Source organism: Lactuca serriola, chromosome 9, assembly GCF_051521515.1.
Source record: "Lactuca serriola cultivar US96UC23 chromosome 9, Lser_US96UC23_V15, whole genome shotgun sequence".
Classification (NCBI taxonomy): Eukaryota; Viridiplantae; Streptophyta; class Magnoliopsida; order Asterales; family Asteraceae; genus Lactuca; species Lactuca serriola.
In genome coordinates, this window is record NC_136416.1 from 94895374 (window position 1) to 94967462 (window position 72089).

Consider the following 72089-nt stretch of genomic DNA (forward strand, 5'->3'; position numbering starts at 1 on the left):
AGTAAGAGCTGATAACATATTTGAAATACTTGTTTGGATTACAAACATAAGAATTTCTTGATTAATTTCATTTGTATGCTCTTATAATTATATGTGGTTTAACTTCTCAAAATTTGGAAGCATATCATTCCGATAAGAAACTAAAACTTCTAAACATAGATTTAGAAGTATAAATCTACATGTAACTGCTAAGCAGTTATCTTACTCGATGGAAAGTAATAAAATGTGTGAGTAGTAAAGTCATTATATGATTAAAACAAGCTTTGGAACAACGGGTATCAAAAGTTTGAATGTCACTCAACATCAATGGATGTGATGAAATAGATTCATATAAATGGCACTTTAAAGTGTTATTCTATTTTATTACATAGTAGGATCCTTGAGAGAGGATGCCTAAAGAATTTTACATGTAGATGGTTAAAGCAAGAAATTGCATGGAAAAATGCAATATTTGAAAGGAGACTCATGTATGGAATATTCATAATTACATCTAGCCAATGTTATTGTGAATTCACAAATACATGTAGTACATATGCTTATCGTATTATGTTGACATACTTATGCATATTCAATAGTGGTAACTATGGTGTAAGAGTAACTGTATTGATAATGGTCAACATTTGTTGGAAAATGTAGGAGAAAATTTTACAAATTTATCTAATGATAGGTAATGAAACTAAAGGGCTTTGTAAGTTCTTGGGAGACGTCCCATGATAAGCCAATATCTTCTATGTGTGTACATGGTAAGTCTAGACATATTTTTCAAAGACATAACACCATTCAACAATGACTCTCAAGATGAATTATCTTTAATGACTACATAAAGTCAAAATAAGATTGTGGATCCGTTAGCGAAATGCTTGGAATGAGAGGTCCTTATAAGGAATGGGACAAAAACTCATAGATTAATAAGTTATTGCGAAGGAAAACCCAACCTAGTTGACTGGAGATCCCAAGATCTAGGTTCAATGGGACAACCTACTTGCATATAACATCCGTGAATCACTGTGGGGGCTAACCCCAACCCATTCCTAAAACAAGTGACGTAGGTTAAGTTTATAGCCGAAGATAATAAGTTGGAAATCATCATGCATTAGCTTTTAATGATTATGATGGAATCACCTATGTGAGATAGAAGTGAGGTCGTTTCAAATGGAATTGTATGGGCACATTTCTAAGAGCTCTTACAAAACCAGACAAGTGTCCATGACCATAACGGACACATCAGTGAGAACCTAACTAGGTCAGGGAGAATCATGTGAGACATATATTGATTATTTACACAAACGACAGAACAGTTCAAGGACATCGAGTCTACTGGTCCGCTAGTAAAATAAATATGTATCTTAAGGGAAGGTTCAAAGGCTAACACCTACTTATCCTATGCATGATTCAACTGCTAGATTTTATCTAGGTAGCTTGAAAATGTATGATAAATTTCCATTCATGTGGGGAATTGTTAGAAAAATTGAATGAGAAATTACGCAACAAACTATAGTGTTTAGAGTGCTCGAATGGTTAAATAATTAAAGTAAACAAAAGTCTTATTTTGTTAATTTTTTTTTTAAATTGAATTGAAATAGAAAATTAAACACAATTTTAGTTACAAATTTTGTGTTTAATATTGATTTTAATTCAACAATTAAAGTGTTGTTTTTGTAATCACCATAAATTGTAATTATGGTGAGAGTTACAAGTTTGTACTATAAATATAATGATCTTGTACTTGGTAAAGGCCATGGAAAAACTCTTTACTCTTCTCCCTTTCTAACACAACGTTTTCTAGCATGTATCAAGATAATATCCGGACCTTGTTGAGTTCGGCGATCTTGAAGAACCGTTCTTGCTGTTGTATCCTGGAAAACAAACACCCAGAGTGGGTCGAATTTGTTTTAAGGAAACTGTGTCAAACACAGGCCTCAGCTTTTGTTAATTTTCTGTTTCGTTTTCGTTTATCCTTGATATAGTTTCCTATAGACACAACATGTGAGCATCGAATTTTCCAAAAAATTGATTTTGCTTTCTAAAATTGAATGCTAAAAATTGATTGGGCTCCCTTTGTGGCCGTGTGCGATCGCCCACCTTGTACACCCTCAAAGACACCCATATACCCACCACATATATAAACTCTTTTCTTTATACTTTAACCATCGCACCTTGTGTCGCCAACCACCACCTGATATCATCGTTCCTGCCATACTCGTCAACCACGAGACCAGACCAACCCCTGTTTTACCGGAGAAATAGAAGAGAAAAAGAAGAGGAGCGCTTTTCTTTATTGTTGGTTGTACTCACAAAAACGCAGGCATAAAAGAAAAGAAATATGGCAAAATTTAAAGTGGGGTATCTAATTTCTTAATTTTAAAGGATCTTAAATTTGGGCTAGGATAAGAATTCTTTTGGGCTAAGGTATATCCACATATTTGACTTTTTTGACATTACGTAAATGTTCTAAAATTAAAAACTCCCTATAGTTTGTTGAAAAAGTAAGCATTAAAGCATATCATCCTTAATGAATAAGTCTATATATGTATTAAAAAAAGTCTTATATTAACAAGGATAATTTTCTATATTAATATCGTTAGATACACATTTAAAAAGTGATATCCATTAACAAATTCACTTACATAATTAATTTTATCTAAAACATTTGAAAATATACATGTGTGTATTTTTTTTAAAAAGTTAATGAACTTTTTCCATTTAAAAAAGTTGGCCCCTAACTAAAGTGACAAATAGTTGTAATTTCATTTTGTGCTAACCCTTTGAACTGACATATACCCGAATTTTTTCTCTAGAAAAACATCATACGCTCTTTTCACCTATATTCATTACCACATAAATACATATGTTTTCCCTATAAATATACAGTTATTGTTTATTATCTTATAGCATTAATAAATTATGACCTTTTACGTAAGGATGTATATTTTACGATGGCTATTGATGTGAACCTTCCACTCTACCATTCACATACTTAGGGGTCCCAGTCGGCGCAAATATGAACTTGAAAAAAAATTGGGCTCCAGTTCTGGATAGATTCCAATCCAAATTGTCAAAATGGAAGTCAAAAACCTTATCTTTTGGAGGTAGATTGACACTCATAAATTCGGTGTTAGGAAACCTTCCATCTTATTATCTTTCCTTATTCGTGGCATCTGAGGGCATTATTGACACATTGGAAAAACTAAGGAATCGATTTCTGTGGGGAGGATCAGATGAAAAGAAAGTGGTCCATTGGATATCGTGGGATATGGTAACAGTATCAAAGGAATCTGGTGGGTTAGGTGTCGGTACAATAAAAGCACTAAACGTCTCTCTAATAACAAAGTGGTGGTGGAGGTTGAGAACCAAGCAGGATCAGTTATGGGCTGATGTGATAACAAGTGTGCACAATCTAAGGTCGAAACCTGATGACTGTTACTCTAAAAAGTCGTTACCTGTGTTAGACTGTGTTAGACAAACGAATAGTAAATAATGGTGTTATATGGAGATTTGGGCTCACCCCGGATGGCTCTTTCACAGTAAATGCCCTTAGATCAAGATGGGACTACCGGACTCCATTAACCAACAGAAATTTCCATTGGGTAAAAGAAATCCCACTCTAAGTCTCTTGCTTTATTTGGAGAGCACAATGGGGCAGAATCCCAACAGCTAAGGAGTTAGTAAAAAGAGGGGTTAACATGGAAAATTTAACTTGCCAGATGTGCAATGTGAAGGAAGAAACCGCTGATCATATTCTTGTAGATTGTGCTTATGCAAAGAAGGTCATGGAAGGAGTAATGAGATGGTGCAAGGTGCATACTCATATGGAAGATCTCCAAGCGGTGTCGGACGTTCTGAACCTTGCCAATAAATGGGGAACGTGTACTAAAAAGCGGAAGATATTTCTGGCAATCTGTTATTCTACACTATGGAGAATTTGGATAGCAAGGAATGAAAACGTCTTCAAAAGGAACTGGCTACCACCCGAAAAAGTTATTGAATATGTCAAATCAGTAACCTTTCTTTGGGTAAAGAACAGGGGAACCAAGATGAATTTAATCTGGGAAAATTGGTCTCAATGCCCTTTTTTCTTTTAGTTGTTTGTCTTTTTTATTCTTTGTCTGTTTCTTTGTATTGCCACTGATCTGTGGCTGCAACTTTGTTTTCCATGTTTTCTTTTTCTTTTATATATAAATTTATTTGCCGGTTCCAAAAAAAATATTGATGCTCATTTGTTAATTTTCAATTATTTATGAAGTAACCGTTAAGATCAATTACGATTATGTGTTTTGTAATTAAAGACTTCATATAGAAATTTATTTGTAATGAAACACGAATAGTAACAGTCATTCAAGCGATGCTAAGCGTCATTCAACTGTCGACACTTGAGTGATTTTGTGATTGAGCTATTGAGCCGTTGTTTTTTCCTTTTTTTTTCACTTTTGTTATGGAGCCATCAAGCAATTTCCATAATGATTCTGATGATTCATGTTTGTTTAATCATGAAATCCACGCAAATTAGATCTATTAATCATTTTTTTTTTGTTGTTGATGAGTGTTTGTGTTACTATTTAATCTGGAAATCAGAACTTCATTTACACATTGTTGCACCAGATATGTGATGAAATGCAGCACTTTATTTCACATTTTCACATTAAATTTTACCAAATTTGGACACCCACCTGCGAGTGATTCAATGCCATGATCAGAAACAGGGCAAGTTTTGATACAGAGCTTCTTCAAAGCTGTGCATATCTCAATTATGCAGGAAATCTCAGCATCCCCAAAAGCTCTTGAATGTTAGGGTACTGTTTTCTAACCATCGATGTGAAGCTTTATAGAAAGATGACAATTTTAATCAACAGAAATTAACACCGAATTTGAACAATATGGTGTTTTCACTCTTCGGTAGTAAGGGAAAAAAGAAAGGATGATTCAAGAATGAATTAAAAACGATCACGGTGGGACTCGAACCCACAATCTCCCGCTCCGGAGGCGAGCGCCTTATCCATTAGGCCACGCGATCTTATGTGCTGATTTATCATTTACATTTATTATAATATATGCGTCATAAAATTACTTTCAATAAATTTTGTTAGATATATACATTGACCATATTTAATATTTTTGTACACTAATGCTGTTTTGTTTTCTATAATGTCATGTCTTGTCAAATAGTCTAGCCTTAATAATCAATTTATACTATCCTAAAATAAACAAAAAGTTACAATATTAGACTGGATGAGCTGGTCATTTCATTGCGATGGAAAACAGCAAACTGTAGGCGGAAGGAACCAACGTCTAAGGAGTAAACACTCCATACTTTTTTAATTTTTATCCATTCTCTTCTCTCAACGAATATAATATTTTAAAAAATTAACAAACCTAATGATCAAAAAGTAGAAAATATATATATATAAATGTTTTTTAATCTAATTTCAAGCCATTTGGTCTTTCATTTATTCATTTTTACAACAAAATGAATTTCAACAATACCACCTAAATTTCGATCGAATAAAATCTTGTGCAGCTAGTTCAAACATACCAACTATAAAAAAAAAATTCTTTCGATTCGATAGTGACATATCATTACCAATTAGACGCATGTTCAAATACAATGAGTTATCAACATTATCGTATACAAAAAACATATAAAACATATAATACAAAGATCTGAATCATGCGTTCCAATCATTCTATAGTTATGTTATCTCTTATCTACTTGCTTTATACTCTATGGGTTTAACTAAATGTAAAAATACACACAATAATAGAAGTAACCTACGAGAGCTTAGTGAGTAACCCTAACAACATTATGTGTGATAACCATCCATTTTATTAATTAACTAGACGAATACTCGCGCGTTGCACAGAAACATCTACATAATTGAAATCTTTACAAATATATGTTTTTTTAAATATAACAATAACGTTGTTGTTAAATGTGATATAATAATTCATATATACTAAATTGATATAATATATTGATTATTTTGAATTATATGATAATATATACATCTATTATAACTGTATAATCTCAACCGTTTTAATGACTTATACATGCAAGTTACTCATCAATAAAATTAAATATAATATATGACTTAATGCTATTTATAGTTTTTGTTATTGTTAATTAATTTTTTAAAATTTATTTTTTAATGTTTTAATTTTTATCATTATAATTATTTAAAACATTAGACACTGTTTTTTTATTTTAAAGGTAATAACATAATCATTTATATAGAGTTATTTTTAACTATTGTTATTGTAAGTTATTTTAAGCTACTTATTTGAAAACTTTTAACGATTATACAAATATCTTTAAGAAATAATTTAGTTAAATTGATATTATAAGTTAGTTTATGCCTTTAGTACTACGATTTATCATTTTTAACTATTCACAAAATAATCATTGTGTTTTTTAAGTGGAACTGAAATTTATATTTAACTTGACACTGTAATGTTATATTTAAAGTAATAGGTTATGTATTTTGTCCAATTGTTCCAAAGTTATAGTTTTAAACTGATAATGGTTTACATACAACAACATATTAAATCTAATAAATTAAGTATAACATGTTAAAAGTTAAAGGCATAACTTTATAAGTAGAAGTAAATATATTATTTTAATATTTGAATTTAGTTTATTTATTTAACCCTATTAACCAAATTATAATCATTATTAGAAAGTCACTACAATTTATCACTCTTAACTATTTACAAAATATTATTTGAGTTGTTTAAGTTAAACTAAAATTTATATTTAACTTGGTCATGTAATGTTATATTTAAGTTTATAATTTAAATATTTTATACAAATTGTTCAAAAGTTGTAGCTTTAAAATGATAATAGTTTATATCCAACAATATATTAAAACTAATAAATTAAGTATAATATGTAATATTTTAAAAAATAACTTTATAAGTAGAAGCTAGGCAGTTATAGCGGTCCAAAATCAAATATCGGTCAAGGGCCGATATTTGGGATATAGATTATCGCGGTGGGATATCGGTATTTTTATATCATGCATAATTAATATATATAAACATAAAACATATATAAAAGTAATATAAAAAGTCAAAATTCAAAACTGTCAATGTTCGAAACATAATCTTATGTAAGCCATGTAATCTTCCTCCAAGTCCACATCAACCAAGGCATCCAATTATTTTATCTAGATCATCCACATGAACTCTAATTAATAGCATCATCATCATTTAAGAATTATGTACTTAACACATCAGCTGATCAAAACTATAGAAACTAGCAAGTTAACACTTAAGTATGTAACAATTAACATAACAATAAGATCGGTTAATACTTTAAACATGAGTCTATGACCTAAAACTAACAATTAAGTACTTAACATAATAGTAGGTCCAGTTAAGTTAAGTCCATAAGACTTAAGCCCATGACTTAACACTAAAAAAAAGCAAGTAAAATTACTTAACCGATATCCCACCTGGAAATCGCCTGTAAATATCAGTAAATATTGGTTAAATATCGGTAAATATCACCTATATTTGCGGTCTGGTATTTTGGACCGATATTTGACACCGCTATTTTGAAAAGTACCGATAACCGATATCCCACCTAGAAATCACCTGGAAATCGCCGATATTAACTACTTAGAGTATAAGTAAATATATTCTTTTAATATTGAAATTTAGTTTATATATGATTACATTTTAGACTTAATATTTCTTTATTTTTTTTAACCAACTTATAATCATTATTAAAAAGAAATTAAAAAGTAATGAGGGTTTCAAATGAATGTGGTGAAATGAAAAATGAATGGGAGTTTCAAATTAATGTGGTGAAAGAAAAAATATTTCCGTTATAAAATAACTAGGCGAATACCCGCGCGTTGCGCAGAATACAACAATATATTTGAAATTTTTACAAATATATGTTTTTGAAATATATCAATGACATTAATATTAGCTTTTATATAATAAATCTTTATAAAGTTGGTCTAAACATTGTTTGTTTTGAATTATATGATAATGTAGATATCTTTTAAAATTGTATAGTCATAAGTGTCTTAATGACGTCTACCTGCATGTTACTTATGAATAAAATTTAATATAATATATGATTTAATGATATTTGTAGTTGTTGTTATGATTAATTAATTTTATAAAGTTTATTTCCTTGAGATTTTAATTTTTATCATCGTAATTATTTAAAACATCAAACATTATTTTTGTTTTTAAAGACAACAACATAATTTTTGTATATAATTTTACTTTTAGCTATTGTTGTTGTAAGTTAATTAAAATAACATATTTCAAAACTCTTAATTATTTTAATTTGGTTTCAGAAATTTAATATTTTTAAAATTTATTTGATGAATATTGTTAGTTTTTATGATTGGAGTTATTTAAAACAAAAAACATTGTTTTGTTTTTAAAGAAAATATTATAGTTTTTTATATAATATTACGTTTAACTATTTTTATTGTAAGTAATTTTTAAGTTATTTATTTAAAAATTGTTAATGATTACAAAAAATAGTTTCATGTTTTTTTTGTTAATTTAGGATTACAATTTAGGTTTACCACTATAATTTATAATCTTTAACTAATTATAAAATAGTCTCTCGATTTTTTTCAATTTTAACAGAAATTTTGATTTAAGTTAATTTTTTATATTATATTGAAATTAATAAATTAACTATTTCGCATCAACTCATAAATTATACAAATGTTGTGACTTTAAAATGATAATTTCCCACATACAACAACATATTTAAACTAATAAGTTAACTGTAGTATGTTAAAAAGTTAAAACTCATAATTTTATAAATAGAAATATAATATGAGATTTTAATATTGTAGTTTAGTAAATCGTTTGAATGACTTTTACCTGCGAGTTACACATAAATAAATTTAAATATAATATATGGTTTAATGTTATTTATAGTTGTTGCTATTGTTAATTAATTTTTTAAAAATTTATTTGCTTAATGTTTTAATTTCTATCATTATAATTTTTTAAAACATCTAACATTGTTTTTTTTTTAATTTTAAAGGTAACAATATAATCATTTATATAGAGTTATTTTTAACTATTGTTATTATAAGTTATTTTAAGCTACTTATTTGAAAACTTTTAACAATTATAAAAATATCTTTTGGAAATATTTATGTTAAATTGAGATTACATTTTAGTATTTGCATTTATCACTATAATTTATCACTTTTAACTATATACAAAATATTCTTTTGTTTTTTAAGTGGAACTGAAATTTATATTTAAGTTGATACTGTAATGTTATATTTAAATTAATAATTTAAGTATTTTGTCCAAACTGTTCAAAAGTTGTAGCTTTAAACTGATAATGGTTTACATACAACAACATTTTAAATTTAATAAAGTAAGTATAATATATTAAAAGTTAAACACATAACTTTATAAGTAGAAGTAAATATATTATTTGAAAATTAAAATTTAGTTTATTTATGATTACACTTTAGGTTTGATATTTATTTAACTTTATTAAACAACTTATAATCATTATTAGAAAGATACTACAATTTATTATTTATAACTATTTACAAAATATTTTTTGGGTTTTTTAAGTTAAACTTTAATTTATATTTAAGTTGACCCTGTAGTGTAATATTTAAATTAATATTTTAAGTATTTTAGACAAATTATTCCAAAATTATATATTTAAATGATAATGGTTTACATCCAATACTATATTAAAACTAATAACTTAAGTATAAAAAGTTAAAAAAAATTAAAAAAAAATAACTTTATAAGTAGAAGTAAAGATATTATTTTAATATTGAAATTTAGTTTATATATGATTACACTTTAGGTTTGATATTTATTTAACCTTATTAACCAACTTATAATTATTATTAGAAAGAAATTGAAAAGTCATGGGAGTTTCAAATGAATATGGTGAAAGGAAAAATCCATGGGAGTTTCAAATGAATGTGGTGAAAGAAAAAAATATTCCATTTATAATATAGTATGATATGATATGATGATATGATATGATATGATATGATTTAGCAATAACTTAATGAAATCTCATAGTGCCTTTCAATTAACTCAATAAATATGTAATGAGTTATACCTTATAAGTTCACCAAATAACGAGTTTACCACTACTCAACAACTACATCTAATTAATACTACTTAACTATAGTATTACAACTACACATCAATCAAATTTGATATTACGACAATCTACACCACCATTTTAGCTAACAAAGAACAACAATGGTTTACGACTACTCAAGCCACGATTTCAACAAACAGCGACAACAATGGTTTTACGGCTACTCAAGCCACCATTTTCAGCGAAGAGTGATGGATATTGCAACAATGTACACGTTATGTGACTCACCACACTCGTTTAAGTATCACCATACGTTTATCATTATGTGGCTTATCAAAATCTTCAATAATAAACAACTATAATTTATCAGTCATACTCTCTCTCTCTCTCTATATATATATATATATATATATATATATATATATATATATATATTGCAACAAACAGCTATATCAGCTCACTACACTACACATGTACAAAATACTATATTAGATCACTACACCATGCAGAATAGAACAAATATACTAGTTTTTGTCGGAATTGAGTGTCCAATATCATAACTAATTGGTATAATTTTGTGAATAATAACAAAGTCATTTTAGGGTTGCTCTCAAGAGCTAAAATAACTAGAAAAATATTTAAGAGGGTTAAATAAACAATTTATTAAATTATCATAGTTTGATAAATTAATTAGAAACTTGTTAAAATTAATTTAGAATTAATTAGAATTAATTTATAATTAGTTAGAATTAATCAGGAAATTATTTAAGGTGCATGGATTGAATATTAATTGTTCAATAGTCGAGCAATTGAAGTATTATGGAAACCCTAGAAGGGTTGGACGAAAATTGGAAGGGAATTATCCCTTGGAATTTTCGGACATAGTTGTTGATAAGAAAAGGATTTGAATTAGGATTAAATATAATTATTTAATTAACTCAAATATGTTTTCTCTACAAGTTTGCCCAACTATAAATAGACCATCCTAGCCTTCATTAGTTTTATTCCTAGCTTCCTTGCACTATGAGATTTCGAGTTTTGCAAGCCTCTTCTCATCTCCCCTAATTTTCTGGTGTTTAGTTTTTTGGGTGTGATCCTTTAGAAGAATTCTCTTTTAGGTGCTAGAACCTTCCAAAAGCTTCAAGATTTTTGAGATCTACGAGGACTTAAGAAGCAAATTTTATTTGCTTAAAGGTTAGTGATTCTATCTCTCTTTGTAGTATTATTTAGTGGTTTTAAAAGTAGGTTGTTATAATTAGTAAAACCTAGATCCTATGTTGCATGTACACTTAAGGTTATTTAGTTGTCGTTGTTGACAAATACTAGTGTATAGATGCATAAAAAACCTATCAGTGGTATTAGAGCCATTAGGTTTTAGTTATAAACATTACTTGAAAAAAGACGAGAAAAAAACCATGTTTGTTTGGTTATGGGCTTGGGGTAAAGTTACCTAATCGAAGGTCTAATTAATCATAATTATATAAATATTACATTTATATAAATACAAAATGGTTTTCAAACTATTTAATACTACTAGAGTACAAACAGAAAATTTCATGATAATACAGTGCTATAGATTTTTACAGTAAAACAACCAGCTAAACTATAATAGGTATAGTTTAGAGGACCCTTTCATTGGTTACACGTTTCAAAGTACATAACAGTAAAACAAACATATTACATAACAGAAAACAAATAGAATACATGATGGAAAACAAGCAGAGAACATTATCAGAAAACAAGCAGAATACTTTACTGAGAAACAAACATATAAAAACTATATTTTATATAGTTTATGAAACTTACTTTCAGTTTAGTTATTACAAAGTAACTTTTCATTATTCTACATGTAATCATTAATATAGCACTTGTGAGACACGCTTCAAGTACTTATTTAAGTATAAAACAAAAGTCCTGAAAATTATAACCAAGGTCTCCTTGAGGGAGAGCGTGACATTTGTGTATAGATCTATACGGGACTGACAATCCCGCACCAGAGCTGCTTGCAACAGCTAGGTCGGCAGACCTGTGGTAACAACTGTCGTACCATATTTCGACGCCTGAAGAACGTCGTGTTTCAGGCGATCCTAGGTCGTCAAGCATGGTTATGATAACTCAGAATTTGGTATTGAACAAAATGATTGTTGTATGAATAAGTAACCCTTCACATAGTTTTATTTAATTATAAAACTATAATACAGTATCTTACAAGTATAAACATGGAATACTATTTTAATTCTGAGAAAACGTACTTTTCATGGTTTTATGAGAGCTAAACTACATCTTACAAGTATTCGATCAAAAAAATCTTGATATTGAAAAGAAGGGGGGAGAAGGTGAGCACATGAAGCTATAGATGATCGATCTATAGGACATGGGATAACTGGAAAATAAAAGGGTGGTTGTGAGGTGCCTTAATCGAATCCTCAACCCGATCACATGGCTAGGAAGGTGGCTGCCAAGTTAACTATTATTGGCATATAGAAGAAGATGATCAACACGGCCAAAAAAGTTTGAACCCTTTCATAGGTATTGGTATATGAGAATTAAATCACTTTGTCCCTGATGTTTTGGGATATCAGTTACAAAGATTTCAAATTTAAATGGGATTATGTATGGATGGAATCAGTAATTATGGAATGCTTACTGATTATTTGGGATTTGGGATACGAATTGATTTAATTGATGAAGTGAATGTGAGCGAGTGGGCGGGAAAAGTATAGAGTAGATTGATGGTAAAATGACACATGGTAGGAGACAGTGCTTATAAGAGGACACGTGGCAGGTGTAAGAGTTTTTATTAAGAACTAGGTGTGATACCTATGTACTACACGGGGTGATTAAAAGAAATTTAAATATCAAGGTGTAAATATTAAGTATTTTTAAAAATAAATACAAACAAAATGATGAATAAATAAATAATTCTATCTATACGATTGACATAAGTAATTCATATTCAAAAGTCATTACTTGATCATAATGACTTTTATACCATTCATCACAATGTATCAAAAAAATGGACAAAATTTGTGTGGCTAAAGCTCAAGAAACTCCACACCACCTATTGAAGCAACTTATAATAAATTCAAGCCATCATGCTAATGCCTAAGAGTACAAGAGCCTAGCCCCAAGAAAATACTTAAATGTTAATAAACTTGACAACAAAGCAATAACCACCAAGACCTGTTAATTTTCAAGAATTCACCAGCACTCATCCACGAGCAATAAACATAGCTAACAGCTTTCAAAGATCGACATATATACCAAAAAATTTCAAACTTTTCTGCAACAAATTGGATATTTAGTGAAACTCCATAAATATATTGCACTTTAACAAATTCTATTTTCACACCTTTATTGTAGTTATTCTTTAGTTCTTAAAGTAAAGCCACATTCTCATGCTTCTTGATTGGGTAGTTATTCTTTAGTTTTTAACTTAAATCAACTAACATTTATAAATATAAATGGTTAATTTATATTGATTCAAACAAAATATCATTATATATAATCCAATTATATCAACAAAACAAAATATGTTATTTTTATAAATTTTATATTTATACATTTGGATTATATATATATATATATATATATATATATATATATATATATATATAAAATGACATTTTGTTTGAATCAATATTGATTAAACATTTATATAATGTTAGTTGTTTTATTTTAAAAATGACCAAAAGTAACGGTATGAGCAAAAATGATCATTTACGTAAGTTTTGGAATTGGTAAGGACCATGTTTGTCAACTTTTTTTAGCAATGACTGAGTTTATGACTTTTAGTAACCTACAAGGACCATTTATGTCATTTTGTGTTAATTCTAACCTAATAAATGAAAATCATTTTTGCCAAATGTCATGTTTTTATTGAATTTGACACATATCATTTTTTAAGATTTTTTTAATTATTTTTTTCTTTTGTCATTTTTTTGTATTTTTCATTTTTTCTTAAATTTAAAATCCAAATTTTAATAAGATTATATATGTAAGGTAGATTATTATATTAAATATCAAATAAATGCTTTTTAAGTGTTTCTTTTCTTTTTGTTTCAAATCTCCTAAAATATGTATTAAATTAATTACTTTATTTATTATATCATTTGTATTTATATAAAACTATTGCTTTAAAAATTACATAATGCTTATAATTTTATATTAAACTTTTTTTTAATAAACTCGTATATCACACGGATCTTACACCTAGTTAATCTATAATAGTAATAATTAATATGAATTCACAAATAGAATGTTAGTATAAATACTAATACACATTAATTAATATGAGAGTGACATTTAATAGGTGGAATTTGAATAAAAAGGTAAAATAAATACAAAAATAATAAATGAAAAAAAAAAAGATAATTCTAAAACTCTAGGAAAATTACATATTTCAAACTCTAAGAAAATTAGATATGTTAAATAAAATAAAAAGTTTACATTTAACAAAATAGTTTTTATGATAGATAGAGATTTTCTCCTTTATCAAGTAGCCTGCAACAATCTCTGAAAATTTTATTTTAAATTTTAATCAAGAATAAAGCAATGCTGAGCGTCATTCGACTGTCGACACTTGGGTGATTTTCGTGATTGAGCCAAAAAAAATTTCCTTTTTAGCTTTTGTGATTAAGCCATCAAGCAATTTCCAAATTGATTCGGATGTTTCATGTTTGAAAAAGAAATAATTAAGCGAAAACAAAAATCGATCACGGTGGGACTCGAACCCACAATCTCCCGCTCCGGAGGCGAGCGCCTTATCCATTAGGCCACGCGATCTTATGTGTCGTTTTTATCATTTGCTCATTTTTATAATCTAACATCTATAAGATAACAATTAATAAAATCTATTGATTAGAGCTACTTGATAATGTACGATCATACCTAGCCATATTTAATATTTTTGTACAATAATTATGTTTTCTAATTATCTCATGGGTTGTGTCAAATAATCTTAGTCTTAACAATCGATTTGGAACCCGCCATAAAATTGATTATTGATTATCCTATAATAAACAAAAAGTTATAATATTACTCATCTTTTACTCCTAAATGTAAAATACTTTAAAAGATATAACTTACATAAGCAAAAGTCATTATAATTTGACTACTTACTCGGATTAAAACCCTATGAATAAAAAACGTACAATTATTACCATTCATTTCCTATGTGATAAAATTTCCGTACACCCTTAAAAAACTCACTTTTTGTATTTGGGTAATACTTTAAAATTTCCGTTCACCCAGAAAACGTACAATTATTACCACAACAAACAAGTAGTCGCTCCTTCTTCCTTCTTCGTGTTCGGGGTAATCCACCCACTAAGTCCATGGAGATGCTTTCCCATGGCCACTTTGGAACTCGTAACAGTATGTACAAACCTACTTTTCAATTGGCAGGTTTTGTCGTGCAACACAGTACACATCCATTGATAAATCGAGCCACATCTTGATTCATACGTGGACAAAAGATGTGTCATTGTAGATGTTGAGGTGTCTTAGTTGCTCCAAAATGACCACAATGGGCTTCAAGCATCAATCGTACCCGTTCACCTAATTTTGGCATGCAAAGTAGAGTTCCATTGTATATTAGCTTTCCTTTCTATTTAATTTATGATGGTATGTGGTTCATAATTTCTTTAACAGAAAATGAGCATAATTGATAATACCAATTTTCAAAAAATTTTACCACAAAATAGTCACAGAAATGAAAGTTGACCCAAATAGCCACTATTTAGGCGGTCAATCATCTGTGTGAAAATCTGGTCGACGCAGAAAAATGATTTTTTGAGATTTTCTTGTAGGTCAATGCTTGCGAAAATCTATGTTGACTTCGAAAAGATTTTTTTTCTTTAAGGTCAACCACAAAAAAACTTATTTTTATTGAGATTTTTATGTCACGTCCTTGTAATTGGGAGAACCCAAATGATATGATAATTATTATAAAGTTTGTACGCAAAAACTATGGAGTATATTTCTTTTTCATAATATTCACAGAGTAGTCTAATTTGCAGCTAAAAAATATGACTTCCGATATCAAGATTGGAAATGTAATATGTCCATGGAAACCTATTGTTACAAAGAATACAATGAAAAAAATAAACTCAAATGAAGTTCGTATGTGAAACTTGAGAATGATCAAAGTTGGATTTTTTTTTCCACCGACTAAGCTACTTTAGAAGTAAATATGTATGACTTTTTGATATCATAAATTAAATTATAATATATCTATAGAAAGCCTTGCTAAAAATAATATAATGAAAAGAAAAATCAACTAAAACAAAGTTTATACGAAAAAATTATGAAGGTTTGAAGTTTATAAAAATAAATAAATAATACGACCAACTGCTAAAATCTATATTTTCGCACATGGCGCAAGTGCCACATTACTTTTTGGAATTTCTTTCAGTAAAACTTAAAAATAATAATAATAATAATAATAATAATAATTTTATAAAAAAAAATAAAAAAGCTATTACAGTCTATCTTCAATGGCCTTTGAGAAATTCAAGGTCTGTTTTATAACTTTCCTTCGTGACAAGATTGATCATTGGTGAACCAGCATGAAAGTTGATAAACACAAAGCCGGACCCAAAACAGATGGTCGAGACAAGAAAGAAGATATGCGACATATCATATTAACGAGTTCAGTTCAATAACATCAACATTGATTATTGGCATTGATTTTGATGATGAAGTTCAGCCGTAAAGTTGGTCCAAAGAACAAACAGTCACAGAGAACAATCACGAGTGTAATTTGTTTATCCATAACTAAAAAAAAGTCACATTTGAAGGCATTGAGGATTTAAACATGAAATAGCGTAGGTAGAATTACAAATCATTAGGAATAAAAGAGATTATGACGCAGTCATTTAATTGTTCAAGACATTTAAACAAAAAATAAATAAGTAAATAAATAATAGTTGTTACTTTTTACCTATAAAAATTAGGGTAAAATCTATAAAAGTTACTAAGTTTGAAAATTCAATTTTAACATTGCGATATTTTTTGTCTCAAATTAGACACTATATTTTCTAATTTCTTACAGTTTTGATTTTGATCACGGTTGTCTGACGTGTCAGTTTTAATGATGTATTTGCTGACGTGTCAGATTCAATAACGTGACATGCTGACTTGTCAAAATTGAAAAAAAAATTATACAAAAGACACTAAGTTTTCATTTTTTCTTCAATTTTAACACTATGTTTTAGTTTTCTTTTTTTCAGTTTTGATACTTCATTTTTTTATTCCAAATTGGACATTATTTTTCCAATATTTTTAATGTTAATCATTTTACATTTGAAATTATATAAATAATTTGTTTTACATTTAAAACCGTATAAATTCATTTTTTTTTTCATTTAAACCCCACATTTTTTGTATAAATACAAGGTTTTTTTACATTCAAAGCATAATATTATGTATAAATATGTATTAGTTATATTCATTGTTGTAAAAATCCCGATTAATATCCGATTAATCCCTAGGCGTTACTCGACCGATTAGAGAGTGTTTAGCGATTAATCCATGAATACAAAATAACTGAAATAGTAGAACCCGATGAAATTTTAACACTTCGAAGAAGTTATATCTCAATCGAAACTATTTGAGGTATGATTAGTGTTGTATTAATCATATTAACCTATTTTGTTATGATATATTTGGTATTTATGAACTTTTATATGATATTAGTCATATTTAATTTTTTTTAATCTTACAAATTAGCAATTAATGGTCCCCGATTAATGATTAATCTCCGCCTAGCTGATTAATCCCTTGACCTCAGTCCACCGACTAGCTAACGTCGAACGATTTTTACAACCTTGGTTATATTATAACCATTTTTTCATTAAATGCACACCTTTACAATGAGTTTGGTTGTGTGGAGTTCAAAATCAAATAAGCTAATATGATCTCAGGAACATGAAGGTTTGGGCGTCACTTTAATTACCAAGGGACCGTTCGTTGTATATATTCATGATTTTTTGTTCTTGTAATATACTTCTTCTTCACTTCACATTATTATGCAAAAATGATATCTCAAAAAACATCAAACAAAACAAGGTATTCTATGTTTTTCAATTTAAGGTTTTGCATGAAATCCATATTACGTTTTCTTGGATTATCCGAAGTATGGTTTCGTGTTACTCCGTCATTATGTCACGTTAGCGCCACTTACCCAAATAGTGCATGAAATATACTGTTATAATATAATTAATACATATATTTACATAACATTATGGTTTGAATGTAAAAAAACTTTTTATTTATACAAAAAATAAATACGATTTTTAAATGAAAAAAAATGTATTTATCTGGTTTCAAATGGAACAAAAAAAATGATGTCTAATTTAGAGTGTCGCAATATCAAAACTAAATTAAATTTGTAAAAATGATTATTGAGTTGAAACAAAAAAATTAAGTGTCAAAATAAAAACTTATTGTCAAAATTTTAAAAAAAAAAAAAATTAATGTCTTTAATGTAATTAATTTTCAATTTTGGCACACCAACCAATGTGTTTGGTCTAGCAAACATATAGTTGGCATTTCTCTCTCTCACTTGTTTATTTCTTAATTTTCCTTTTAATTTAGTTTTTAATATATTTATTTTATCAATAATTAAATGATATATTTGTAAATAAATAAATAAAATATATTAAAATATATAGAAAGCAATTATCTACAAAACGATATCACTATTGCTATATCTTTTTCATATAAAATATTAGATTGGGTTTTGTTGAATAAAGTTGCTAATGTGTGTAAAAGTTTGAAGTTAGTTGGTTGTATAGATAGAATAGAGAAATTATTTTTTTAAGGTTGGATAGAGCAATGTCACGTTTGCCACAATCCATATAGACACCACGCAACATTATCTTTTGTTTATAAACACCGACTTGTCTTATGGTGTGTTTCGCGTGCCACAGCTAGATGAAAAGCTAGCTTATTTTTCGAGATTTTTTAAGCTGTCATGTTTAGCAAACCAAAAAGTAGTTTAGCTTTTTAAAAGCTACTTAGACTAACTTTTTATGAGATTTTTTAAAATTTTCCAAATATACATCTTAATTAATTTTAAAAACATATTCTTTTAAATGTCCTTTTATATCATTTCATATTTCTCAGCTGGTTTTACCAAATGTCATTTTTTTTATCAACTAGTTTTTTATTTAATAGTTAGCTTGTCAGCTAACAGCTACTTTTCAGATAGTACGACAAACATAATCTTATTAAAAAATATTGGTTGGAGTTTAATTGTTGCTAACCAACTCAATCCTTTAACACTTCAAGTCCACTTATTTTATTTTTAGCTAAAACTATATAATTAACTTTTTTCTTTATCACATCTTTAGCTAAAAAATAGTTTTAATAATATGCAACACTAAAAAAAATGAAAATTTTATTAATTAGTTATTGGTTGTAGAGAATGTTTAGTTAAAGCTTAAGGATGAGAATTTAGCCCGAAAACCTGAATTGAATTGCACCCGAACCAAATTAGGCTCGAATAAGCAATTCGATTCAGGTTTCAGATATCTATTTTATGCTTATTTGATTTTCGGGTTATTCGGTTCGAGTTACCCAAATAAGAATTTGTTCGATTCTAAATATTCAATCCAACCCGAATAAACATTCCTCCTCCACCTTCTCTGATCGACAGAAATCAAAATCACAGCTCAACTTCTTTCATCGTCGTTCATAACAGGAGGAGAAAAAAAAAACTATGCTCATTTTCATCATTTCAAAATCGACCAATATTCTCATATATTTCCAAACTAGAAATCACTTTTGTCGATCATTCATCGTGTTTCAAACTTTCAAAAATCAATCATTAATATTGCCTCTAAAAATTCATGAATCCTTACTTTGTCATGAAAAATCGAGCTCCAAACTCAAGTAAGAAATTAATTGTTATTATATCAATCTACTTATGTTAGTTTTGAATGTTTTATGTGGATCTATAAAAGTATATTGTTAATTTATTATTCAAGTTATAAAATTCTATTACGGTTTATTCGGTTATATTCAAGTAATAACCGAACCGATTAATACCCAACACAAATTGCATCCCTATGAAAAATCATATCTATTTTTTAACTTAAAGCTAATTTACGTATAAACTAATAAGTTAGATTTCTTACTTAAAAAAATAAACAAAAACTTAAAAACTTAGTCAAACTAATAGATTTTGACTTATTATCACATGACATCAATACAAACTATTTCTATCAAACCCAGCACAGCACAGTTAACTTCAATTTCATGTTATAAAAAATAAGACACACTTGGCCTCTTTTGTAGTCATAAAGTCTCGTTAGCCAAAGCTCAATCGAAATGAATCGTCCTTTACAAATTTAAACGAAATTAATCCTATTCTTTTACAATTTTTGTAATATACGTTTTACACTTATCCTCATCTTATGATTTATTATGATTTACTTTCAGATTGTTCTTTTGTAGATAGTTCATGCTCAATTTTTTTTCAAGATTCTTACCTTTAAAGCTATTTTCCAAGTTTGAGAAATTTGGGTCTTTTAATAAGCTTTAAAAACTAAAACCGTTACCGATTTTCTTTCCGTCAACTGGGACGGAATTATAAACTTAGGTCTCATTTGATATGCATCTTTCCAGGTCTAAAGAGATCTTTCTAGCTGAATGGACCAAAAAGACTGTTTGATTTAAACAAAAAAAATCTTTTCCAATAAGATATGTCTTCCCAGAAAGCTCCAAAATCATATCTTTCAGGCTAAATGAGCTGGAATAACCATTATACACCAAACCATGCCTCTTTCTTTTCTTTCTTGGATTATTAATATTTTTAAATAACTTATTTTAAATTTGTTTTTTATTTTTTATTATTTTTTTTCATCATTCATCACAAATTTCTTATTTCTTTTCAGTCATGATTTCTGGATTTCTTTTCAGTACAGAAACTATAAATGGCACTCGGTATTAAGCTATTCATCGACTACTCTATTGATTTTATATAAAATCAATTAGCTTTTCTGTCACTTTTTGAAGGATCTTAATTTAAACCCACTTGATTAGCTAACACACACACACACACACACACATATATATATATATATATATATATATTGTTTCAAACCCACAGCTAAGGTTCACATACAAACAAAACACTTAACCTAAATGTTGAAAAAAACCTAACTGAAACTTTGCCAAATCAGTAGACATCCAACAAAATTAAAGCCAAGTATCTTTGTCAAAAAAGAATGTAATGTCAAGTCTTAGAAGCAAAGTTCTACACTCTGAGGAGTAATGTAGAACTTCGCTTCTCACTTGGCCGATGTAAGTTTAGCTATCGCAGTATCAACTTATTGCAATAAGATGACATATTGCATACTGTTTTTAACTAAAATAATCAGATCCCAATATATAATCCTTCTAAATTAGTGATGTGAGATAGATATTAGTAGACAAACAGATGGGAAAAACTGTTCATCTGTGGAAACCATCCCTACGGTTGTCTGGCCGCTGCCTGATCTTCAACAACTTGATAACTCCATCATCAATCGATTGCTCAATTGATAAAACAAGCTCAACACATTGAGAAAAATCAGGCTTTTCATATACGCATCGTTGTGCATAGATAGAGAAACAGAGATTAAAAATCTCTCTCTACCTACAATCGAATACAACAAATGCAATTAAAACCGAATACGAACATAAAAAAAAAAAAACAAGAGAGAGGGCTCATATCAAGTGTAGTTTTAGAGATCTCTGTCATCGCGAAGAATTTAACGAGAAAAAAACCAAAAACATTAAATCAATGAGCTTCTTGATGTGCCATTGGAGCCATCTATGTACAGGAGCTACAAAGAGGCGGCATAAAGCTCATTGAATCTCATCGGTTTTTCTCTGTAGAAAACCCGCTAGAGCCCTCTCTCTTTATAATCACAGCCCTAGTTTTGCTAGAACACAAATTTCAAATTCAAGCTAACAATTGAAAGAAATAGAGAGATGCAGAGTTGGAAAACTGCAATCTTGTTGGGGTGTCGCTAGATGGCAGAGACGGCTGCCGGAGGATTTGAAAGAGAGGGTTGGTTTGTTTCAATACTCCTCGTTGATATATATAGTATAGAGTATCAGCGTTCTAGGGTTTTCAGCCGTATCGAAGATTGGATGCAGTACTGTACTACGTCGTTTCGCCGAAGGGTAATTAACAGAAAACTTAACGGCAATTTGCACATCTAAACGGGATATCGTTAGGCTTCTACTTGCCATTGCATTTTAATGGGGTTTTTTTTTTTTTTTTTTTGGCTTAAAGTTCTCGTGTGCGGAAGACATAGTGTGATGCGCTGCGAACAAATCGACTCCTTTCCTTTGAAACAAAGCACCTGAAACCAAAAGTGTAAACCGTAAGCACGAAGCTTAGTGAGCTCTCCCATCATACCACATACCATACAATCACATAGCACACATACTGTACAATCATATAACATACCATACTTGTCAGACATTTTTGGGGTGCCCGACCTACCCGGTATGGCCATTCTGGGGTGCCGACCTACCCGTACGACCATTATGGGGTGTCGTCCTACCTGTGCGACCATTTTGGGGTACCGACCACCCTTCGGTCTTAACAACCGAACCTCGGGGACTGTTTCACCCCTACCACTACTACTATCACATATCATAACGTAACATACTATCAGACATATTTTGGGTGTCTGACTACCCTTCGGTCCTAACAACCGAACATCGGGGATTGTTCCCCTCCTACTACCCCTAACACATATATCAGATCATGCTAGCATATAATCATGACATCACATACTGTCAGACATATCGGGTGTGTCTGACTACCCTTAGTTCCTAACAACCGAACTCTATTACTATAACACATCAAGCTAGCATATAACATATCAGGTAGTAGCAAAACTAGATGATATCACAAAGACAATCATCTAACACACAACTCCACCTGGTGGGCCGACATTGTAGCTATAGACCCACCGCTACTGGAAGGTAACTCACCTCACACTGCTGAAGTCCCGAAGACACAATCCCCCACTTGCTGAAGTCCCGCAGACTTGACCCCAGTTGCTGGCTAACAGATTCCCGAACTACTAACACACACACAAACACAGTGGTGTATGGTGGCAGCCACCACCTCACGGTGGTGGTGGTTCTCTTTGGATCTCCGACCAAGATGCACTCCTGCAACCTTATACCATCACAGTATGCACACACTCCAAGATAATCACACACATAACATCAGAACACACATAACCATCGTTGGAAACGCACCAGTCTCGGCCACCCCCACGGTGGCGTGAAGCAGCCGAACGAACAAGAAGCTACGCTATCCACATCGGAACCACAACAGCGTCGCATCACCAGGCATAAATGGAGAAGGGCAAGAATAATACTGTAGGGAGAAGGTCGTTCGACATCCGAACAGTAGCAAACGACCAGGCTTTCTCGAACCTCCACTTCCTGTGACTGGACATTGACTTCGCCGGTTACAACGCAAAAACCCGGTCTCGGTGGTCCTTGTCGTTCACGGTGTCGCCGGCAGCAATGAAACTTCGACGAAGCAGCAGCGTTGGGATGATGTCTTCCACCCCTAGTCGGTCTCTAATGCTAACGGTGACGAGGACTACCCGACGATGTTGGGCGGCCGGAAAAACGAACGGAGTAGATGATGGTGGCACCGGATCGAAGATGAAGAAGGAGGGTAAGTTGGCGGCCATGGGTGGTCACTTGTATGGGTGAGGCTGAACATATCTTCTTAGGGTTAGGGTTAGAACTGGTAGTGTTAAGCTTTTATACCTAATGTCATAAAGCCTTATTTCCATTATTGCATAAACAGTCCCTCTCTATCCAATTCTTTTCAACTATGATCCAAAATTTACCATTTGAACCCTGCTTCCTGAATCCTTTACAATTGAACTCCGAATTTTACCTTGTTAACCCCAACCAACCAAAAAACCTTCAACTTAAGTCCTCATAGTTACCATGCAGCCCCTCTTCTACAATTATTTTCAAATGAGGTCCGTAGTTAACTCTTGAGCCCCTGTTTTCCATAAATCCTTTCATATTAGGTCTAATACTTACCAAACAGTCCCCATTTTCTAAAATTGTGACAATTAGCCCTTCAAGACCATCCTTTGATATATAATTATTTATTTTAGGGCTACTATTCATTCATTAATTTATTTATTTAACTAATAAATAAATGAGTGTTACATGACATCTGCGAGGTGAGTTATCCTCACTATATCGATAGGGTCTACGGCACCAATGTCGGCTCTTTAGTTGTTATTGTTATGGTATGCTACATGTGGTTACGATCTGTTAGATCGGAATCGGGGTAGACAATATGTTATGCTCTTATGATCCGTAGGGATTGGTATGTAGTGACCTACTAGGTCGGTACTCTAGTTACAGGAGAATTTTATGATTGATGATCAGTGTGATAGATATGTTTGATGTTTGTATATGTCTGTATATGATAGTATGCGCACATGGTTATTTGCTGGTGGTTGGGTTGAGGCGGTCCTGCTTTGTGCTGAAGGCCAATATACCCTATGAGCGGTCTGGAGAGACTGTAGGCCCATGTGGCAGACCAGTCATGCCGAAGGCTCAGGATAGATTCAGACAGACTGTAGGCCCGACAGGGCGGTCCAGTCAGACTGATGGCCTAGTATGTATGATGATTGATTGATTATTACTGATATGATATTGTCAGTGTGGTATTGGTATTTTGGGGGTAGCTCACTAAGCCCTCGGGCTTACAGTTTTCAGTTTATTGTTTCAGGTACTTCAGGAGATCATGGAAAGGCGAAGGCGTGACCGTACCGCTCCTCATCCTTATGTTATGATTTTTGGGACACTCTGATGGAAAATGATTTGAAAACATTTTGTAAACAATGATATTTGGTTTTTATTTATGTTTGAAAAAGTTTAAATTTGGCGTAAAGTTTATGGATGTTACAAGAAAATTAAAATTCCCGCCACCAGACCCTTGGACTCGTCGAGTCCACTATGGAACTCGTCGAGTAGGACCTACTCGTCGATTCCATACATAGACTCGGCGAGTCTGCCAATCAGAAACCAAAAAATTCGATTTTCAAGATCTTTGGTGTTTCACTTTTGCATCTATTCACTAGAAAAACGACCTAGGCTCTAATATCACTATTGAGTTATGAGCATAACATCTATGTTTTTCTAATTAAACATACAACATTGAATACCAAAGCAATAAACCCTAATTGACTAACATAAAAATCTGAAAATCACATGTGATTAGGGTTAGAAAGTTTACCTTGATTGTTATGTAGCAATAACAATCACAATCCTTCTTGATATCGACTTCTGAAAGCCCAGTGCCTCAAATGTTGCACCTCTAATGAAATCACAAACACCCAATGCAACCAGATGGCTTAGAGAGGGAAGGATTTTGGTGGGTGTCGAGACCACCAAATAAAAAACCTATATACGACGACATACAAAAATGAATTGTAGTGGCGTTAATAGGGATCAAATCCACAGGGATTGGTTCGAATCAAATCTATGCATTCAGTTCTACGAAATAAAAATATACAATGATATGGGAGGGGGGGGGGGGGGGGTTCAAAATGTTAAATGTGATAAAAACAAATTTAAAAAATAACAAAAATGGAAAAATACAAAATCTATAAAATAAAACGTTCCAATATCGGGATAAATCGCAAGTTCAATTATTTGACTAATCATCATAATTTTGTGGTGCAATGAGTTTAATGGATACTAAATTGGCTATAGCAATTTAAAACGCTTGAGATCACCTAGACTTTTTTTAGTTAATACAATAGTTAGAGAAGCTCATAACATATTTTATTAGTTGAAGTCATAATTTACATGAGACATGTAATTAATGAAAATTAACTAGCATTAAGAACCAAAAACTCACCAAATCCAAGAGGAGTCAAAATGTTTTCACTACCATGTTAGAGAAAATATTTTCATGATTGTGTGAAAGAAAAACAATCACAATAACCATTTGTTGTTTGTTAATTTGAAGATCTATTACGTAATCAAGAAATTAACCAACTAATTAAACATTCATATATCTAAACTCATGATTAAAGACATATGAACATAAACAGATGTTTTACTAGAAAATATTTTCATGGAATACCATCAAAAACCACACAAAACTATTTCTAATCAATTAATTGCTTCATAGATTCACCCAATATTTAAAATATAAACTAACTAGACAAAATAATAATAACAATAAAAATGATAGAAATTATACCAATACCGATTACGAAATGAAGATTATAAAGCTCCTTGAAATCGTCACTTCTTGTTGCTTCAAAAAACTTCATTCATAATCCAAGTATTAATACAAAAATTAACCTAATCTAACGTAAATAACTTATTACAAGATTATAAAATCAATGATAAATATATCAATGATAATATTATTTGAATTCCAAAAATAAGAAACGAAAAGAAAGGAGTGAGACACCAAAGGCGCCGTCACTCCCTCTACTCCTACTACCGGCGAAATGTGAATTGTGATACTTCTGTTTCGTGCCCTTGATTGGCTGTGTTTCCAAGCTACACAATAAGCCAAAGCGGGCTCAATTAAAAGGAAAAATGGGCTGCTGTTAATAAATCAGAATGGGCTCCTGGAAACTCATATTTGGGCTATTTAAAATCTGAAAATGGGCTGCCACAAGCTTTATGCATTGGGCTGCCAAAACTAAAGTTGACAGCTTCCTATTCAGCTGTTCAGAAGGCCTAAAACTATATTAAAACTAGTCCGAATCCATTTCTTTTTGGTGAGGTTGAAGATTGATGAGTTCTGAAGACTCCTTTAAATTTTCAGCTCAACCGGACATCGTTTTCCCCTCCGTCTGATCGTTTGAAGAATCTCGCGCAAAGCTGTCAAGATCCGGAAAATTAATTTATATCGCTTTGTTTTTCTTGTCGTTCACGGATTTTGCTTTGAGACTTCAATCGCAATTGCAAGGTATTGGATGCGGCTTTAACGATGCTCTAAAATATCATCTTGCTCGAACAAATATACACAAAAATAGCTTAAACGAGTAAAAATATTCAAAACAATAAATCTAACGATTTAATGCAAAAAGAATATTAAAAATGCTAAGCGTAAAAGATAACGATTGCTAAAATATATACAAATAATCAAGTTATCAGATTTCGGCTAGGGTTTCTCATAAAACTCATAGGGCCGAAATCCTACGTAAAGGGTTCCTTATATAGTTGTGTGGGCTGCTAGGGTTTCTGAAGGAAACCCTAATTCCTGTTTAAGGCCTAAGCAGCCTATGGATTGCTTCCTTAGAGCCCTTGGACGAAATCTTATGGGCTTCCCCATAAATTTCGTACACTCCACTCTATGGAGTCCATCAACCCAACTCGCAACTAACAGTTAATTGCAATATCAGTCTCTTTTGATCACCAAATTAATTTCTGATTAATACTAATTAATTAATATGATTTCCAAATAATATCTTAAACTTGTAATATATTAATAAAACCATTTTGAGTACCAATTTATTATTCATATAATAAATTCTACTATCTCTCCTCTTGTCATCCTATCAAGTTGCACGAGTGAAGGCAACCTAAAAGGACCATGCTCATAATCGGGTCAAGTACATATCAAAATAGTTATGGGCTTAGACACCTAATCCAACAACATAATCCAACAGTCTCCCACTTAGATAAGTCTAATAATTATAACTGCAAGTACAACTTAACAAACCGACTAGCAATCGTAGCTCTTAAAAGCCGTTGTCGAACTCTGACACGCCATTTAGATAAGGGATCATATATTCCTCTATTCTAGATATCGTATGGACATGAGACATGGATCACAATTATTCTCTTTGTCCATGTATTGTTTCCGATTTCTGATTTATGACGACCGACTAATTGAACAAATCAAATTAGTCCAGGCTTGACCAAACGCTTAGGGTGTCATCACTAAATCTGAGGAGGAGATGAGGGAGCATTATCCAGAGTTGTTCGAGATGGCGGACTTCAAGGACAAAGTCTGATTCAAGTGGGGGAGGATTGTAACGCTCGATAATTTCCAAGGTATTTATTTAACTTGTGGGTTATTTAATTGTTATGAGTTGGGCCTTAGTTTTGGATCAAGATAGGCCAAAGGTAAAATGGTCATTTTACCCCAAGTATGGATTATTTATTATAGTTTGGAACTTAAGTTTTGATTGGGTGTTATTTTTGTACTAATAGCTCTGGGAGTCGTCAGTGCAACAACTATGGATTTCTTTCTGTGAGATTCAACAATTGAGGTGAGTTTCATCATTGGGTTTAGCGGGTCTAAGGCACCAGTTTCGGCCCTTATTGATTATGTTAGGATGCTAGGAGTTTGCGTAACCCTTGCATGTGGTATGTGTTGTTATGTATACCGGGCGGGGCTCGATGCTAGGCAAGGCATGAGGACTGAAACATATGCTAGTGTTATGATCATTATATGTGTTAGCATGACTATGTGATATTGATTTTATGTGTATAGCGAGTGAGGCCCATGACAGGCGAGGCCTGAGAGTAACAGATCTGTATACCGAGCAGAGCTCTATGTTGGGCGGGGCCCAGTGTATGATTTATTATGTATGGTATGGGGTAGTTTGGGGAACTCACTAAGATTTATGCTTATGGTTTTCAATTTATGTTTCAGGTACTTCCAATGGAAAGGGGAAGAGCTCGGGATGACTGCATTGCACACACCATATGGATGCTGTTTATCGGACACACACTGATTTTCCTGATATTTGGCATACTTATTTTATTTGGGTTGTATGAGCTATGATTTGAAGTATTGATTTCAATTGAATGAAAAATGAAATTTTTGGGTTGTTACAGTAGGGAATTATCGTTCATAACCAATATGGACAATGTAGTTAGTTCTTGCATAAATCATGTATTCCCTGATTCTTACCAAAGATATACTTTTAAAAGTGTGTTCAAGTTTATGCATAAAAGAGGCGTCTCTGGAAGAATATTGGAAACTTTGTTTTGGACGACATCCAACACATATACTGTGAATGATTTTGAAGAAAACTTCCATTGGTAACCCCTGGTGCTTGTGAAGTGTTTGCCAACATCGGTCTGCGAAATGGGCAAGATCCTATTTCCCTAACATTCGTTGGAATGTAATCAACATTGATGTTCCCTATTTTTTTGTGTTGTCGGTAAATCAACACAATATACCGATAATAATGATTACCGAGACAATTCGAAACTACATTCAACGGACTTTCGTTGAACGCAGTTTAATGGCAGATAAAATATTGGGTGCAATATTAAATTATTTAATTATTTGTACAAGAACCTTATTTGATCATATTTACTTTTCAGGGAGGTTGACTAATGTACTCACCCCGTATGCTAAAATGGTGCTTCATAAAAGGACGCAAAAGTATGTTCATTGGCAAGCAACAAAGATCCCACCAGAGATCCCATCTCTGTTCCCGTCCGACATTTATCGACTTTTTGGTTTTAAAAAAACTCGTGTTGTAGATCTGAACTTTCATACATGTTCATGTGGGAAATTATGTAGTCTGGGTATAGCATGCGGTCATGCTATTACAGTATCATGTGATTCGAATATCCATGAATTACCTGATATGGTTCAAATATATTACCGGGCTGATGTGTTTAAGATTGCCTACCAGACACATACTGTGCACCCTCTTACCCTCTATCAGAATGGGAAATACCCGACCCTATGATGGTTGTTTTATTGCCAATGTAATTGCAATTAATTGTTTGTAATTGATTTGCAATGTCTAATGGAAAATATTATTATTGACCTAATATTTGTTACATAACAAACAAGCAAACATTACATATTAAAGAGATTAAGTTACATAAACTTAGTTGATGAACATAAAGCTTACAACTTGTACACAACAATTCCAAAAATGGAAATTCAACTACAAATTAACGCTATCTTTAAGTGCAAATTTTGGGTTTCAAGTTTCTTCTTCGATTGAATTAAGTCAATGATTATCAATGAATTACTATCTTTTGTTTTGTCAACCCAACAGATAAACCCAGTTGTGGTCCCTGAAATTTTAATACTACCTCCATCCCGAAATTATAATCTATCTTTCCTTTTTGGTTTGTCCAAAAATAAGAGTCAACTTCTAAAAATTAAATAACATTTTTACCAAAATACCCCCTCATTATTACTGAACTAACTAAGCATTTAGTGGAACATTAAATGCAAAGTAAGGGCAAAACTATCATTTTATTATATAAAGTTAGTGGTAATTAATGTTTCCTTAATCTGTGTGTTTTTTGTCCATGAGCAATAATTTTGGGGCGGAGGGGGTATCAAACACATGACGTATATTAATATTAATTCAAAGAAAAATAATGAAAGGATAACCCACATACCTCTTTAGGACAAGCGCAAAAAAGCCGTTTAGGGTTATTTCTAGTCGTTGATGTCCTTATAATACCTTGAGAGCCACAATCACAATATGTCATTTCTTTGGATTATGAGAAATAATTTTTTACTAGTAAATTTAACAAGGTAAAGAGTTTAGAATGTTGAATTCCTTTATACAATGGCATTTACTATTCTGGAAACACATTCCAGAGCCATATTCCAGAATTGTTATTTTTGACCCTCGTTTCAGAACAACAATTGTCGTAGATTCCTTACATATGTGTAGTCATTTCAAAAAGTAAATGTCATAGATTCCTAATACTATTATGCACCCTTATCCCGGAACCCCATTCTGGAGAAACATTATGGAATTGCTATTTTGGACATTACTTTCTTAACATAAAATGCACCTAAGATGCATCATCATAGGCACTGACTCTGTATTCATAGCCTACACCATGTGTTATCATTTGAAACAATAATTGTCATAGATTCTTGACATATCCTGACACTATTTTGGACCCTCATTCCGGAACCACATTCCGGATTTGCTATTTTGGTCCCTAGTTCCGGACATTGCTTTTTGACCTTAAAATGCACATAGCATGCATCTTCAATGTAGAATTTTTTTTTGGAATGAGTTCATCTCACAATGGTGTTTGGCATTGTGAAGAAGAAGATTTATATGTTTGTTCAGATAATAACCTGTTTCCGGAAGGCCCAAATTTCCCACTCCTGGATAAAATGTCTGATGACGTTTTCCAAGCGATGAAAGCTGCTGAAGAAGCAAGTGAAAGGGACTCTAAAAGAAGTCTCACACTAAATCAACATGTAGACGATCTTACGGAACAAGTAAATGAAAAAGAAAAATGGGTTGCTGAAGCTATGGAAGAAGTGAAACAAGCTAAGAAGTGGATTAAAGATACAAATGCGGAGATTGATAAGCTTCGTGCAGAACGAGACCGTCTAATAGTTGTTGTTAGAATTAGAGGAAATTTTATCGACCGCGAACGAAATATGTATCCCTTATAATTTCCTAATTTGTGGAAACCAATCAAAGTATATATTAGGATTTATAATGCTCTTTAATGAAAAAATTATCATTTTAGATAATCATATCGTTCCTTTTACAAAATCTAGTTTTAATAGACATTACAATATCCATATTTAAAATTAGATTACATTTATGGCCGATAACTGAGAGCTTGCATCCGATGCAAACTAGTCGTGTATACATGATTTTCAAACAATTCCATGTAGGTCTCAGTTAGTTTCAAGCCATTATCCGTCAATTCGACTCGATCTTCTATTGTTGGAGTTGTCCTACGTGTTTTTCAAAGATGCCCATCATGTTCACGGATTTTCGTGTATTTTCAGACATGGTAATGAGGAGCATTTGCATGTTATACAATGCTATTTTTCTCCGCTCCTCAACCACTGAAGGCGGTAATGGGATTTCCAGTATTACCATTCGTTGTTTCGCACGTTTATAATCACAGATCATTTCTAATGCAGTCGTATCAACAAGACGTCGTTGTTCGTCTTCAAGACGTGGTATAACATATTCTATATGCAACTCATCATCATCATTCAAGCCACTGGATGTTGGAGACTGAAAGTAAAATATACCTAAATTATATTAATATACTCACTTAAAACCAATGTGCATAAAGTATTTAATAATAATAAAACCAACTTGCTGAAACATATCCATAATAAAAAAAATATAATTGCAACTAGTCTATCATTACAAATTTGTCTACACTTGATCTAGTCTCATATTTCAGAGTTTTATCTACTTTCAATTTAAGTTTTAACACCCTTTTTGATTTTTTTTCTTAAGTTTATAGGTGCCTTTGTTGGTGTATTTTTTATTTTATTTTGTAATTCAACATCTTGGTTTTTTATCAGTAAAAACAAAACTCCAAGAGCATTTTAATACATCACCATAAAAATAAATTAAAATTATAAATTTTTGTTTTTCGATTTTACGTTTATCAGACGCAATTCCGAAAGCTCATGCAAATGGAATACAACTTCGTCCTTCGTAAAACTCACTTTTTTAACAATATCCACTCAAACTTGTCTTTGGACTAACATGGGTTATTAAACAATATTTAGAAAAAAAATTGATAAACATCATTATTCCGGATTGATACTCCATAACATCTTTCCAGAATAGTTTATCGGGTTCCGGACCACGTTCTTCGTGTTCTGGACTTACAATACCATTTTGGAACCTACAATACGTACTTTCGGACTAAAACAAGCGATCTGAAACACACTGCAAGGTACTTATATGAGATTCATACACGTACAACGACAAAAACATAAAAAAAGGATAATTCTGAATCCATCATAGTCTCCTGGAGTCGTTCCTCGTATTCCGGACCATTCCGGAATACATAAATCCTTTTATACAATCAAATACAAAGTAACTTAAAGAGTAAAACTTATTTGATTTGATGAATCCATATTGAAAATTAGCTCTGAAATACGGGTAGATCGTACTTCAGATTTACAAATTTCGGACTGTGTATTCCAGATTTTTTGTGTGTGAGGCTCATATATATACAATTTGGCTACAGTATTGAGCTTGGGCCGGTTTTCGGGACCGAAATGACCAATTCCGGACCTAGTGGTTAGTTTTTTTTTTTTTTTTTTTTAAAAGGTTATATTTTTAAAAAATACCTTAGATTACTCAATTTTCCTTATTTTTTTTTTGATTTGGAAAGGTTAAATAAGAAGCCTTTCAATCTTTTGTTTCATCAAGAAGGTGGAAGAATGAATGTGAAACAAAAAAGATTCAATTTTTTTGTCTAATCCAAAAGGTTGAAAAGATGAAAAAAAAAATTCATCTTACCAAAAAAAAAATAGAATAACAAAGGTGAGACGAAAAAAGATTTAATTTTTGTTTCATCCAAAAAGATGAAAAAGATTGAAAAAAAAATGAAGTTTTCAGTTTTTTATCCCACCAAAACATGTGGAGCAATAAAGGTGGATTTTTTTTTCCAAAATTTTGTATCACCCGATATTTTATAAAAAATTTATGAATGTTGGAATATACGCTTCACAACTACATAACGTTAATTTGTGACCAATCATTATATCAAAACATAGTCATATTTTATTCAACCGACATATGTTTGATATCATTTAACCAACATTCTCTTTAAGATGTCTAGATAGTAAGACAAAAGGATCACGAGACATGCGTTAGAGCTTATTACATTATCTATCATTTTCTTGCAATAACTCTTAACGTGAATTCAGTCCAGACGTTATGGAAAATTTATCATGCTTTTGCTTCAAATTTCTCCTTAAAATGTATTGAAGATACAAATACATAAAAATTACGAGCAATAGTTTTCTTTTAAAATTAAGTCACAACAAAAAACGATAATAAAATAACAAAGAGAGACAACAATGATTTTCATACCCGATAGATCAACAATGGATAAAAGAGAGATGAGATAAAAGACACATACCTAATCCGTCGATGGGAAGCAGAGGTGTGAGCATGATGGAGGAGTGGGCGGCATGAATTGCCAATGGAGGATGGAAGGCATGAACAACTCTTGTGAAGGGGGCGGGGCATGAAAAAGATATGGTTGGGGAGGCGTGAAGGAATAGGATTAGAAGATGTTTTCCAAAAGAAAACTAAAAATTACAGAAACTCAAAAAAACTTATCGAAACGGGAATACATTCCGTGGCATAAGACAATACCATTTTGTTGAAAACCTATTGATACTAAACACCTTTGAGACAAGGGTCGAGAAAGGTTTTTTGAAAGTCTAAGGTGCAAGTGAGAGCATATATGTCTGAAATCCAAAATCCAAAATGACCAAAATACCACATTTCATAATGGTTGGTCATATTGGCAAAAATCTAAAATGAGATAAAATACCTATATTTTATGAAAATACAAAGTCATTTTTGTGACTATCCCTTAAAAAAACCAATCAAATGACAATCGGGTGAACCATTGCGCCATCTACTTTCTATCATAACTGTCAAAATCGCGATCATGATCGTACGATCCTAGGCATGAAAAACGAGCTGAATCGTAAATATATCGTATTTGGGGTATGATCATAAGATCGGGATACGATCCTACCTTCCCTTGATAATTTATTTATTTATTATTATTATTATTTTTACAAATGAAATTCCCTTTTACCACTTTATGTGTTTTATACCCTTTACCAATTACCATTTTGTGTTGTGACTTATAAATAATATTTTAAAGTTTTTATAACTTTTGAACGAAAAAATTAGATGTTTGAAATATTTTTCTTGTTTTAAAATTATATATTAAAATTATGTTGTACTTTGTGGGATCCTAGGATCCCGATCTTGCAAACCCAAAAACGATCCTATGTAGGATCCCGATCTTGACAACCTTGTTTTCTACTAACTACATGTTCATACAAAAATTTGACAATCAAATACGTATACAATTATACTTGTACTCTGACATAATCATATCATTACATTATCTTCATCTAACTTAACAGAAATCAATGAACACAACTAATCGATTTTAGATAATAAACACCGAAGAACAATGACAAAAATAAAAAAAAATGTCAAACAAGATACAAACAATTCACTAATAAAATATTACACCAAATCAAACCCTAACATGACATGCAGGGTTCCCCTATTTCATCTTCACTAATCTGCATTTCTTGTTCATACACAAGCTCAAGCCAACAGACCCTGGTCAGTAAACTGTCAAAAATGGTTGGACCCTTGACCAATCCTATGAGCCTATATATTATCAACAAGCAACTGCAGCTTCTTGTTCAAGTTCAGGTTCAGGTTCAGAATTAGAAATTATGTCATCAACCGAGGGTGTGATGTCATCAATGGAGGATGTGATGTCATCAATGGAAGGTATGACCAAGGGACTTTTCTGGAACTCATTTCGTAGCTGCCCGCAAGCTGCACTTGCATCTAGACCTCGTGTCTGACGTACACTGACTGTTATTTTACGTGACTCCAACATAGATTGAAATGCGTTGATCTGCAAATAATTAAACACAAAAATGAAACTTGTTTTTTCTAAACAAGACATGATAGAATAGAACATGCTAAACCAGATTGTACTGTATTTGACATCCATCAGAGTAACACTATGTCAGTCGGACAATAATTTTAATTTTTTTGTTCCACCCAAAAAGGTGGAACAAAAACGGTGGGACAAAACTTTTTGTCCCACCCAAAAAGGCGGACACGTACCGCTTTTCTGTAAGGGCGCTTATATTCAGTGCCGTCTATCGGGTTAAATGGGATGAGGTTCACATGGTATCCTGGTCCCCATTGATGAAGTAATTCTGCAAGTTCTTTCGCGTGCTCCACGTCATCATTGACTCCAGCTGTAAAAAAAAAACGGACTTAATTTTGTTTTAAAAATACGATTAATTGAAAAAGAATATAACTAAACGCAAAATTATGTACCTAGAAGTGTGTACTCGAAGGATACACGTCTACTAGTCTCATGAAAATAGTCCCTACAATCCTTCATAATTGCCTCTAGAGGGTATGACTTGGCACTTGGCACAATCTTTTCTCTTAGTTTTTGATTTGGAGCGTGAAGACTGAAATACATCAAACAATAAATAAAGATTAGTTTAAATTGTGTAAAATTATGTTAAGTATATAGTGATATGTAAAAAAGTATATTTTGTTACCTAAGAGCCAATGTCGATTGAAGTTTGTGGGAAGCAAGTTTCTTGATAGTGTTTGGAACGCCAACAGTGGAAATTGTCATCATCCTTTGTCCTATTTGTATATCCTTCAATCCAATAAACAACACACATTGGTAACATGACTTTTTATAATAACAAGAAAAGGAGAAAACATGTAGACATTGATTGAATAGATTTTTTTTTTTTTTTAAAGCAAACCTTGTTCAAGCATCGGTGAGCAGCAAGGACTTCTTTCAAGTTTAACATTGGTTCACCCATTCCCATGAATACCACATTAGTAACCCTATTGTTAAAGACCTCTTCTATTGCCAATACCTAAAAGTAAAACAATAACTTAGAATACAAAACAGGGTGTACCTAAAAGTCAACTAAAAGTCAACCTGCTCAACAATCTCGTGCCCCTTAAGGTTCCTTGAGAAGCCGCCTTTTCCAGTAGCACAAAATGAGCAGCGTAAAGGGCAGCCTACCTGTATAGTCAACAACAACGAGTACATGGTCAACTGTAATTAAGAACAATAAAATCAACCATGGTGGAAAGTGGAAAGGGGAAAGATCACCTGTGATGAGACACAAGCTGTAAGGCGAACAGAACCTTTATCATCTGCTACTGGTATGCCGACAGTTTCCACCAGTCGATTATCTTCCAATTTTATCAGCAACTGAAACATAATCGACGCAATGAATATGAAACATGAATACATGAATGAAGTGAATTTGATTTAAAGAATATGAAGATGATTAACCTTGATAGTGCCATCAGCTGCAGTTACAGAGCTATGCACAGATGAGCGTCCGACCACCCAACCAGCTTCTTGGAGTTCAGTTCTGAATGCTAGAGGAACTTTTATAAACAAACACGAAACAATTAGATTGAAAAAAGTCAAAAACCATTGCTAAATCTTCACAATTGTATCGAGATATCAATTAGTAAACTGAAATCGAAATAGCAAGGCGCTCACTCTGGCTGAATTCTTGAATTTCCTTAACCCTTCGTTTGTACAGGAGATGATGCAACTGTTTGCCTCTATAACTTTGCTACATCAAAAGAAATTCAGAATTTGATTGAAATGACAAACCTAATAATACCCATCATTCTTCGTGTGAAATCAATTGAATTTTAAGGGGTTTTCAGTATATACCTGGCCGAAGTCAGTAGCTAGCTGTTGAAGCTGTTCCTCTGACATGCCGAGAAGCACGTTCGAGTCTGGTAGCGAGGCCTTTATCTTGGTGGTAGTGGCGGCGGCGGTGGTGGTGGTGGGAACAGTGACGATGGTGCGAGAGGAGGAGACGACGAGGGCACGTGACCGTGCAGCACGAGCCAGTGGTGTTACGGAGCACATGAACTGTAGCAACGCCATTGATGATTGATAAACCTTCGCCAAGCAACAAAACCTCGGATATTGGATATTTCAAGCCTGTCCCAAATCCTAACATTTATGTAAACGGCGTCGTTTTATCAATATGAGGGAACTGTGAACATTAGCATTCTATCATTTGAAACCAGAAAGGTTACCCCGCTACGGGGGTCAGAAGCTTTCAATGTTGTTTTCGAATCGATGAATATGACAGACGTAGAAAGTGCAAGAATTAAAAGCCTGGGCTTTGCCACGGACCGTTTTTTCATGCTTTTATGAAAAAATGTAAAAGTTTTGACTGCAAATACCAGAAGTGTAAAAATGACGAAAAAATTAAAGGGGTAGGAATTAGCAACTTTTTCGAAAATGGATCAAAGTTGTCAAACCATTAAAGTTTGTGACCAAACTTTAAATATTAAAAGGTTCCTAAAAAGTGTAAAATTATTGATTGTAAGGACCAAAAGTGTCAAAATAACCAAAGAATGAGGAGCAAAGTTGCCAAAAAAATGGCAAGTTTATTATTCCTAAGATTCATTTCTTTATATATATATATATATATATATATATATATATATATATATATATATATATATATATATATATATATATATATATATATATATATATATATATATATATATAAATTAGGCTTCCAAATTCATTTTAACATCTAGATGTGTATATCGGTGAAATCCATTCCCGAAGCGGACTAAATCGAAACCATTCGGAACCGAAAAATAAAAATTCAAGGAATCGAAAAAAGAACTTATTTATGAGGGTACCGGTACCAATTTTCAATTTTCAGGTATAGAACCAAACAAAATCGAATTAAAGTGGTTTTTGAGCCTAAAAAAATCAAGTCTTATAAAAAATCAGTCCAGCAACCTCTGTTTAGAACTATGTAACTCAATTAGTTATTAATCAATTAATGTCGTTCTTGAGCCTAAAATGTAGCCAAAACAGAAAACAAGATGCTGGAAAAAAAAAACTAATTTATTCGAAGCTTCTATGAAAAAGTTATGACTATTTATAATTGATTAAAAATTATGTATAAACTAAAAACAGTTCAAATCCAATTGTGCTTGTTTATGGTTGTGTAACTCAACCAATTCTTAATTGATTAAGGTGGTTCTTAATCATAAAATGTAGCCAAGAAAGATAACTAAATGTGAAAAAAATTCATCCCAACTGTGTATGGAAAAAATATAAGGGTCATAATATGGTCAAGTGACCCTTCAAATTCAAGTTCCATACAAGTTATTCAAGCTCTGAAACTCATATTATTGTTGATTCAAAACTTGAACCAATACTTTTTCTGTTCATTTATAGTCAGTTTCAGATAATGATTTGTTGATGAGTTTACAATAATTTCCTTAAATCTCAGGCATCCTTTCACAAGAATACTTGAAATATTTTACCTATTCATTTTGGGGTTTCTAAGCAAATAATAATGTTATTTAGTAAATTTATCAAGGGTATACATAAAGAAGTATATAATAGGCAATCATAGAAATAAAAATTAAAAAAATTATAAAATATTTTTAAATGTTAAAAGTATAGATTTGGAAAAAAAAATTAATATTTGAAAGTTTATGAAAATAAAAATATGATATTTAAAAATTAGACTTGATAGATATTATAGTTTGATATTAGAAGGAGATATACCAAATTCTCAGTTTTATAAATTATAAACAACAATATAAAATACTAAAGAATAAGTTAAAATGAATAATTGATAAGACGTAGGGCTCTACGTCGTTTCCACTAAGACTAAGGAGAATGGTAGCATGTGATAAGCATTGCTGCATCATTTTTTAGCATGTCATGTAAATATAACATGATGTTAAGGAGTAATGGTAAGTTTTATATTACTCTTGGAAGAAAAAAATATAAAACTAAATAAAATGAGTCATCTCTCTCTCTCTCTCTCTCTCTCTCTCTCTCTCTCTCTCTCTCTCTCTCTCTCTCTCTCTCTCTCTCTCTCTCTCTCTCTCTCTCTCTCTCAAGTGAGCCATGTTTCGTGCATGCCCTTAGAATATGTTAGGGGGTGGTGTTGGTGCATGACAAGAAGCTTGGCAAGCGGGCTTGACACACTCACTCCATGTGGTCTAAAGGTACGATTTGCATTATAAAATATGTATTTGTATTCATTTTTTTTATAAAAACATATTTATGTTTATTATGTACTTAATAAATACATATTTTTATAATTAGGTATTTTGCATACAAAAGTGTTAAAAAAAGTTTTTATATAGAAAAAAGAAGATTTTTATGTGAAAATATGTTTTTTTAATATAAATATGATTTTATAAAGAAAAAAAAATCATATTCAAAACAAAATTTTGAAAAAAATTAAATATATGATGAATTTGTAACAAAATTTTGAAATCTAGGCCAAAAATGTTAAATTTGAACCAAATTTGTAATAAAATTTAAAATCTAGATCAAAAGTATAATTTTTAAAAGTCGGATGTAAAAGGGTCGAAATAAAATATAATTTCCGGTTTTCTGGACTTAATCGACTAAAGAAAAAGATAATGGCTAAAACGATTATAAAACTTAAAAATAAGATTTTTTTTTTTTTTTTTAATAGATTTCCCTATATAAAAGTCATAAAATGCATAATTAAATAGCCAAGTTACAAAATCTCTTCCTTCAATTTTAGGGGATGTAAGATACTAGAATCGTAACTAATATAGCGAAGTGATCTCGAATTATGTTCACGTTATATCTTTTGATTACTTTAACAAGTTACAAGTTATCCTTCAAACAAACTCTACAAGAAACGAAATTTGTATCAATTTAAGCACATCAAATTTGTTTCTTAATGAGAATCACACTCACCACAACATACACATAAACCACGAATCGCCCAAATTCGAAAGTATATATGCATCAAAACTCGAAAACTGTACACCAAAATATCCCTCACCATTAGGCCCCTGTTTTTCTTTCCCAACTCTAATACAACTTATTCAGCCCTAACTGAATAAAAATAAACTTAACCATCTTTTTAAACACTAGTGGACCCCACAGGCCTCGGATAAGAAACAACTTTCTTCTCATTCCCATTCCCATTCCCATTCTCTTTTCTCACTGATTCCATTCCAACATTCTCCAATGATTTCTGCAACTCCTGAATCTGTTCCAATGCTTTAACCAACTCATCAGCAGTTGGCCTGTGTTTGGGTTCTTTCATCAGACACTTCATTGCCAGCATGGCAGCCCGCGTGGCAACTGAAGACGCGTATTGCCCTTCGATACGTGGGTCCATGATGTGAAGAATCTTTCGTTTGCTAGTTAAAAATGGCTTAGCAAATACAACCAATATCTGCTCGCCAGGTGGACGGTTTTTGTCAATGCATCGCCTACCTGTCAAAAGCTCAAGGAGTACCACCCCGAAACTGTATATATCGCTTCTTGCAGTCAAATGACCTTCATAACAATATCACACATGATTAAGTCGATTAAAAACACTTGTATACCAAAATATTAATTATTTGAGTAAATTATACGAATGGTCCCTATGGTTCGGGGTAATTTGCGCGCTTGGTCCCTAACTTATTTTTTTTAACTCGGAAAGTCCCTACTGTTTGTTTTTGTTACGCGTTTGGTCCCTAATGTTTGTTTTTGTTACGCGTTTGGTCCCTAATGTTTGTTTTTGTTACGTGCGTGGTCCCTATCTTACCTAAAAAAACTATTATTTAGATAGGGAAAAGTGGTGGGGTAGGTAAGGTAAGGTGAGGGGGTAGGGTTGGGGGTGTGTTTATTTAAATAAATTAAAAAATCAAGGGCAAAATAGATTTTTTAGGTAAAACAGGGACCAAGTGCGTAACAAAAACAAATAGTAGGGACCTTCCAAGTTAAAAAAATAAGTTAGGGACAAACACGCAAATTACCCAAACCATAGGGACCATTCGTGTAATTTACTCAAAAAAAAATCATTAAATAAAATTACCTGTGGCCATGTATTCAGGAGCTGCATAGCCTTGGGTACCCATAACCCGTGTAGACACATGGCTTTTACCATCAATGGGTCCATCTTTTGCCAACCCAAAATCCGAAAGTTTTGCATTGTAATTCTGGAAGCAAGTAAAGGGTAAATTCGTAAAAACACAAACTAAGCAAAGTCAATAATAAACATTAATTTGAGACATACTGAGTCGATTAATATATTGGAGGACTTGAAATCACGATATATCACTTTTGCTTCAGGACTATGTAAGTATGCAAGTCCCTTTGCAGCACCTAAAGCAACTTTAATTCTAAGGTTCCATGAAAGAGGCTGAAAATAAGAACTTCCTGTAATAAAAAAAATTATTAATAGATAATCAATTTCAGGTGGATAAATTAATTCCACACTTAATGAACTTTGTAATTTTATTTTTATCATAGCATTGTAGTTTAAAAAATTTACTCATTGTAGAAACGTGTAATGTGTTGATTTGAATTATGATGACATGACATAAGTTAACAGGTTTTTATGCCATGTCATCGACTCATCATCCACATAGGATGTACATGTGTAATATACTGATGTGCAAAAAATTATAACCTTTTTCTTTAAAAAAAACTATGGGAAATATGCAGAAAAGTCGCATTATTTTGGGAAATTTTTTGATAAAGTCTTAATTTTTTTTAACAGAAATGTCGTGATTATTTAATATTTTGCCCAAACTAACGAAAAAGTCATTATTTTTATTTTAACTAAAAATGACAAATGATCGTGTAAAATTAAATAATTGGGACTTTTTTATTCAAAAAAAATTAGGAGTTTATCAAAAAAACTTCTCAAAGTAACAAGACTTTTCTGCATATTTCCCAAAAAAAGTATTTATATCATATAAAAAGAAGTTACCAAGTTTTTTTAGTTATATCCATGTCATTTAACTTTTTTAATTACCATTGTCTATTGCTATAAAAAGGAAAAAAAAAAGTACAATCTTATAGTAATAAAGAAAACTTAGAAACTTCAATTTCATATCTACCATTGCATAAAAACGAGGAACAATTGCAAAAACTCACTCCTGAAAAGATGATTTTCCAAGCTGCCACGTGGCATGAACTCATACACTAACATTCTATGATCATCTTCCAAACAATGACCGATTAATTTTACAAGATTTTGATGATTAAGCTGCCCTAAATAATTGATTTCTGCCTGCATAAACATAAACATTAAACATTAAACATTGAAACCAGTTTATCATAACTTATTATAATTAATTTATTAACTAAAAATCATTCTTGTTCATAGCTTCATATACTTACCAACCATTCTTGGTGACCTTGAATGCCTTCATGATTTAACCTTTTGACTGCAATCACTGTTCCTGTACCTGGTTTTGCAGCTGTAAGTGAGTTTTCATCGATCCACCCTTTGAAAACTGAACCAAATCCACCTTCACCCAATACACTATCGGGTCTAAAATTTCTTGTAGCTGTTTTAAGAACATTAAAACTGAAAGATTTTAAATCTCCTGATTGCAAAATCTCATCTTGGCTTCTTGGGCTTCGAGGGCTTGGGGGAACTGAGGCAGATGTTACCTTACCTGTGATAAAAAGTTACGAAATTTGAAAAAGATCTTTAGAGAAAATCATGGGTTACTTAGCGATTAACATTAAAGATTTAAAGAAGTAAAGAACAATCATTTGGGTCACAAGATTGATTTCTAAAAATCCAACCTTTCTGTCGATAAATACAGGGATACAGAATTACAGGTGTATGAACCTAGGAGAAATGGGTCGATAAGCATCGAAAATTTTCAAGAAAGTTGCAAAAGCAAAAGGTCATTTAGGTTGAAGTTTTAAAGTCTTACCCTTTTTGTGAATAAGAAAGAGAATTGCAGTATATATTATTAAGATCATGGTATTAGATGACGCGATATACTCACCATCATGCCGAGAGCTTTCGATTTTCAATCGAACACTGAAACAGGAACCCATTTTGTACCAAATCGCCGGCGTTCTTGATCGCTTCGTTCGTTCTGAGTCAAATCAGCGGCTCAAATCACGCGCTTTTTGCAGCTTCGCAGGCTAAATATCAGATAGATGAAGGATGGGTTTGCTTATGAAGAACAGGTGATCAAACTTTGAAAAAATTCACAGGGGAATTAAAACAAACACTTGGAGGGTGTGAAAATAAACGCACACTAGTTGCGTGTTCAATATGCACACACAGTCATATTCATATATGTGTTGAATATTTTAGTCTCGGAGAATCCTTCCAGAACAAAGCCAAAGACAATAAAGTTGACTAATCTCCGTTAATTCTTCACTGCAAGTTGCTTGCCGCATGTAATATTTTCGATTTTATTAAGAAAATTGTTGAGCTGTTTTAGAAGAAAGGAGGGTGACTGTGATTAATGGAATCCAGTGAAGATTTTTATGTGAAGAACAAGAACCTGACAGAGCAGCACTTTACTAAATTCTCGCAAGATATCATCGTCTTTATACTGTTGCTCGAGTTTGACTGGTTTGTCCTTCCTCTTTTTTTCATATTTTACAATTAACCCCCCTGGACTATGACTAATTTATGCAATCAAATAAATTTGTTTATAGATGGAGCACAAAATAACATAACCTTTTACAAAAATGAAGTGTATATAAAAAGTTTGCAAAAACGACATAAATGTTTACAAAATATGGTGTCATCTCTCAAACAAATAATGGTATTTTCCATGAATTAAATAACCGTGAAATTAGCTAACATAAGTGATCTTTAAAATGCAAACAAAATTAGATATAAAAAAAAAGAAGATCGTTTAAAGTGTCTCAATCGAAGAGCACGAATTCGAATTCTTGGAATACCAAGTTTCTTGAGAAAATTACATTAAAGCAAATTAAAAAGTTATAAAATTGGCTAGCATATAATTATTTTCATAAAAATATAAGATACGACTAAGTTAGGTAAAATGTTTGGTTTCTAAGGAAAAAAAAGCAAATGGTTTTGAATCCTTTGCTAGTTCTTGTATACTAATAGAAGTAACAAAGTAACAAGTAAATTTGAAAGAAAAAAATATGGGTGTTTGGATAGTTTTGAAAATAGCTTATTAATTTTTTATTTTTTTAGTTTTTTAAAAAGCTAATAAGCTACACAAGCGTTTGTATATTTATAAATGTTTTTAAAACATCTTTTTGGATAGAAAAAGTAAAGTTTTTAAAAAGCTAGAAAATCCTAAATTTTTAACTTTGTAGTCATTTTACTCCTAAAAATCAATTTTTCTTATCCAAACATTTTTTAAAATCCGTTTTTCCTAAAAGCCATAAGTTAATAAACAATTTTCTTAAAAATCATTTTTGTGATAAAAAAGCTAACCCAAACACACCCATAATCTTTTGAAGGAGTAAAAACTTGAAAACCGATATATCTTAACCAATTTTGTTAAAGGAAATCTTTAAAAAAGTCATTACATTTTGAACTTATATTCAAATTAGTCATAGTATATTTTTGTAGCAATCGAGCCAAAGTTACTTGTTAATTTAATCAATTACGGCAAATTAGTAGCTTACAAGGTAACACACTTATATGACATCATACGTGGCAAGACAAGATGTACAACCAACTATGCGTTTAGGGTTTTCATATATGTTGCAGTATTTGGGGATGGATTTAAGTGAATAAGATATCAAAAATCTTCATACCCCCAATTCGTTAGCGCAAATCGATATCGTCTTTTTCTTCAAACATTCTAATGTAGGTGCGATTGTGGAGATCTATGTGGAATGTGGACATCATGGATTTGAAAGAATCTAGATCGAAGATTCTTTGGTTGCCCAAATTTCATGGTAAAGCTTCTATATTTTCCATTTTCATTACTAGTATTTGATTTAGGTTATAAATGTTGCAAAATTTTTGTTGTAGTATGAATAAAGGGAGCGAAAGTATTTTGTTGGATTCCTGGCTTTGAAAAACAAATGGTATAGAGACAAGATGTTTAAATTGGGAGCTTTTGCTAATGCTACTGTAGTTGTTAATGCTCGTATACCTGTTAATGTGCATGTGGATGCCCTTAATGCTTATTTGCAAACGGATGCCCTTAATGTGCATGCGGATGCCCTTAATGCTCATTTACCTGTCAATGTGTCTGATTCCCCTAAATTTAATGAAGTTAGATTGCCTATGAATGTCACTATACCTGTTAATAAAGTTGGATTATGGAAGTGGATGATGTTTTGTTTGGTGTGTGTCATTATTGGGATGATGTATTGTTAGTTTGGCATAAGTTGTAGGGTAATATGGTAATTCATCATGTTATCTTTTGGTTAAGTCTTGTGGTGTAATGAAAATTTTTTGGTTAATGAAATGAGGAAATTATTGTGACTGATATGACCATTATGTGCATTCAGAATGTAATATTATCGAATGTGACCAATATGATCAAAATGACAAATATGACCTTATAACTGCAGTATGTTGTAACCAGCCATATTAATGGCATAACCTGATTAATATAACCAAAATGACAAATATGAACTTAAACCTATAATATACCAACCAACCATCATAAGGGCATAATCTGACCAATATAACTAAAATAACAAATATGACCTTAAAACTACAAACCAACCATCTTAAGGGTATTCACAAAGAGTTTATGTTTACAAAAGGCAAACCAATTTGCTAAAGGAATTTATAAACTATTCAAAAAATGGCATCATAATCACCAATACCCAACTATTACCCTGAATATCCTAACACCCTAATCCATCTCCACTACTAAATCTAGAGAACCACCAACACCTCCTATGTTTTTAAGCATGTTTTTAAGAATCCTCTATGAGGGTCTTCTTGTTTTAGATTTAGACACTACAACTTAGGAATCATATATATCCTGTTCTTGGGTCCATTCCTCTGTTGGTACTTGCATCTTCAGAATTACATTTTGTGTTGCAACCTCAATCACATTCATTGGTAGATCCTTAAATTCCTAATAAAGACAAAAATAAAAATAAAAAACTAAAAACCAATTACAAAATGAAAAAACTAATTAAAGTGAGTTTTAATGTATTACTAATTCAGATGTTCTATTGGAATTAGATGCTCCATTAGAATACTCTAAAAGCTCAAGTCACATTTAACATTTTTGATTCATGAAACACCATAATCAGTTTTCTTCATGGAGGCATTCTATTTACACAAAATTTTCGGAATGGACAAGCATTGAAGATAATTTCATTGACACTATACAAGATTCGGACAAGAAGATCAAACAGACAGAAGATGTAGAAGGTTTTCACAGATAAACTTGGAGATATATCTTCACTACTACGAAAAAGAACATTTAATAATGATTATCACTTACATGCTCCTTGACTATGTCGACCATAATCCCAGTTCAGATCAAATAATCTACCATTATCCAATGAACAAACAATTTACATTGAATCTAAGTAATGGTTTAGTGGTTTTCTTTTCATCATCTCATGAGATCTCAATCATAACCTTATTTTGTTTTGTTCTGTTTTGTTCTTTTTATAATCATCAAATAATATCTTATTGAATAATGAACATTTATTATAAGAACCTAAATTTTAGAAAGATTTGACTTTTATTTAAATATTGAGCAAAAGGGCAAAATGGTCAATTATGAGAAAAAGATGAGATTATGAAGTTGTGACTTCATGAAAATGGCCAAAAAGAGTTTAAGTCACTTAGATGAGGTTAGATGAGTAAGTTCAAGAGAGAGTATACATGAGAAAGTACATATTGGTCAAAAGGGTAAAATGGGAAATTTTATGTTTTTAGGCCATCTTTGTGAGTTAACAGATTAAGACCCATATAAAGTTAGTAAGAAATGACTCAACCAAGTTGTAGAGTATGTTTCCACCTCCGCTTGGGTATAAAGATCATAAAAAAAAATAAGTTTAAGACGATGGAGTTATGAAGGTGTGAAGATTGAAGAAAATGCCTCAAGGCTAAAATGGAATCAACTTTGAAGGCTGCTATCATACAGCTACGGCGGCGTGGTGATGACTTCACCATGAAACAAGGAGGGAAGATAGAGATTCAGACGTAGTTCTTCTTCATAAGAGGAAGGTAACCTACTTTACACCACGACGTGGTAAATAGGCACCATAGCGTGGTGGGCTAAAGTACGTTGCTAATGGAGATAGAGCACCACGACGTGGCAAGTAGAACACCATGGTGTGGCAATTAAATGGTTGTCGTTGACCACGGGTCAATTGGTCACAACGACACGGTAAACCGATGACATGGAACGATGTCACATATAATAAACCCCCTAACCAATCTTCATTCTCGCAAAAAAACACTCCCATTCCTTAGAGGAGGGAGCTCCAACGATTTGGAGGTTGAACAAGGGTCAAGTGGCGGTCTAAGATGTTTATGGCTTGGATTAGACATCAAAATCTTATGAGCTAATCATCTCCTTCATCCTTAATCTTTTAGGGCTTTAATGGGGATTTATGAAATTGAATTTGATGTAAATGATTACCCTTAAGAAGCTTTTTAATTGATGTCATTGATAATGTTTAGAAGCTTTGAACAAGCTTTATGCATGGTTTCCAAGGTGAAATCTATACATTTGAAGTTAGGGTTTGAAACCCTAAACTAGTGATTATGTTAATTGATGCACTAGATGTTAGATTATAATGAATTAAGTAGTATGTGATGCTTAATTCATTGATTATATTGAATTTAGAAGTATAGAATGACATATTAGAATTATGATCATTTAATTGATCATTTTGACATTAAGAAGTTGATAAGCTCTTAATAGGTTAATACAAGTTTTAAGGAACTTGAAATGTTGTATTATTAGGCCTTAAGCAAGAGGATAAACCAAGATGTGTTATGTAACATCTGGATTTCCAGGTTAGAAATTCCATTATTTATTTTGAATAAAGAAGAGGGACTCAATGAGTTGGCGCCTAGACTCATCGAGTAGGATCGCGATTCGCTGACTGTATTAATGAATGGACTCGACGAGTCGGAAAGGATGGACTCAACGAGTCCGCGCTGAGGTTAGAAACCCTAACTCCGCGGGCCTGAGACCTATTTAAGGGACCTTATAGCTCTCATTTGCGGCTACCAGTCCAGAGAGAGACCCTTGAGAGCTTGAGCGAGTTGTGAGAGAGATAAAGCTAATTTGATCATTTTTGGTGTGGCTTTGCAAAGAAGAAGTTGTTTCCAACAAGAGGAGGTTAAGGGAGTTGCTGATTCGGGGTTTTCAAGCTCAGATCTTCACTGTTGAGGTAGCAAATCGAACTCTCCTTCTGTTTTGGTTAAGATCTATGAATATAGGGTTTTCTATACCCTTTTTATGGCTTGAATTGAGGAGTTTATGGTCCCTTTATGTGTTAGACTCCGGATCTGGACCTATAGAGGTCCAGAGAGCCTTATCCATCTTGCTTTATGAAGTGTTATGGAAGGAATGAACTTAGGTTGCCATTTTTGAGGCTATTTCTTCAAAAGGAACCATGTATGTGTTGCATGAGTGTAAAGGTTTCACCTTTACGTGATTAGTGGGTAAGGAAAGGTCAGATCTATAGGTTAGAGAAGCAGATATGGCCTCAGAAGGTCATTTGAGCGTTGCCGTGAAGGAAACTCGCCAAGTCCATAGGGGGACTCGACGAGTCGAGTCGGGTTGCCCCGCGATTCGTGACCAGTGGTAACCCGTCGAGTGGAAGGATCACTCGACGAGTCGAGTGAGGCATTAGGAGGAGTCTGAAGACACGCATAGATTCGCCGAGTCACTCTAGTACACTCGACGAGTCTGGTCAAAGTTTGACCGTTGACTTCAATTGACCTTAGGGTTTTGGTCAATCTGATTCAAGAGAGTTCGGGGAGGGGTAGAATGGCCTTCTACCCAATCTTTAGAGATGATACTGATGGGTTTTTGTCATAAGACATCCTATGTGCTCATACAAACCCTAATGCTTGGATCTAGGTTTCTCTATTGTACATGCAAGTTATCCAAGGCTATAAACCCTAATTCTAGCATATGGGAATGAATACTAACATATAATTAGGTTTAAGATATTACCTTGATTGTTATGTAGCAATAACAATCCCAAATCTCCTTGAATTGACTTTGGAAGGCTTAGAGTCACAAGTGTCACTCCTGTAATGGCTTACAAACACCATAAGCAAGAGGAGGAAGAGGAGAGAGGATGGAGGCTGCCCAAAACGTGTTCTAACCCTAGAAAAGAAGTTCCCCACGTTTTTGAGCCTTAAGGGTTCTATATATAGTGAGGCTATTAGGGTTATCTAACAAGGAAACCCTAATTTGGTTGCTTAAGCCCTAAGCAACCCATAGACTCCTTTAATCAAGCCCATGGACGATTTCCTTATGGGTTTCCCCATAGAATTCGTCCACCCCTTGATTCAAGGCAATCCATGGCCCAAATTGCAATTATCTTATAGTTACAATTCCAGTCCCTTAAGTTTAATTAATCTCTTTTAGTCACAAAACTATTACCAATTAATTATTGACTAATATTAATTAAACAATATGATTTCTCCTTTAATATATTATTCTCATAATATATTAATAAATCATATTTAATCCTTTCTCTCCATAATTCATCCTATCAAGTTGCTTTGGTGAAGGCAACCCAAAAGGACCATGCACCATCGGGTCAAGTACATACCAAAATAGTTATGGACTTAGACACTAATCCAACAGTCTCCCACTTGGATAAGTCTAACAACTATTATGCGTATGACTTCAGATCCTGATCTGCAATCGTAGCTTTCCAAAGCCGTTGTCAACTCTGATCCTATCAGATACGCGTGTCCTTAGATAAGGGATCATTTATTCCTCCATTCTAGATATCATATGAAATATGATTTCAAATCATTCTCTTTGTACTACTTCTCGACTTCCGATTTATGACGACTGACTAATTAAACAAATCAAATTAGCCCTAGCCCGACCGAGCATTTACGTTTGTCATCACTAAATCATCGAGGGGCCCAAAGATATCGCTTTTATCCTACTTTGGATAAAAGGAACGGATAAACTTTGATACAATGCTTGCTTGGACTCACTCACCGAATCACACACAACAATATGTTTTATAACACTAAGTTACTAGTACGTTTACATATTATCAATGTGCAACCGATTTGTAAGATACAACTCACACATCTCAGTTTCAAGAATATAAGATGTTATCGTCTCACCAATCACTCGTGATACAATTCATGGAGTGATCCAAGTGAGCATGGGTTTAATCTAATGCTCAAATCACATTCATAAGCACTCATGAACGTTGCAACAAACATTTGCTTATGTCTAATGCTCTTTAGACAATCCACACACCAATTCACGTCAGTCTTCATTCATATCTACTTCCAACATATGAATGACTGTGGCCCTTTCGAATAATTCGATTATTCTTAATAAACTCAATTATTCTGGAAGTCAAAACATGCAAATGTGAAACACAAGAATAATACTAATCCCATATGGCCTCAAACCTTTGAGTATAAATAAAACGACTTTTATTTATCACCATATTGATTACTCATTATTTGTCATTTCGGGTAATCAACTTCTTACTTGAATTACTACACTTGTCCCATGCTCCTAGCATGCACACAATGTTTACCTATGGTTCTTACTTTGTGAAATAGATCACATTGAACACATTTCCAATCATTCTCATTTCACAACTCCAAATCCTTTTTCATAAGTTTAAGAAAATCAAATTCTTGCCACTTATAGAATATGCTAGATTCTAACATTTTATGCAACTATCCTTTCGTAATGTCACTGCACCAAAGTCACAAAGACTTTTGCCAATGATGCTACAAAGTCCTCTATCGGAGATTGTTACAAGACAATTCCTTAGATATGATGTCTCTCACTCAAAGTACATTCCTTTGAACATCCTTTTGCATAAAAGTTCCTAATCTAGTAATAGATTTTCAGTATTCAATTCCCAACATGGACACGCTTCCATATTTTCCATATGACAACTCATTCTTAATAGAATCTTTTCTATTCATGATAATGTCGATATGGTCCATCCAATATGGAAACATTTCCATATTTTCCAATACTATACTTCCAACTACTCACAAGCGACCAATCCTCGGCGAACTTTGGATTGTCTTTTGATAGTTGTTTAATTATTTTAGTCAAAATCGATTCTAGTCCCTTTTCCCTCTAAATGTGCTAGACATTTGGAAAATTTTAGAATGGTCAAACATTAAAGCATTTGCAATCGATCCCATACCCGAAGCGTATGGGACACGACGCATAATGTTTTATTTGCTATGTTCTCAAAATTCGAATTGTGAAGAGGAATGCCGTAATCATAATCGAAATTTTAAGAACACACTACGTACCCTTGACTAAATTTATTAACATTTCTCAACCTAATCCTTTAGATTTGAAATGAAGCATAATATTCTCTCCCTTAATTATAGCAAAACAACTTTACAACCCTTACGACTTTGCAAGTTATACCTCTTGTTTTCTATAATTAATATTGCCAACTTGCAATACGTGCCTTAATAATCATACAATCATAACATTTATGCTCCCACTATCATGATGATTATTAAACATAACACTTATGCTCCCACTAGCTTTGACATGTATTCAGAAACAGGTTAACTTTCAGAAAAACAATGCTTATTGAATTTCTTAAGTTCATGTTTCTAATACTTAGTGCTTTGATAATCTTTTATCAAGGCTTCTTGAACTTATACACCTTTGCCTTAGATAGTTCATATGTGTGTGTAAACAATTGCCAAACCTCACAATTCAAATTATAGAAAGGGATACCGTAACCATAATCGAATTCGAGAATGCAATTTTACAATCACTATCTTCTTAAAATCTTTCTTAGTGAAAGCATTTCCCCACAATCATTTTCATGAAGGAGGAAATCTTATGACACTTAGATTTAAATGGCGTATGTGTTCCTATCCATGTGAATTTGTCAAAACCAAAGTTTATGACAAATTGAAACTCATATGGACCGAACTTTCTTAATCTTGATTTCTTGCCTTATGGTAGCACAGCTGCCCACCACGTCTTCCAAGTAGTTAAGCAGCTCACCTTTTCCTATCAATGTACCTTTCATTGATTAAGGTGCTTTGCCTTTTATGCGTTCAAAATGAGAACTCATAGAACTCACATGCATAATTAACTCGATTGGATTGGCACGAAAACAAAATAATGTCATCACGATAGGTTTTAAACCTCAACTCGTGTGCTAGTGATGATCGATAAGGTTTATTTGATTTGTTCTTGAAACCTTTCAAGACCATTAAGGCTCCCACTGACTCCTTGACATATAAGATTCTCTTGTCAAAACATTTCTTGACAAATAAATATTCAAGAGTTAGTGTAGCTCATATCAAAGTACTTCATAAATTGGTCCTGGTTGGTCTTTGTCTTATCCAAGACATCACAACTTTCCACATTTGATGAATGTTATAAACCTTACTTTTTCACTCGATGTCACAATCTTAACTTTAATACTTGTTATTGGAACGAAGTATGATTGACTTATTGATTTAACCATTTATTCAATTCTTGATTCCTCTTCTTAGACATACAATTGTACTAAGACTCATTTAGAGGATCAATTGAGATATGGTTCTTAATCATTAAGACCTATCATAAAGCATAAAAGGTACTCTCCTTTCTTCTTAGAATGGAGAAACTTTTATCTTTATGCCTACTTGATTCTTCTTATTCATTCTGCTATTAAACTTTTTCAATCAATTCATAATCACACTTAATCTTGTAAGCATAATCATATTTACTAAACTTTTAGTAAATCATGACGAATATCATGTTACTCTTATGGTGGACTTTGATCAACACACAACTTTGTGTACTCGATCTCCAAGTCCTTCACTTGACACTTTGTCAATGAATTAGTCTAATTTCCAAATATGAAATTTCTCATTCATCGTGCAACCAAGTTGCATGATTCCAAATTTCTGTCCAATTGAAACTTGGGCGATGAGAAACTCTCCCTATTTGGTAAATTTTTCGACTTTTCCATAAACATCATAAATAAGAATCATATCCATTTGTTGTAGAAATATGCAAACACCAATTTTCATAATGATTTCATTGCAAGGAAATAAACAAATAAATAAATAAGTCAAACGAAAATTTATTTTATTTATAAAAGCAGTGGAAAACATTTGTCCTTACAATGCAAAATCCATTGAAAACTATGTATTTCAAAAGAAATAAATTTCTAACAACTCTATCATAACTATCTAAGCTCAAAATCTAATCTTCAAGTCCATGCGATCAAGATCCATTCCTTGTGATTAGATTCATCTTGCTCTTTCACCAAGCTTCCTTTCTTTTCACCGATCCTGTAAAACATTCAAATGCAATCTTATTACATTATGTATTAAGAATTAATGAATAGGAACTTAATGGAGTTAGATAGTGGATTTTACCTGAAGCCCAGCCATACTCTTTGTCTTTCCCATCTTCTGGACTCTTCAGGCTCTTTGGGTAGACTTATATCCAACGCCCTTTCTTTTGGCAGTAAACGCAGGTCGGTTCTCCTAGAACGTCCTCGGAAGCATGGTCGGTTGACTTTTCCAACAAATATGCTCCATTGCTTCGCCAAATCATTTCTGATTCAACAGCAATGAGCATGTAAGTTAGGTCAATGAGGTTGTCGTCATGATCCATCATATAATACTTTCTTTTGAACTCATTATATGATTTAGGAAGTGACTGCAAAACCCAATTTACAGCCAACTCATCTGGGAATGACACACCCAACATTATCAACCTATCAATGTGTGATTTCATTCCTAGAACGTGGGCACACACGGGTTTACCATCTTCATGTTTCATTTCTTAGTGATATTGAACCTTTCAATTCTTCGATCTTATGGGTTGGGGAGAACAATAGAAGGAGGAGGAGGAAGTGAAGCATGATTTCTCGTTCCTCGATTGAATCGTGGAATACCATCTTCATGTGGAATGCTTGTTCCACGGGATTTTGGAAGACCATAGTTGTCGAACTTTGACATCTACAAAACGGGAGAAAAACAAATTCAAGTTAGTTGATTGATTGAGTCCTTAGTAAATCACCCAAATGAGATACTAAGGCTAGGACCCAACACAATATTCTACAACTCAGGAGAGGTATGTCGTAACCCTAATTGCAGAATATTTGAAGGTAAGTGAATGACCATTCACTAATTTCCACCACGAAAAACGAAAAAGAATTTAAGTTTTAAATCTATGAAAACTCCTAGATCCTTTGAGATTCATTGAACTTTCAATGGCATGTTTAAATCTCGATATGCCCCTCTTGTTTGTGACTGGGATGCCGAGGATCACAAAGCGGGTGTGAATAACCATGCAAACTTACATGGTTCTGGTGGTTGTCGAGGCCAACACAAATAATAACCCTAAATATTACACACTAAAATAGTGTATAGTGGTAAAGGGATCGAATCCACGGAGATTGGTTCAATTTATAACTCTATGAAAAATCTCTTTGTAAAAATACTTGTAAAATGACAATAAAAATAAAATGGGGGGTTTTGTTGTTTTGAAATACTTGAAACAAACTAGAATTAACTATGATTTAAATAGACAAATGCAACAAAAATAGGAGTTTGATGTAAAATCAATGAGGGAAAGATGGTTGACTTAAAGTTTCCTCACTTTGACTTTTGATGAACATATCATTAGAATCCAATGGTGCAATACTTTGATTTAAATCCTTAATTTGGCTATAGTAATCCAAGGAGCTTGAGATTACCTAGACTTTTCTTAATTGTTGAAATGGCTAGAGAAGCTCACAACAATTTCCTTAGTCAAAGTCACTAATTCCAAATAGCATGTAATTAGTGAAAGTCAACTAGCATTAAGAACCAAAAAGTCACCAAATCCAAGAGGGGTCAAATGCTTTCACCACCATGTTGGAGGAAATGTTTTTATGATTGTGTGAAGCAAAAACAACACAAAAATCATTTGTTGCTTGCTAATTTGAGGATCCTTTACTTAATCAAGAAATTAGCCAACTAATCACCACAAACACATTTAAACTCATGAACTAAAACATACAAGTAGTGATAAGATGTTAAAACACAAAACATTCCCATAAAGATTTAAGAACATGTTCATGGATTCTTCAACATTCAACAAAAGTTCAAAGGATTAACCAAAAGTCAACCAATATTAGTTTAGCCAAGCATGGCTAAACACAAAGAAACAAAGTTAGAGAAATTTGTACCAAACATTAAGCAAGAATCAAGAGGTAAAAATATGATGTTCTTCAAGGGTTCTTGGCCTTCAAAAGTCTCCAAAACTCCAGAGAGAATCTTCAAAAATCGGATGTCCAAGAGTCTCTAAAAGATGGGCACCAACCTTCCTCAAATAGCCTTCCAAATGGATTTCCGAAATTGCCCCTGCAGGAGGTTGCGCGACCCGCGTGCTGTTGCGCGGGTGGTCCCTGGATGTAACATCTTTGAGGTTTTGGGCCTCCATAGCTTAGCCCACTTAGCCTAGATCGAATCCAATCACCTCCTAGCCCATTTTCTTCAAGTTTTTCTTCATTTTAAGCCCAATTTGACCTCTCCAAATCCTCCAAAGCTCGTGCACTCTCCCGATTAAAAATCTACGTATGCTTGAATAAACTCCCGCATCTTGCAAATTTAAAGTTTATTTCTCTCCAAGCCTTCAAATAAACATCAAGCTCGCTCCATGCATAATCTCCACAATCACCAAGCCTAACATCATTTTTGTCTACCAAATCTCATCGCTTCCCATACGTCCTGAACACTCCCGCTCCGCTAGACCCGAAAACCTGCAATTATGCTCACAAGATTCGAAAGTACCCGAAATAGTCATAAAATAACAAAATGGAAAATATGCATGGAAATTATCTAAATTATGAATGAAATATGCTAAAATAAACTATAAAAAGAAGTAAACAAAACTAACTATCAAATCACCCCAAGCTTAAACCTTACTTGTCCTCAAGTAAGACAAGACTAAAATGAACTTGGGATGAACTATCCTAGAGAAAATAAAAAGAATGGATAGAGCCGCAGAACCTGATCACCGTTAGTCAACATGGTCAAAATTGATCTTGCTATTACCTCACGAATTTTTCATCCGATGACAATGGTACCATAAACCATAGCCAGGACAACTCCTTTAGGTGAGTAAGGAGGGATGAGCAGTCGCAGCCTCAATGGAACATGCATACAATGAAGAATATCTGTAGTAGGGAGAAAGCAGCTGGATGGGCTCGGGTGGAGCTCTTCTTTAAGTGTACACTCTGATCTCACGTTTACCGGTTTCTCTCATGTGTAACTTGGTTTAATCGCTCAGGCACCGTTGTAGGAATCGGTTCACTTGGTGTTGGCCCAAACCTCCCGTAGTATCCGACTCGACAGTCTCCCTAACATCACCAATTTGCGAAAAACAACTCGATCTATATACACTAAAACATACCTAAATAAATGAATATCAAACGCCGGGTGACCAAAATGTTGGAAGATTTAGTTCAATAATTGAACCGGTCACCCTTCTCAGATTTCTGCAGCTGGGAACTCGCCTGCCCCCCCCCTTTTTTTTTTTTTTTTTTTTTTTTTGAAGGTAATGTAATAACAACCCTTTGACTCAAAATTTGGTTCCTAAAGTGTGTAAGTGGAACCGAAAGGGTAGTAATATAATCCGAATGGTCTAAGCGAGAAAATGACCATGTGTGGAGCATAAATATATAATGCAAGCTCCTCTTCAAATTTGTGAATTTTTTTTTTTTTCAAAAAATAATGAAAATGTCCACATGCGGACTAAAAGACTTCTCTAAAATCCTAAGAAAATCGCAAAAAGATATGGTGATGCAAAGAGACCGGATATGGATTCTACTCGGGGACAAGCACTAGTGCTTCATCCTAACGGTTCAAACGTGATCAAGTGTGATCCTCTCGGCGGTAGTGACCGCAAGGCTAAGACATCCATTGCTATAGTATATCCTACAGTCATTAGTATTGTATGCATAATTCTTCATGAAAACTACCTGTCCATGATCACTTACCCCTTTAAGCTACCAGCATCTGATCCCAAGTATGAGATCCCAAACTGCAGCTAATGGTCCCCGTTCGATGGGTGAGATAACAACAAGATCCTGGACCAATAATGATACAATAACTGTGAACCTATTCCATGGCATCCAAGGAGGTGAGAATAAACAGACAACAAAAATGCATGAATGTTAATGCCTAAGCTAAATGTTATGCAAAAATATAAAAGGTGAAAAAGAAGAAAATAAAATCTTTTTGGAATTTTATATAAATAAAAAAAAATGAATGAAAATTAGCTTAAAACTAAAATGTTATGCAACCTAGTTAAAATGCATGAAAAAAAATAAAAATAAAATAAAAGATAAGGGATATGCCCCACCCCAAGCTTAAGAACAAGCATTGTCCTCAATGCTTAAGGTAAGGGCAAAAATGACCTAAATCGGAGGATTGGATGACGGGAGATGTTTGTGGCGGTGGTTTCGTGAAATTACGACCAGTAGAACTCCGACAATCTTGAATTTTCCGGTGAGGCGGGTGCTGGAAGGTTATATGAGAGGAATGGAGTGGGAGGTCAAGATGATTAAATGAGGGAGAAGGGAAGCTGAACATTTTAATCTATGGGTCAAAAAGGGTCAATTTCGGTCAATGTTGGTCAAGAAAAGTCAAAAGGTCAACTCATTAAAACCTTTGGTCAACACTTGGTCAAATAATAGCCAAAAATAGCCCAAATTGCCCAGCAAAGTGCGCGGGTCGCGCAAGTCCCCACGCGGGTCGCGCAGACCTTGCAGTTAAGTCTTGGGCCAATGTCGCTTCATCACACCTGGCCGCGCAACCCACCCGCGCAACAGCACGCGGGTCGCGCAACCCGCTGATGCTGATCTTCATTTTCGCTTCATTTTTCTTCGTTTTTCACCCGTTCTTGCTTCGGACAGCCCCAAACACCTAGAAACTCTTGATTTCTTCAAAAAAACAACTCTTTTGAATCCCAAAAACATCTTCAAAACTCATTTTGTTCAAATTAAAAACACGAAAACACAATGCTTTCCAAAAATGCTCTTCTTTAACGTCTTTGGCGAGACGCCTCCAAACTTCACTTTAACACTTTGGGGCGTCCAAATGGACGACATCTTGGACATTTGAATCAAAACCTTCATTGAATGGCTTCAATCGATGTCCATTAACCTTGCAAATTTGCCCCGTGTCTACATTTTTTAATTTCCACACCTCCATTGGGACTCTTTTCTTGTATTTGACTTTCTTTTTACGGGAGAACCATACCGGACTTAGACCTTTGATAATAGAAATCATCCAACCATATTCTCTCTCGTACTTGTTCCGTAAGGTGACCAACTCTTCCCTCTTTGACATGGTGGTTGAGTAGGTGACCGGTTGGGCGTCTTCTTTCTCGGGATAGGTAACCTTTGAAGAGTCCGACAAATTTATCGTTTGTGGCTCTTGTGGTTGGTCTACCACTGGAGTTAGTTTCTCAATGGTAGTGGGTGACTCAACCTCTCTTTCGTTAACCCATATTACTTCCTTTACAGATTCATTGACAACATTCTTAATTTCTTCTTCATATAACACTCTTGGGGCATCAAAAGTTTTCTCATCTTTCAAAGGAATGCAACATGCGTTATGACATGGGCTCTCTTCAGATGGTAATTTGTGTTGAGATTCCACTATACTCAATGATTGAGAAATTTGTGTTATTTGTTGCTCTAAGCTTTTGAGGCTAGCTTGAGTTGTTTCCTGAAAAATTTGGGTAGAAGTGGCAATGCTTTTCACAATGTCCTCTAAGGACATGCTTGGCGTTTCAGTTTGTTGAGGAGGGTAAGGATAGGGTTCTTGGAACAGTGGAGTTGGTTGGTATTGGTTATTTCCCCATGTTTGGTATGGGTTTTGGTAATGGTTATTTCCCCAAACTTGGTTGTTGTCCCACCATTGATCATGTTGAGGCTGATCATAACTCCATTGGTTTGGCCGGTAGTAACTTCCCTTATCTTGCAGTTCTTCCCATTCTCCTTGTAAATATGAACACGTGTCGGAATGTTGTCCATTTTGGGCACAAAAATCACAAAGAAGAGGTGTGAACTGCACACTCTGGTCACTTTCAATCATCATAACTAACTGAGCTAGCTCAGAAAGTTGCTCTTCGGTGCAAGGTGTGTTCATTTCCAAATCATACTTTTTTTTAATTTCGGGGTTTTAAATTAGAGTACCTGCACAATGAGATGTAGGCATAGAGAAACAAACTGATTAAATCAAAACCAATCCCCGGCAACGGCGCCAAAAATTTGGTGGTTGTCGAGGCCAACACAAATAATAACCCTAAATATTACACACTAAAATAGTGTATAGTGGTAAAGGGATCGAATCCACGGAGATTGGTTCAATTTATAACTCTATGAAAAATCTCTTTGTAAAAATACTTGTAAAATGACAATAAAAATAAAATGGGGGGTTTTGTTGTTTTGAAATACTTGAAACAAACTAGAATTAACTATGATTTAAATAGACAAATGCAACAAAAATAGGAGTTTGATGTAAAATCAATGAGGGAAAGATGGTTGACTTAAAGTTTCCTCACTTTGACTTTTGATGAACATATCATTAGAATCCAATGGTGCAATACTTTGATTTAAATCCTTAATTTGGCTATAGTAATCCAAGGAGCTTGAGATTACCTAGACTTTTCTTAATTGTTGAAATGGCTAGAGAAGCTCACAACAATTTCCTTAGTCAAAGTCACTAATTCCAAATAGCATGTAATTAGTGAAAGTCAACTAGCATTAAGAACCAAAAAGTCACCAAATCCAAGAGGGGTCAAATGCTTTCACCACCATGTTGGAGGAAATGTTTTTATGATTGTGTGAAGCAAAAACAACACAAAAATCATTTGTTGCTTGCTAATTTGAGGATCCTTTACTTAATCAAGAAATTAGCCAACTAATCACCACAAACACATTTAAACTCATGAACTAAAACATACAAGTAGTGATAAGATGTTAAAACACAAAACATTCCCATAAAGATTTAAGAACATGTTCATGGATTCTTCAACATTCAACAAAAGTTCAAAGGATTAACCAAAAGTCAACCAATATTAGTTTAGCCAAGCATGGCTAAACACAAAGAAACAAAGTTAGAGAAATTTGTACCAAACATTAAGCAAGAATCAAGAGGTAAAAATATGATGTTCTTCAAGGGTTCTTGGCCTTCAAAAGTCTCCAAAACTCCAGAGAGAATCTTCAAAAATCGGATGTCCAAGAGTCTCTAAAAGATGGGCACCAACCTTCCTCAAATAGCCTTCCAAATGGATTTCCGAAATTGCCCCTGCAGGAGGTTGCGCGACCCGCGTGCTGTTGCGCGGGTGGTCCCTGGATGTAACATCTTTGAGGTTTTGGGCCTCCATAGCTTAGCCCACTTAGCCTAGATCGAATCCAATCACCTCCTAGCCCATTTTCTTCAAGTTTTTCTTCATTTTAAGCCCAATTTGACCTCTCCAAATCCTCCAAAGCTCGTGCACTCTCCCGATTAAAAATCTACGTATGCTTGAATAAACTCCCGCATCTTGCAAATTTAAAGTTTATTTCTCTCCAAGCCTTCAAATAACCATCAAGCTCGCTCCATGCATAATCTCCACAATCACCAAGCCTAACATCATTTTTGTCTACCAAATCTCATCGCTTCCCATACGTCCTGAACACTCCCGCTCCGCTAGACCCGAAAACCTGCAATTATGCTCACAAGATTCGAAAGTACCCGAAATAGTCATAAAATAACAAAATGGAAAATATGCATGGAAATTATCTAAATTATGAATGAAATATGCTAAAATAAACTATAAAAAGAAGTAAACAAAACTAACTATCAGGTTCCCTCACATGTTACAGTCACCTATTCGATGTGCCGGTAAACCACACACGCTCCACCGAACTATGACAAACATTGAGTCACCATTTGCTACCTTTGCTTAGAACCATTTAGTGTGCCGGTAAACCACACACGCTCCACTAACGTCTTCGCAAGGGCACAAAGTGTAATTTCATGGAATTGCATCAATTCACTTTTGCCTAAGTAACTAAGATTGGGAAATACCCTCCATCTGACGAGTTGACTCAATTAATAGGGTGTATTTTATACTTTCAAAATACTAGGTGGTCTAATTTAACAATTATACTTTTAATTCAATTAAATTGTAAACCTAAACTTATATGGATTTATTAAACCTCTTTTAATTATACTCCTTAATTAATTAATAAAACCATAAGGGTGTAATTTGAACTTTTCAAACAATACTAGGGTTTTTAGAATTTAACATTCCTAATTAAACTTTTAATCAACTTTTAAATTCCAAAAACTTGAGGGCAAGTTTTGAAACATTTCAAAACATTAGGGTTTAGAATTTAAATATACATTAAAATTAAACTATTTAATCAAAATTTAAATTCCAAAACTTGAGGGCAAGTTTTGAAACATTTTTTCAAAACATAAGGGTTTCAACTATTTAAATTTCAAAACAACAAAACTTTTGGGTTCAAATTTAAACTGTAAAACCTAAAGGGAAAAATATGAAACCTTTCATAACAACAAGGATCAAATAACAAATAATTTAAATTAACATTTAATCACATAATTATCCATATTTGATTTGTTTAATGATTTCTTGCACAACAATTTATCAATTTAGTCAAAATAATTAATCAATTATCTTATAAGGAATTATCTTATTAATTGATAAATATCTTCAATTAGATCAAAATTATAGTCAAATATATCATATAATCGGATTAATATTGATCTAACATGATAAGGTAACTATCCATAAGCAAAAACAACAAGAAATTGCGAAATACCCTCCATCTGACAAGTTGACTCGTTGAGTCAGGCTTGGACTCGTCGAGTCTGCATGGACTCGGCGAGTCCAGCCTCCAGAAACCCAGAAAACGAATTTTCCAGTTATAAAATGCATCAATACAATTGAAACCAAGCTAGGCTCTGATACCACTGATGGGTTTTTGTCATAAGACATCCTATGTGCTCATACAAACCCTAATGCTTGGATCTAGGTTTCTCTATTGTACATGCAAGTTATCCAAGGCTATAAACCCTAATTCTAGCATATGGGAATGAATATTAACATATAATTAGGTTTAAGATATTACCTTGATTGTTATGTAGCAATAACAATCCCAAATCTCCTTGAATTGACTTTGGAAGGCTTAGAGTCACAAGTGTCACTCCTCTAATGGCTTACAAACACCATAAGCAAGAGGATGAAGAGGAGAGAGGATGGAGGCTGCCCAAAACGTGTTCTAACCCTAGAAAAGAAGTTCCCCACGTTTTTGAGCCTTAAGGGTTCTATATATAGTGAGGCTATTAGGGTTATCTAACAAGGAAACCCTAATTTGGTTGCTTAAGCCCTAAGCAACCCATAGACTCCTTTAATCAAGCCCATGGACGATTTCCTTATGGGTTTCCCCATAGAATTCGTCCACCCCTTGATTCAAGGCAATCCATGGCCCAAATTGCAATTATCTTATAATTACAATTCCAGTCCCTTAAGTTTAATTAATCTCTTTTAGTCACAAAACTAATTACCAATTAATTATCGACTAATATTAATTAAACAATATGATTTCTCCTTTAATATATTATTCTCATAATATATTAATAAATCATATTTAATCATTTCTCTCTATAATTCATCCTATCAAGTTGCTTTGGTGAAGGCAACCCAAAAGGACCATGCACCATCGGGTCAAGTACATACCAAAATAGTTATGGACTTAGACACTAATCCAACAGATACTATGAGAGGGTATTGATCAGGAATGTTATGCGGATGATAGGAGGAGGCTAGTTCGGGACGTCGAGCACGAGAGTTTATCCGGCTTCATTCGAGGTGAGTCTTCTCACTATACATTACCTAGAGTGGTATCCATGTGTAGACCGGAGGGTATTGTGTGTTATGTGTATGTATGAGATTATGTGGATTTTGATATATGTATGCTATGTGTTGTATAGACCGGACTGGAGGGTCCAACGATATAGACCAGACTGAAGGGTCCAACGAGCTATGACTGGACCAGAGGGTCCAACGAGCTATGGGACTGGAGGGTCCCGCTGAGACACATCGAATGGAGGGTCGTACTATAGTCTCGAGTGGCGTATTTGTTGTATGTGGTATTTTGGGGAACTCACTAAGCATTCATGCTTACCGTGTTGTGTGTTATGTGTTTCAGGTACCAGTGAGGATCGTGGGAAGGTGCCGGCATGATCTGTACACACTTGCGGAGTTTTTATGTACTGTGATCTTGGGATTTGTTTATGGAGTTGTCATGTGATACATTGAGATTTGATAATATGAATGAAATTATACTTTTAAAGTGAAAAATTGTTTTGCAAAATTTACGTTGTTACACGTTAATTGGAGATTTGGAGCCAAGTGGTAGTTGTCCTCACTAACTAACAAGATGAGTTATAACTCTCGCTCTCTTTCTATGTTGTTATATATATATATATATATATATATATATATATATATATATATATATATTGTATGTGAGAGTTATGTGTATGAGCATGACAAAGAGAAAGAAAAGAAGAGGATTATATATATACTATAATCCTACATAAGATTATACACTTAAGATCATGTATCTAAGCATGTGTGTATAGCAAAAGTATATAAATATGTATAGAGAAAGAACAAGAGTATTATGAGTAATACCCTTGAGAATAGATAAAGAAAGAATGGGATTATATGTATTATAATCATATATATATATATATATATATATATATATATAAGTAGATGATGAATAGATATCTATGGATACCTAAGAGATTACAGATAGATATAGAGAATTATTATACATAGAGTAATCATGAGTGTATGTATCTATGTATATACATGGATGATATAATGTATAATACCTATATATTAATAGACATAGATAAAGAATAAGTACTTAATGAGCTAATTACCAAGACATGTAGCAGAAGATCTCTTGATGCGATAAAGATATAGAGATGTTTAGAAAGATGATTCCATTAGGAATGTGGTAGGGGTTCCTTTGGAGACAAGAGTATGATTCCTTCGGGAACATATATAGATGGCCCCTTTATAGATGTGGATAGATGATTCTCGCAGGAATAAAGATTATGAATGGTTGGAAAAGATAGAGAAAAGGTTCCATGACTAGAACAAGTTAATATCTTTCTTTTAAGAACCTAGAGATAATTCGTGAGGGATTAAGAGTAAGGAATCTGTGAAGGGATCTAAGAGAAGAAAGAGAATGACAAAGGATCCATGAGGGACCAAGATAAGAAGTATGAGATGAAGCAAGAAGAGCATGATAAGGCATGCTAAGAGTTAAATATATGAGAAGAACTGAGTAAGAGATAGAGAAGATCATACATAAAGCATAGACAAGAGTAGAGGAAAGATGAAATGAGATAGAGTATGGAGAAAGATAAGAAGATGAAAAGAAGAGATATAGGTGGAGGCAGAGATTTAATATATATATATATATATATATATATATATATATATACAGTATGAGATAATCCTAAGAAGAGGCTAAGAGATGTTATGGGAAGAAGAGTAGATGATAGAGTAAGGGATTGATAATGTGGCATCCCCAATTTCACGGCCAGAAAAGACCGATTTGTTTATGCTTTGTTTTATAAATCAGAGTGATCGTTTAAAGAAAACGGCTGCGGAATTTATTCCCAAAACAAAATATGATAAGAGTTTATCAAAGCATTTCTTTAAAGAAATGTATTTTCATTATATAACAAAATCTCGGGATGTCATGTTCAATACAGAACAAAAGCATAAACAGAACAAAATAGACCATACAACAGTTATTTATAACTACTGATCTATAATCCAAAACCTCTCGTCAAGTCCACTAACTTATACTCTTGTGCCATTACCTGTAATGCAAAGAAAACGGAGTGGGTCAGGCTTGGGAGCCTGGTGAGCTTATAGGGTTTTCAACCCACAATAAATAATTAATTTAATTTCATCAACCTATAATAACCCAATTACCCATTCACGTTATTCTCGCTTTACGTCCCTAAGACAACTAACACAACGGACCTAGTCTAAGAATATTTCATCGGGGAGACAACACATGCTTTGGGGGTTCCTTAGCAATATAAGTCAAATAAGGCAACCATGAGGGGGATGGAATACAACAAATGAACACCCAAGTTCATTAACACCTACAGGTTATGAGCATGCTGGTGTTCCACGGGACTGTCTAGAAAGAGTCTGTGGTCGTCATCTAAATTCCGCTAGATGACTGGATCACAATGACATCGAGGCCTCTCAACATTTTTATTTCATCACACATCACTATCTACCCATGTTCTACCCACATATTTGTAGATAAAATATATTTATTTATATACAACATAAAACCTGTATAACAAATTCTTTCGACACTTATATCACATAAGAAATAGTATATATTCACATAGCACGTATTTTATAAAGTATAATATATATATGTGTGTTAAAAGAAAGCAACCACACACACTTACCCATTCCAAATAACGAGATAATATACATATAACACATAACACATATTTTATAGAGATACTTCATATCTATGTGTTAGAAGAAAGTAACTACACACTCACACCAAACATATACTTAATACATTCAAACAATAATTGTATTAAAATCGTGTTTATGAAAGGGACTATACACTCACTTGATCAGAAGATGATTAGAGAGCATTACGACTTGTAGAAGTAGTATTCTTCGGTAGATCTGGAAGATCTTCACAAAAACCGGACTCCTCGCGGGCAGAGCTTCGACTCGGAAACTCTTTTCTTCTCGGGATCTTCGGGCTTCGGGATATTTATTGCACGCAAATTGAGGTAAAACGGGAGAGAGAGGAGAGAAAATAGCAACCCTAAACAGCTAGCCCTTCAAATCTATTTATAGGGCAAAATCTGCCCTTGCCACGTCGTGGCATCTTTTTCCACGTCGTGGGCTTGATCGTCACTGCATGCGTCATCGCAAGTTGCGTCTGGGGGACTCCCGGAGGTGTCAGAAGACCTGCCACGTCGTGGCACTGCTTGCCACGTCATGGTCTCTGACACAACTTTGGGGTTCGCGCCCCGAACTTCAAAAATTCATAACTTTCGCATACCAACTCCGTTTTCGACGTTCTTTATATCGACGCGAAGGTGAGATGATGCTCTACAACTCTCATTTAGATTCCGTTGGCTAATTTTGACTTCATTTTTAATATATTATAAATATATTAATTATAAATTATTTTTAGTAGGCCGGGACAGGAAAACTCTGTTCGAAATTCATAACTCCTTCATCTGAACTCCGTTTTCGTCTGTCTTTTTATCGCTGGAATACTATTGATGAGATCTTCAATTCTCATTTAGAAAGTTTTGGCTAAATATCACTCGACCTCAATCGAGTTCCGGGCTGCATACTGCTAATGCTGAAACTTCGAAAAATCATAACTTCCTCATCCGAAGTCAGATTTAGATGTTCTTTTTATGCACGCTCTCGGTTTAATGTATTCTACGACTTTTATTTAGATCAGTAAGGCCAAATATCGCTCTAACGTAAACTCACTATTTACATCGCGCTGTGTCGTGCCGGTTCTTTCACGAAACTTCGACAGGTCATAACTTCTTCATTATAACTTGGATTTCGGCGTTCTTTATATGTACGGAATCATTGTAACATATACTATAACTTAGTTAAGATTAATCCTTCTAAATAATCTTCCATCAAAAAGTCATTTTTGATGCTTATCGTCTCTAAATTGACTAGCTCTGATCTACGGGCGTTACAGATAAGATGAGAAAGATAGAGAATGGAGAAGAGTATAAGAAAAGAGGACAAAATATAGAGTATGTGAAGATAAGAGGAAGAAAATAAGAAGAGTTAGATTGCAGAGTATAAGAAAGACATGAAAAGAAAATTAGAGAATAGAAATATAGAAAGAGTTATATGAAGAGTAGATGGACATGAAAATAGAAAGAATATAAATCACCAGACATTGTTGTCTAATGTTGTAGAGATGTTTCATGCTTTGCGGGTTCATGTAGTAGCCGGTGTACGTGAAGAAGTTAGGAACACAAGGACCTAGATTAGGAGTAGTTTATTTCTTTGTATATTCCTTGTTGCTTTAATTTATATGTAAGATTTTATTGTAAACCCGAGTGTAACTTGGGTTGTAGAGTGTTTTAAATTTTGATAGCATTCCACACTTGTTAGAAAACTTTGATAATTCCCTAGCCAGTTATATGTTATAAATTCAGACTGTTACAATTGGTATCAAAACCACAGTTTAAATGAATTAGGTTTGGTGTATCCATTCTTAGTATTAAGCTATGGAAGATAAATGAAAAACAAAGATTATGAGATGGTTTTGTGATAAACCATGCTAAGAGATCAAGATTTAGGGTGTGCATAAAACCGCACAAACCACATAAACCGCCCGCACCACACCACACCACACCGCATAATGCGGTTTTCAACTTTTACGGTATGGTTTGTGGTCTGTACTTTTTGTAAACTGCAATATGCAGTGTAGTTTGCACTTTATAGTTATGAAATAGCGATTCAACCGCACCACACCGAATTATATATATATATATATATATATATATATATATATACATATATATATATATATAATGTATTCTATTCAAATATATTAAACTTTGGATCTAATTCTTTGAGGTATTATCAAATTGTTAATTCAAAATACCTATATTAAATAGTATAACTACATTTGTAATCTTAATTCAATATTTTGTTAACAATACTGATATAAGTTGACATCTAAAGATAACAATCATTATTTTTTTATAGTAGAATTATATTTTATATCCTATATCAAAGATATGTTACAATCAAGATACACTAGTCATTTGATAAGAAGGTAACAACAATCCAATAGTCATTGTATAGTTTTACATATTTAAGGTCAAACTAATTCTATTGGTGCTAATTAATTAATTTAATCATGCAATATTATTTTTGGAAGTTTATATACAAGTCACCTGATCTTATAAATATTAGTGTTAATCAAACCGCATAAACCGCAAAAACCGCCCGTACCAAACCACACTGCATAATGCGGTTTAAAACCTTCGCAATGCGGTTTGTGGTTTCCGAAAATCTCAAAACACAAATGCAGTGTGGTTAGCGGTTTTGAGTCTAAACCGCACTGCGAACACCCCTAATCAAGGTACACAACTGAGAATATGTGAAGATAAAGAACTTAAAGAGCTAGAGATTAGTATATTGACCAACCTTGAAGGTTTGCGTCAAGAATGTTACAGAAGAAAGAAAGAAATGTCATTTTACAAAATGACACGTATGGGCTCTCTAGTTAAAGAGATGCCAAGAGTATGTAGAAAGAATGATAATGTAGTATCATGAAAAAAATATGTGCTATAAATGATGTGTCCTAGTAGATGGACACTATATAGAGTATGTGTCCCAAAGAAGAAGAGAAAGAGAATATTAAAGAATGGGGACAAAAAGAGGGACAAAAAAGATAGAGATAGATATGTAGAGAAAAAGTGATAAGAAAAGGGGTTGAAAAGAGTAAGAGGGATGCTATCTCCATAAAAAAAGATAGAGATAGAGAGAGTCTATATTAGAAAGAGTTAACGAGTAAAGAAGTGTACGGATAAGTACAAGAGTAGAGTGGTATTTATTGAGAGTAATGGCCATGTAGAAAAGAAAGCCCATTGTTATTTGGACAATGTATAAAATATGTTAAGTAGAGCTTGCACCATGTTGTTAAATGCTATGGTGATAGCATTGACCAAAGAAATATTAGAAGAGGAATGTGAATAATGTTTAGATAGAAAGAAAGTGGTGCAACGAGTATCATGATAAACACTTAAGAGAAAGAGAAAGATAAAAGAAATGTTCCATTATGTTGTGTTAAGAGCTAAGGAACATGAGAAGACGGGGCCAATACTTCTGAGGAAGTAAGAGATGTAGAGTATGTCGAGTAAGAGGACACTTTGTTAGTTTACCTACAAGAGAGAAAGATGAGGAGGTGTAACTCCTAGTGTGAGAAAAGATAGACCCATAAGATTATATAGATATGTGTATTTTATGTAACAGTTTACTTGTGAGTACCTGTTAGAGAAAGAGGAAAGATTAACCTTATGTGTCATAAGGGACAATTAGAGAAAAATTATGAAGTTAGATAAAGAAGTAGGAAGATATAGGACTCATGAAAAGAGTCTAAGACCAGGTATAGAGCTACAGTAAGAGAATGTGAAGACCATGTGTCATATAGAGATGAGAAGTTAGAAACATTGGGAGTGTGTGACTTCCCGATGTAAAAAAATTATGCATGTGAAAATACATCTTTTAGATGTATCAATAATAGAGTAGGTAAGAAAAAGAGAGAATCTCACAACAGCTAGCTTGCGAGCAGTTGAGGACTAAGGAAAATAAATGCCCAAGAATTTTTCATGTTGAGAATTGGGTTATGATAAAAGAAATAGAAGATATGTGAATCGATTAATGAAGTGGAAACATTTAAACTAGATAAGTATGGCATGTATGCAATGTATGGGAACTGCAGACACATGGAACTTATTGCAGCCTAATGGAGCCACCAAGTTACCTGAGGATCAAGTAGTTGGAGACGAGAAGTGATAGAATGGTAGATTGAGAAGAGTTTACCATGTAAGAAAAGAGAGTTGTGAACCAAGAACTGAAATGGTGAAATTTAATATAGATAAATATAATGCGCATACAGTGTGTGGGCGCTATTGGACATGGTGCTTATTGTGATTCAATGGAATCATTGAGCTACCTGGAGATCAAGTAGAGAAAAATAAAGGAAATAGCAAACCTGTGAATCATGGAATGAAATGGTAAGATTGAATCTATGTAAGTATGGTGTGCATGCAAAAGTATGGGCTCTACATACACATTGCACTTATTGTGGTTCAATTGAACCTTTAAGCTACCCGAGGATCGAGTGGTGGGATAAAAAAAGATAAACATGGTACTTGGAAGAATATGTCATATATATATTGAGATGTGAGATCTCAGGATAAAAAAGAGACATACGTGAAATTTTGGTGCACAAACTTTCAAGAGATTATGGAGAAAAAGATGTTGTAGTTTGATACAACATTTTAGAATGACTGTGAAGTGATTAAGTGTAACATCCCAAGTTTAGAAGTATAAGTTCAGGGGTCTAAGTGTAAATAAAAGAGTAGACTCAGCGAGTAGGTGTCTTAACTCGTCGAGTCGGAGCGGGTGATGGGCACGTGTTAAGTGACCCTACTCGTCGATTTGGCGGCTAGACTCGACGTGTCGGTGCTGGGAAGAGAAAACCCTAATTGTACAGGGTTCGGTATCTATTTAAGGGATCATTAGTCCCCTTTTGCCCCCACAGCCTCCAGAGAGCTCAACAAACCCTATTTTTGCTTGAGAACATCATTGTGTGTGTGTGTTTGAATATTGGAAGGGGGAAATTGTGAAGAAATCTTGAAGATCAAATAGCAAATAGCAAGGGATTTGTGGGGATCTACAAGTTAGCTGCATTTGAGGTATCAAATCATGATCTTGGCTTCTTTTTCTTCTAGATCTCATGAGTGGAATTTGGGGTTTTATGTGGTTATGAAGCATTGATGGAATATGAGTTAGATCTGAAGTTAAAACTTTAGATCTGAACCTCCCTTAAGTTCTAGATCCATAAAGTCTCTAAATTTGTCACACAAGAACCCTCCCTTATGTCCTAGACTCCATTTCATGCTTGGATTGAAGTTTTAAGCCATGCAAATATGTAAAGGTAGCAACTTTACGTTGCTAATGCACTCTAGGGGTTTAGATCTACTAATTGGAAAGAAGGTTTAGCTCACAATCGTTTGATATTGGATTAGGCCGAATGGACTCGGCGATTTGGATTATCCAACTCGGCGAGTCGCACTAGGGTTTTCAAGTCATGGATCGCGACCGAACTCGACGAGTCTGGGAGATGACTCGGCGAGTCTTCGGGGTTTTTCCCGATATTGGACACGTGGAACTCGACGAGTTGACTAGAAACTCGGCGAGTCAACCAGGGTTTCATGACACTGTGAGTTTTGGAAGAACTCGACGAGTCGGTATAGTGCACTCTGTGAGTCAGGTCAACATAAACTCTTGACCTTGACTGTTGACTTTGACTTTGACCAAGAGTTGACCAATTTGACTTCCAAGGGTATTTTGGTAATTTGGGCACTTATAGAATTGGTTCAGTGGTAGTGTTCTGTGGTGGAGCTCATGATGGTGGCCGGAGTAGCTGATCTTATCTCTTTAATTGGCAATTGCAAGGTGAGTTATCCTCACTATATCAACGGGGTCTAAGGCACCAAGGCCGACCCTTTATCGGATTAGTATCCAGGTATTTGCTTGATGTGTTTATTGATCTGTTAGATTTGCATCCTAGGAATTAGGATGGTCTATGTGTAATGACTTGGGTTAGGTCGGTATCCTGGTAGGTAGGATGATGCTATGTTAGTGACTGG

At 33.2% G+C, this 72089-nt stretch overlaps 2 protein-coding genes and 3 non-coding genes across 5 annotated transcripts; all 5 read right to left on the reverse strand.

Moving 5' to 3' along the window:
* Positions 1 to 4938: 4938 nt before the first annotated feature.
* On the reverse strand, positions 4939 to 5011 carry TRNAR-CCG (transfer RNA arginine (anticodon CCG)). The gene has a single exon. It is a non-coding gene; the product is annotated as a tRNA-Arg (tRNA).
* Positions 5012 to 14775: 9764 nt separating this feature from the next.
* On the reverse strand, positions 14776 to 14848 carry TRNAR-CCG (transfer RNA arginine (anticodon CCG)). Its single transcript has one exon. It is a non-coding gene; the product is annotated as a tRNA-Arg (tRNA).
* A 6630-nt stretch (positions 14849 to 21478) lies between these two features.
* On the reverse strand, positions 21479 to 21618 carry LOC145077356 (small nucleolar RNA snoR143). Its single transcript, XR_013693135.1, has one exon. It is a non-coding gene; the product is annotated as a small nucleolar RNA snoR143 (small nucleolar RNA).
* A 13437-nt stretch (positions 21619 to 35055) lies between these two features.
* LOC145074505 (Radical SAM superfamily protein) lies at positions 35056 to 37578 on the reverse strand. Its single transcript, XM_079020868.1, has 10 exons — positions 37322 to 37578; positions 37142 to 37217; positions 36926 to 37023; positions 36740 to 36841; positions 36563 to 36649; positions 36381 to 36497; positions 36165 to 36268; positions 35932 to 36071; positions 35713 to 35849; positions 35056 to 35497 (listed from the first exon to the last, which is right to left on the reverse strand). Exons 1-10 carry the CDS (start codon positions 37538 to 37540, stop codon positions 35252 to 35254), a joined length of 1326 nt encoding a protein of 441 aa, XP_078876994.1. The 5' UTR covers positions 37541 to 37578; the 3' UTR covers positions 35056 to 35251.
* Positions 37579 to 40312: 2734 nt separating this feature from the next.
* LOC145077027 (putative serine/threonine-protein kinase PBL9) lies at positions 40313 to 43961 on the reverse strand. Its single transcript, XM_079022812.1, has 6 exons — positions 43432 to 43961; positions 42809 to 43089; positions 42563 to 42698; positions 41697 to 41839; positions 41496 to 41619; positions 40313 to 40972 (listed from the first exon to the last, which is right to left on the reverse strand). Exons 1-6 carry the CDS (start codon positions 43481 to 43483, stop codon positions 40551 to 40553), a joined length of 1158 nt encoding a protein of 385 aa, XP_078878938.1. The 5' UTR covers positions 43484 to 43961; the 3' UTR covers positions 40313 to 40550.
* Between the last annotated feature and the right edge of the window lie 28128 nt (positions 43962 to 72089).

Bases quoted from the DNA above. Each gene is read 5' to 3' on its own strand.
- LOC145077027 (XM_079022812.1), bottom strand. From the start codon at position 43,483: ATGGGTTCCTGTTTCAGTGTTCGATTGAAAATCGAAAGCTCTCGGCAT. The intron at 42,699-42,808 runs GTAAGTATATGA...ATGTTTATGCAG, and splicing joins AAGGTCACCAAGAATGGTTG to GCAGAAATCAATTATTTAGG. The intron at 40,973-41,495 runs GTAATTTTATTT...ATTGTTATGAAG, and splicing joins TCCTGAATACATGGCCACAG to GTCATTTGACTGCAAGAAGC.
- LOC145074505 (XM_079020868.1), bottom strand. From the start codon at position 37,540: ATGGCGTTGCTACAGTTCATGTGCTCCGTAACACCACTGGCTCGTGCT. The intron at 36,498-36,562 runs GTTGACTTTTAG...TTTTACTTTTAG, and splicing joins GGCACGAGATTGTTGAGCAG to GTATTGGCAATAGAAGAGGT. The intron at 35,498-35,712 runs GTACGTGTCCGC...AATTATTTGCAG, and splicing joins AGCGCCCTTACAGAAAAGCG to ATCAACGCATTTCAATCTAT.